The following is a 56,627-nucleotide window of genomic DNA, read 5'->3' as shown; positions in this document are numbered from 1 at the left end:
CTCATCTTTCGAAATAGGAATAAATAATAAAAAAAACCGTGCCAATCAGTCAGACAGTAAACAGAGTGTAGTCCTATAAACAGGTGGCAGGAGGAGAATGCTGGGTGCGAGGGAGATGAGAGAAGACATAGGTTTCCATAAAAGACCTCAATGCCAAAGCACACTACATACAAATCTCCATTAATAATTGGTCAGAAACAGCCACAAGGGGTTTGAGGTAGTCGCCTCAGGTGCACCCCCCCCTCATTAAAATATTCTGTATGGAGGAAAATATGGAAGACACTATGAAAATATGGAAGACACATCATTAGCCTACATTTGCCATATATTCTCCTTTACGTCTGCCAACAACTGTTTACATTTGTTCATCTGAACCCTTGGATTGGTGTTATGCCCATACTCATCTTGTCTGCTGATCCCAATGTTTCCTATAATCCATAGAAATGTCTTATCTAAGTGATATCTTCAAACCCAAGATACCATTTTGTTATGGCAGAGTCACCACCATGTAAAAGAAAAAAAATGGTATTTTCAGTCTCTTACTATCCACATTTCCTCATCATTTAACAAGTCATGATATCAGTGGAAACATTGGGATCACTATCATTTAGCCATGAATGCTGCAGAGCCTTGAGTTGTGAACATGAAAGGAGCCTGGCTAAGCTAACCTGATAATGTCTCAACAAATCCAGGTGGAGTAAGACTGAGAACTTAACTGTACCGTACATTTATTTTCCCTTTAAGTTTTCCCTGAACCAACTGTAAAAGGCATGAAAAGTGACTCTTCAGCATCCTATGCCATTGCTATTTACACATTCTTCATCTGCTAATTTGAATACTTGCTTCAAGCTGTGTCATGTCTATGTCGTGTCTTTTTTGTTTTTTTTTCAAACCTGAGATGCCATTTTGATAGTTCTGCAAATAGGGTGCCAAGAGCTTAACCAACCGTTTTTAGAATAAAAGTTCACACATTCTTTTAAATGAAAAATATGCCTCAATGACTGCCTATGACTGTATAAGCACAGCCATTGTTAATGACTCATTTCTCACTATCACAGCCTTTCAGCTCAACCTCCGCAATATTATCAATGATATTGGACAACATTATTTTCATCTTAAACAGGTAGCGTTAAACAATTAAGGAACAACTAATGGATGACTGCAGTTTGCAAATGCCTGTTCCTATTCATTTTAATTTGATTTTCATTCAATATTCACATTAATGCTTCCACCTACCCACCTGGGAAACGGTGAGCAAGCCAGTTAATTGGCTGTCCCTTATTTTAACTGTTATCAAAAACTTTCTGCAGACAGAGACAAAAACTTGTACAAGAGTCAGTGGGCTTGACAAATGACCTGACAGTAGAATTTGGACAGAATGATCTTTTCTTTTCTTTTTTCTACATTGTGTTGCAATGGTGGATAAAGGGGAGCATAAAAGAGTGGGGTAGATGTAAAGTGATGTGAAGGAAACTTTAAATAACAGCGAGGTCCCTAACACCCATGAATCTCTTACACACCTTTTTTTTTTACACAAAGGGATCCATTAATAAGACAGAAGTATAAAAGAAATGCAACAGAAAAGGCAATACTGCTGGTTATCAGTCTCCTTGCGCTTTTCCCCCTTTTCCATCCACATTTTCTTCCCTCTCTCTGTCGCTGGTGCATGTGATCGGACAGGAGACACAGTACCTCCAGTTCGCCCCCCCCTTCTCCCTCCTTCCATTTTGCTTCTGATCAGCTGTCCTTTCACCACCATATTCTTTTCCACAGCGCCTTCTCTCGCTTTACACTCTAGAACTCAGCAAAGTCCTTGCCGCATTTCTCAGTGAAGGAGATGCGGATCTCCTCCTCCTCGTACTCATCAAAATTGCTGGTATCCCCCGGTCCTTTAAACTTGGGGACAAAGGGAGCCTCCACCTATGCACAAACAAAGACAACTGCTGAAAAAACTGACTCTCTGCATCTGGATGGTCAACGACCCTCAAAGCAAACATACGCACCTTTCTCTGGTAAATGGCAATCCAGTCGGTGGTCGAAAACCACTTGTGTCCCTTGATGTCGTTGACCCCGTTCTTGAGGTTGCCGTAACGCTTTGTGAGATCAACCTAATGGTAAGAACAAATACATTTTGCCAGGGTTGGACTGGGACAAAAAAAAAAAAAAAAAGGTCCTGGCATTTTGGCCCAGACCGCCCCACCACAATTGATCACACACCACCAATCTTCACCCTCCCCTGTATATGTATACCAACTGTGCCACTTCCTAAAATCACTAAAGCTGTGTAATGAGTAAGAGGGAATCATGGAAGACTAAGAGAGGAAACATGATAAATACCTTCAAAAAGTGGCGTTGCACTTTTTTGGCACTCTTTGGCTAGACTGGACCAGCAGGGCCAGCCCTACAAATGCGAATGTCCTTGGAGTGACTGAGTGAGCAAGTTACACAATTGGGCCGCTGGATCAAGCGACCAACGACGTCACTGAAGTTACACGATTGGTCGGCCAACCAATGATATTGCTGGTAAACACGTAAGTGGCAGTTTCCCTATTGGCAACTGCTCTTTCAAAATGGATCAGCACAGCGGTTCCAGCTCATTCCACATTTATCGCGCACTAATGAACGGAATATATTGCTGCTTGTGGATACTACTGAAATGCTAATAATGGAATATTTTGCTGCTCTTTCCACATCTGGTTACGCACTGTAACGGTCCAGCATAGAGCAGAGTAGGAGAGAAAACAGCTCTCCATGCACCGAGAGGCATGAGGGAGAGCTGTTGAAGCACTCCACCCACAGATTAGAACCAGATGAAAGAGGAGGGGGAGTTAACAGGAACAGTTATCATTACAATTAAATTAAGTTCTCTTTCAAATCACACATCCAAAGATATGAGTGGAAAAAATGGTTCTTGCAGCTGCATTTATAACCTTATTTTGGTAACACTTTCTATGAAGCTTGCATCTATAATGCCCTATAAGCATCTATAACGCCCTATAAGCAACTATAACGTCGTATAAGCATCTATTGCATCTATAACGTCCATACTTTCCTATAATGTGTATTACAATGACTAACGGCTATGGCTGAAGACTGTGAAATAGCACTGAAGTCTCATTACGCATCTCTACAAAACTTCAGCAAAACAAGTTGGCTATGATGCACTATGACATTTGCAGATAAACAGGCTAATGATGACATATTTATAATGCATAAATCCGTTTTAAATTGACAATGTATCATAAAGGTGGTTATGAGGTGTTGTGAGGGCATATACATGGTTATAATGACTCTTACAATGACCTATAGCTACACTTATAGGGCATTATAGATGCTTATAGGGTGTTATAGATGTAAGCTTCATTGAAAGTGTTACCCTTATTTTTACTTGAACGTAGCTTAACCATGTCATGTGATATGCTACTTCAGTACACTTTAGCAACAAATATTACTGGGACCACTGCAGAAAATTGCAGATGAACATTTGCTATCCAGGAATTCACATTATAGACACTAACACTGACTATTCCTGTAACAAATTGGCCACAATTTCGAACATTGACCATACACGGTCCAGCCATACACTAGATTTTGACCTAGTCTTGTTTGCAGATGCACTGTTTAATGAAGGCACTGAGCCTAAAGGGGGAGGGGTTTAAAGATGTGATTGGGGGCATCCTGGTAGTGTAGCAGTCTATTCCAACACCTACCAACATGAGGATTGCCATTTCAAACCCCCGTGTTACCTCTGGCTTTGTCAGGTGTCCCTACAGACACAATTGGCCGTGTCTGCTGGCAGGATGCCGGATGTGGGTATGTGTCCTGGTTGCTACACTAGCGCCTCCTCTGGTCGGTCAGGGCGCCTGTTCAGGGGGGAGGGGGAACTAGGGGGAATAGCGTGATCCTCCCATGCGCTACATCCCCCTGGTAAAACTCCTCACTGTCAGGTGAAAAGAAGTGGCTGGCGACTCCACAAATATCGGAGGAGGCATGTGGTAGTCTGCAGCCTTCCCCGGTTCGGCAGAGGAGGTGCAGCAGCGACCAGGATGGCTTGGAAAATAGGGTAATTGGCCAAGTACAATTGGGGAGAAAAGGGGGGAAAACGCCAAAAAAAGAAAAAAAACGAAAAAAGAAGAAGATGGGATTGGACCAGCCCAGTGTCAATTAAGTAAAAAAACAGTATGCCAATCTACCTGTTTGATGGGTCAGTCAGACAATTTTTTTTTTTTTTAAAGGCAGTTGTGTCAGCCCAAAAGGCATGTTGGCCCAGCGGGAAAGTGCCCAGTCTGCCAGATGGCCAGTCCAGCCCTGCATTTGGCTTATTTTTGTACTTGTATATAAATACAAGATATCAATGTGAAATCAACATTGCGGCAAGGAGAAAGGATTCTGATTTTTCATCTTCACCTGTAGCAGGTTCCTTAGGAGGTCTTTCAGGTCTGAACTGAAGTGGGACGGGAAACGCACCTAGGACAGGAGAAAAGAGGAGACTGTCAAGAAGAGGTAAATTTAGATGGAGACAGGGCATGAGTAATGCTTCAACTTCCTAATGTTAGTGAACTGAGGAGAGCCATTTAACTCCCAAATACTCCAATTTACTCAGCTTTGCACTCATTCCTTATCAACCATGATTTTTGATTTGAACATTTGGCTCAGGTGTTCACGGAGGATGCGGTTCAATCATGTTGCCATTAAGAACTTCAAATGCTGTTTGAAGCCTGGATTGTGGGTAAGCACTTTCCTGTGTTAACATGTACCAATTTAAAGCAGGATCTGTGTGCTGATCTAGGATATGGACTAAAATATAATTTGTCCAGGGTCGTGCTGAATACTTATTGCTGAATTCTTTTTACATGATGCTCACAATGGTGGCTAAGCAGCAGAAATGATACTTAAGCAACACACATGAAGAGCAAAATTTAAAACTATTGCTGTAGTTAGTGATTCAAGTAATGTAGAGGAAGGAGCTTCTTACAAAATTCCTCTATTATTTTCCAAATAGCAATAGCTAATAAATTAAAATCAGTTGCAAATAAATAAGTAAATGAACCATTTGAAACGGGTACTATTAATCTCATTTCACATTGTGCCATTCCCTGCAACTTCTGAATGAGTGATGGATAGGAAATCTGTGAAGGTTTCCTCCACCTAAATTAATCAACTGAAACATCAAAATCAGGCTATAACAAAAATGGCAAGCAGAGCATTTAACTCGCTTTTAATTTGTAAAGCCTTGAAAACTGCCCACTACTTTAGAACTCATTCAAACCCTTTTTCCCCCATCAGTAACAATGCTTGTCTTAATGCTTTTACTAAAATGGTATCAGAATCAGAATAATGTTTATTGGCCAGTTTTCACCTACATGGAATTTGACTCTGGTTTCATGGCTCTCTCAGTGTACTTAACATAGAATAACAACACAACAATTTTCAGATATATACACAAAAATTGGCTATATACAGGTGAAATAAGAGGTGATAAAGTGCTATGGTGCAGAGAATATATCAGAGATGCTGAAATAGATGTTAGCAGGTTACTTACATACATGTCTCAGGTAGATGGACATGACAGAGCATACCAGCATATGTATGTATAATGTACAGTACAGTATAGTATATACAAAATATCTAGTATCTCATGATGTATAAAAACTTTCCAGAGTGATAAACGACCAACTAGATTCAACCTCACCAAAGGGGAATCACAAGCCATCAATTGGCTAAGGAGCAATGATGATGTAATCGTAAAGCATGCTGACAAAGGAGGCGGGCGTGGTCGTTTGGGGAAGAACTCAGCATATAGACAACTGAATGACACACATTACTATTTTCCCATCGACTTATATCCGTTGCAAGACCTGCAATGTCAACTGATGGAAATGCTGAATAAGGCACAAGCAGAACACTGGATCACAGAAAAAGAGTACGCCTTTCTACTAGTAAAAAAAAACAACCCAAAACAAAACAAAAAACCCTAGACTGCCCCGTTTCTACACATTGCCAAAAACTCATAAAAATTTGTCAAACCCGCCTGGCAGACCTATCATCAGTGGAAATGGCTCAATTCTGGAACCAATCTCAAAGTTCATTGATCACCACATCAAACCTTTTGTTCCAAACCTACAGTCTTATATCCAGGACATTACCCAAGTGTTAAATAAAATTGATGATAAATATAAAACACTGCATACATGATTACAATGGATGTGGAATCACTGTACATAAACATTGATCATGAAGAAGGTTTATAAGCTATGTAACATTTCCTACAAATGAGAGATGAGCCAGTTCGCCCAACAGATTTTATTGTTGAACTCACAAGATTGACATAGGAGAATAATGTATCTCTCTTTCACAAACCGTTGTACGGACAGTCACGGAGCACAGCAATGGGCATGACCTCTGCATCCTCCTCCAACCTCTTTCTAGGAGTGTGGGAGGAGACATTTATTTGGAGCTCATCCAACCTCTACTTAGACAAAATAAAATGGTTTGGACATTACGCAGACGATCTAATATTCTTTATGCAATATGAAGAACGTGTTCCAAATTCCTCGGAGTCCACATCAGTGAAGACCTCTTCTGGACATCAAAAACCCAGGCCCTTGTGAAAAAGGTCCAACATCCATCCATCCATCCATCTATCTATCTATCTAGCTATCTATCCATCCATCCTCAAACAAACAACCTGGCTACAAAAGTCCTGTGGATTTAAAAAAAAAAATTTCCCCTTTTTTCTCCCCAATTATACCTGGCCAACTACCCCACCCTTCCAAGCCGTTTCGATCTCTGCTCCACGCGCTCCGCCGATCTGGGGAGGGCTGCAGACTACCACATGCCTCCTCCAATACACGTGGAGTCAGCAGCCGCTTCTTTTCACCTGACAGTGAGGGGTTTCGTCAGGGGGACGTAGCGTGTGGGAGGATCACGCTATTCCTCCCAGTTCCCCCTGCCCCCTGAACAGGCGCCCCGACTGACCAGAGGAGGCGCTAGTGCAGCAACCAGGATACACACCCACATCCGGCTTCCCACCCGCAGACACGGCAAATTGTGTCTGTAGGGATGCCCGACCAAACCGGAGGTAACAAGGGGATTTGAACAAGCGATCCCCGTGTTGGTATGCAATGGAATAGACTGCCACGCCACCTGGACGCCCAGCCCCATGGAATTTTTAAACGTGGAAGCTGCAATCATTGTGATAATGTCATGAAAACCAATCATTTTCAAGATGTGAGTACATCTGGCACATATCAAATGAGACACTTTGCCAACTGCAACACCATACATGTTGTTTATAGACTGGAGTACCCCCATTGTTGTTTCTATGTAGGATGAACAAAAAGAAGACTAAGACCGAGTTGAAGAACATTAAAATGCCATCCGCACAAAGAATGTTGATTATGCTTTGGCCTCACATTATATGTGAATGGGACATCGGGACATAGCAGGAGATGAGGCAACCGCCTAAAAAGACTACGCCAACTCGAGACCTTTTGGACTGTAGCAATGAAAGCAATGAAATACCCCGTTCTCAATGATGAGATAGACTTTTCTCCTTTTTTGTGAAATATTACTTCAGGAATAATGAAAAGACTGTATTTTAATATATGGAACTATTGATGGAGGTGGTGATTTTGTAGTCAATATGTGCTTGTAGTCATTAGCAGAAAAATGTGAACCAGGTTATAGATTGATGAATTTATCATGTGTACGTATGGAAAGGATTAGGTCCACCTTGACTTGACAGCCATGTTATATCTATCTTCTTTTTAACATTGAGGTTTGCCCCCCCCATCTCTTCTCCTCTTTCCTCTCTCTCGCTCTTTCCCTCCCTTCCATCCTCCTTCCCCTTTCTCTTCCCTCCTCCTTTCCTCTCCCTTCTATGGATGATGCATAACGTCCTTGTTTTCGACCAGTAGGCTTGTACACTGATATAGAACCATCCTCCCACCCAATGCATTAGTGCAAAACAATAAAGGTGTGTAAACTACTGCTGACAATGACTCTCATGAAGACCTATGTGGGTCACCACTTACTGGTCATTTAAATACATACTGCCATGTAAAATAAAGGCATTTTAATTTTGCACAAACCGTAGTGTGTCTTGGATCCTATTTGAAGTAGACTTGCATTTTACATTATCGATTGAGACCATATTCCACCCATGCAATGAGCCCTTCATGAGAAGGAATAAGCACAGTATACCTGAAGTATCCAAAGAGCACCTGTATGCGACTACCACAAAGACCCAGCAGCGCTTCTACACCATTGTCTTCACAGAAAGGTATACATTTTGTTCATACCCAAGAATGACAAAGCCAGCCTATAAATGTAAAATAATACTTCACTTTGTTAGTTTTTTTTTAATGTTAGAATATTACATTTTCTTTGAGTGTTACTCTTAGGTGTTGGAGGATTTTTAAAATGGTTTAAAAGAAAATAATTCATCGGTAGTAGTGATCATTGGTATACTCCTTTAAATATTGATGAGCCAAAACATTATGACCACCTGCCTCATATGCTTTTGGTCCTCTGCGTGCCGCCAAAACAGCACCGACCCACCGAGGCATGGACTCCACAAGGCCCCTGAAGGTGTCCTGTGGTATCTGGCACCAAAACATTAGAAGCAGATCCTTCACGTCCTGTAAGTCGTGAGGTGGAGCTGCCGTAGATCGGACTTGTCAGTCCAGGACATCCCACAGATGTTCAATCAGATTGAAATCTGGAGAATTTGGAGGCCAGGGCAACACCTTGAACACTTCGTCATGTTCCTCAAACCATTCCCGAAAAATGTGTGCAGTTTGGAGGGGGCGCATTATCCTGCTGAAAGAGGCTACTGCCATCACGGACTACCATTGCCAAGAAGGGGTGGACCTGGTTTGAAATGATGTTTAGGTAGGTGGCACGTTTCAAATTGGCATCCACATGAATGGTCAGACCCAGGGGTCCAAGCAGAACATTGCCCAGAGCATCACACTCCCTCCACTGTGGTCTCCTTACAGTGAATCCTGGTGCCATCACTTCCCCAGGTAAATGGCATAAATGGCCATTCACGTGATGTAAAAAGAAAATGAGACTCATCGGACCAGGTGACCTTCTTCCACTGCTCCAAGGTCCAGTTTCAATGCTCGCGTGTCCATTGTAGGCACTTTCGATGGTAGACAGAGGTCATCATGGGCACTCTGATCAGTCTGTGGCTACACAGCAGGGTGCGATGCACTGTGTGTTTTGACGCATTCCTCCAGTAACATCATTAAAATTTTCTGTGACTTGTGCCACAGTAGACCTTCAGTCGGTTTGGACCAGGCGGGATAGCCTTCGTTGTCCACGTGTATCAATGAGCTTTGGGCGCCCAACACCCTGTCACTGGTTTGTGATTAGTCCTTCTTCGGACCACTGTTAGTAGGTACTCACCACTGCTGACTGGGAGCACCCCACAAGCCTTGCCATTTAAGAGACGCTCTGACCCAGTTGTTTGACTACAACAATTTGGCCCTTGTCAAAGTCGCTCAGGTTTTTACTCCTGCCCATTTCTGCTATTCCGCTTCCATGCAGGAAGATGATGGTGTGAACTCACATTTGCAGTGGCCTCACCCAGTACGTGTGTGGGAAGATGGTGGCGCGAACTTACGTTTGCAGCGGCCTCACCCAGTACCATCCATGCAGTGTCTTTGTCCACATCTGCATCTAAGTTGTCTTCGTTTGATGGGTGGGAGAGCTGGTGCTGGATCGGCTGGGAAAGCTTGGTCTGCTGTGTCCTATGGGGCCAGGTACCATGGCCCTGCCTGGAGCTGCGCCTGGACAGGAAGCACCAAGGGCGATCTGACAGGATGTGGAAGCGAGGCAGGCTAAGCTAACTGCTAGCCCATGCAGACCAGCAGTTTCGATAACACTGAGGGCGGTCTGGCAGCAGCCTCGCTTGGTGTTGACTATGTTTGTGGTGTCATCGTGTGGAGTGCGGGGAGGTGTGTCGAGGGTGTCGGGCCGGGAGAGCTGGCGTTGGATCGGCTGGGGGAGCGTGGTATGCTGCGTCTGGTGGTCCCCAGGACCACAGCCCTACCCGGAGCTGTGCCCAAAGAGGAAGCACCGAGGGCGGTCTGACAGAATGCGGAAACGGGGCAGGCTAAGCTAACTGCTAGCCCATGCAGACCGGCAGTTCCGACAGTCATCCTGGCTCTCTTGGACAGTGACTTTTGGATATGTGTTTTTGTCTTGTCTTTGTGTTGCACTGCTGTGGGCTGGGGGAAACGATATTTCATTTCATTTCATGTACGCAAGCGCATAAAACGAAATTACAAATAAATGTTCCTGATTCCTGTATCCAACACGTTGACTACGAGAACTGATTGTTCACTTATGATCTATTCTACCCAGAGCTTAACATGTGCCCTTGTTTGGAGATGATCAACGTTATGCAGTTCACCTGTGAGTGGTCATAATGTCTTGGCTCATCATTGTAGCGATACACCAAAGAGATAAATAATTTTTTTTCTCCCCCTTTTCTCCCCAATTGTATCCAGCCAACTACCCCACTCTTCCAAGCCATCCCGATGTCTGCCCCATCCCTTCTGCCAATCCGGGGAGGGCCACAGACTACCAAATGCCTCCTCTGATACATGTGGAGCTACCAGCCGCTTCTTTTTACCCCTCAGTGAGGAATTTCACCTGGGGGACGCAGCACATGGGAGGATCACGCCATTCCCCGCAATTCCCCCTCCCCCCTGAACAGGTGCCCTGACCGACCAGAGAAGGCGCTAGTGTAGCGACACATACCCACATCTGGCTTCCCACCCACAGACATGGCGAATTGTGTCTGTAGGGACGCCCGACCAAGCTGGAGGTAACACGGGGATTCGAACCACCGATCCCTGTGTTGGTAGGCAACGGAATAGACCACCATGCCATCTGGACACCTCGATAAATCAAATATAACCTAAAATACTTTGACAAAAATAATGTATCCTCTAAGCTACAATCAGAATGACAAAAAAAACAAAAACAAAAAAAAACAACCTTTGATGCAACTGACTAAGACAGATACATTCCCTGTCCAATGCCAAATCCCAGCATAAATCAAGACACATTTTCCAAACAGAAACAAGGCACAAAGTGGTTGTATGCAAGTGTCATGCTCACCTTTCCAGATACAATTTTTTCATAGATCTGTATGGGCTGGTCAGCGAAGAAAGGAGGGTACCCTGCAGCCATTTCATATATGAGCACACCCAGCGCCCACCAATCAACTGCCTTGTTGTATCCCTGGAGGTAGGGTTTGGGGTCGATGGGGTAAGGTGTAAAGAGTAAGGAGGTAGATGGAGGCAATTATGAGACAGACTGACCAAGACTGAGAATAAAAAAGTAGATTAAGTGACGTGTGGAAGAAGCTTGTGTAGGTTGAGGGAGAGAAGGTGGACTGATAAAAAAGAGGGAAAAAGCTGACAAACTGACTTTAATCCCATCTGTATAAATTTTCTCAAACACAAGGTCCCACTCAGAACAGTACTTCAATGTGGCACATAATGTAATAGACACAAAGCAAAACTTTTGTTTAACTTTGTTGTGAACAGAACAACACAAGATCATTGCTAACGTTACATATTATTGATGTCATATCCCGATTGGACACCTAACATTGACATTTTTGTGAAATCCCACTTTGAATGAAACCGTAAAGGCAATACCAAGGGACAAAATACAAGGGAGAGGCTAAGGGAGAATAGTGTTGAAGGAGTGAAAAAGTTATACACTTTGCCTATTTTATTGCCAATAAAGATAACGTTAATTTAAAAAACAAAAACAAAATCTCCAACATAAAATGGGACGACATCATATAGCTTTAGATGCATTCACTCACAAACATTCATTTTAGAAGGGGCCCATGACTCCACACAGACGGTACAGCTAAATGTATTAAATGTCACTTTGGAGTGTGTGAGTTAGTAGTCCAGTTAATGAAGTGCTTTACACCTCAAAACAAAAATCCTAGGACCCCACAGTAATCCTGTGCTTCTATATGTGTATCCACTTTATGAAAAAATAAACCCAAGATCATAACATTTCATTCATTTTGAAATTTTCTTAGCTAATACGCTCACCTTGCTGAGAATAATCTCTGGGGCTAGATATTCTGGTGTGCCACACAGTGTCCAGGTCCGACCTTTTACACGCTTGGCAAAGCCAAAATCTGTGACCTGCGGGAGGGGTTAAAATGAATGACAGACACACAAACAGAGTATGAGTTTACATGTATCTGAGATGGAGAGAGCCGAAAGGTGGAAAAAAAACAGAACCTCTTTTGCATGCTCAATAATCCAGGTAAGAAAATCAAAGAAGGTTGAATCAGTCCATCTATTCAACCTTCTTTGAAAAACAGAATCATTCATTAGATGTTTCACTCTTCACCACTGGAGGCCAGAAGAGTGCCACAGACTGTTCAGTCATGTTAACACTGGAGCTATCAATATCCTCACATCTGGAATCAATGGCCTTGGTAAGGGATTTACAGGATATCAGTCTACTGTTCATTGATGATAGATGGAATGTTCATATGGACCTCAACATTGATATGGTACCACAAATTTGGGGACAGGGATTACTCTTGACCAATATTTCTAGTTAAGGAGGTAGGCGAGTATTGGGTGGGAGGTGGCGAGTATTGGGCCAGATGTCCTACTTGCCAAAAGGAATGTGAAGCGGTGCAGTGGCCTCTCGCTTCCTGGTGTAGTGCTAAGGTCCATCAGGACCTTAGCATATGGCCGCTCCTACGCAAATGTGTCCGCAGCAGCACCTTCTCGTGGTACCTCCTGTTTTTACAAAGTCTGCTGCGGGGGCGCCTGGGTTCCCAGCGGTATAACCGGGTGGGTCGATTGGACTCGTTAGCCTTGGTTGGCAGCCAATCTAGGAGAAAGACAACTCTGATTTCAAACCTGGGTAGATGAAGTTTGTTAGCCTTGTCAGGCAGGAGAAGGAAAACTGATTTAAAACCTCCGCTGCCTTGCGGGTATACTCATATATGGGAAAGGCTTCGGGAAGAAACCAGGAGGAAAAATCTGCATCCGTCTCCATTGCCAGTCATCTTGCTAGTCTTGCCACTGGTAGTAGGTGGTCTCGGACAAGAGAGTGGGGTTGATGATGCGCAACTCTTCCTCACTTTAATCATCGCACAAGTCATCTGTCATCCATCACAGGATGACTAGATGGTCCTCGTCACCGCGACAGACGAATAACAGTTAAGGAGGTAACAGCAAATGTTTCCATTGGCCAAAATGTCCTCTGGCAAATTTCAAAATCATCCGTTTAGTTTTTGGCTCCCCTATAAAGTTGGCTAGAATCTACTGAAACCTTAATCAATTTCAGTTGGCATGCTATATACATGATGCAGTTTGCTGGCGACCACTTGTGTAGTCTGTAGTAATATGTTTAAATCACATGTGGCTTAAATGACCCAGTTAAATGACTCTTGTGTATTGCAGCTGTTTTTGGATCCCTTAAAAAAATATGAACATTGCGTTTTTGAAAAGACCAGAGCTGGCTTGAGCTGAGGTAGTGAGTGAAGATAGACTATTACCATCTAAACTGCATGCAGGGCACCAACAATGTTGGCTGAATCTGTAGTTATGTCAGATATCCTTGTATTAAAATTGTTATCCATACTGAATCATAAAGAGACTTAGTTAGGGTTACAACAGGGTGAAGCTGGATCTAGCCCTAATTTTACCTATTTTTGTAAAGTGAAACTGAAGATATTTCAGCTGATATTTCTAGGCCCTGAATGTGAATTTAAACTTCAAAAATGCAGGTAGGTAATTCTAAAAACTAAATTATTGTATCACAGAAAGTTGAATCAGTTCATCTGGATACAACGTTTATTGAGAGAGAAACGCTACATCACTCATCTAAGTGACCTCTTCAGCCTAAACTTCCCCACCCTTATAAACAATACAGTGGCCTAACGACCGAAAATAACGATCAGTTTCGTATGCAAATTACCGTGACCATTAAATTGCCATGTGTACTATTCACAGAGGATTGGGGAATGGTTGCAATCACAGCATTGTAAGATGGTGACAGATGTACTCTTAGGGCCCGTACACATCAAAACAACATCAGAGAACTAGCGGCGACGAAGGCCGACTGTTGCGTCACCTCACGTCGCCTGCGTCTGGGCCAAAAAGTAGCGCTTGAACACACCGCAAAGACTACAGCCAATGGCCATCTAGCATGTACGTTCTGTGCCTGCGCGAGAGGAAATGACTCTCAATACCAGCAGGTGTCGGTAGTCTGTATTCGCCATTCAAAATCTGAAACCGGAAGACCCAGGACTGCGGCTATACAAACCGTAAAAAAGCAGCATTTGCTTGCCATTGCCCCCCGCCCCCCTGAAATCATTGTTTAATTCTCTAAACAATGCAGTAGAATAAAAACAAAATGACATGGGGCTGATATACAAAAGGCAGACAAGGAGCTAATTACAAAATAATGTCAAATCAATAATATGCTCTTTCAGATATGCACAATGAACAGTATGCCTGACAGAGACGGATTTGTTTAATAACAAAAAACAAAATCAGTGAAACAGAGCTTATAGTAATTTTGAAGGCTGTGAAAGAAAATGGCCAGAAAATTGGATAACTGACCGAAAAGGGGCTCTGGAAAGGTCAGTTTAAATCTGAAGTTATAATAAATACCCTGTCAAGAATCATACAGGTTAATTAAATCATCAGGGACTAAGGTACAAAGCAAACATAAACAAAACCCCAAATGATCTGCTGTAATACATAGCAGAGACAAGCTTCCTAAAAAGACAATGGCTGTTCATGGCAGCAAAGAACACAGGAAGTCCATTCGATCTTATCTGTCTGGTCGCATCATGCCATGTCTGACTGGCATCATCATAGGTCGAGGAGGACACATCATGTGCGGTGGCCCTGGCATCATCTGCATGTGTCCTCCCATTGATGGCCTCATCCCTCCTGGCCCGCCTGGCATCATTCCGTGAGGTGGGGGCCCCATCATGAGCACCATGGGAGGACCTCCCATTGGAGGTGTTGGCAACATGCCTGGATGTGGGGGACGACCTGGGGGAGGGCCGCCAAGGAAAGGCGTGGGAGGAATCTTTCCTTGTTGAAATGCAGCCGTTGTTTTATCAATGAGGCTCTGAGCCTGCTCCTCCATCCATTTTTGGTAGTAATCGTTCACATTTTCTTTGTGTTTTCGACCGCTGTAGTGAGTCTTTCTCCCTCATGGTGAGTCATGTGTGAGATAGGTGTCACAGTGGTCACAGTAAAATTTAGGCATGTCGTCTTGTGGTCTCCTGTCAGAGCACGTTTCCAGCATTTCAATCCTTACCATTTTCACTCAACTCTCGCTCATTACAGACAGTGTCGTAGTATATTAACTTCTAATCGAGAATATGTCTGAATATGTCTGTCTAATCGAGAATATGTCGTTGGGAAAATATTAGCTTCTTGAAATTTTCAGGTGAGATGAAGACGAAAAACGAGAAGAGCCTTCTGTGTGTGGCCTCTTGACTTTGTCGTTTGCTTCCTTTTGTAACTTCTGTTTCTCTTCTCGTGCACTGATTCGTTAAGCTAAACAGCCAATCAGAATGATCTCTCTCATTGACAGGCTCTGCCGCCGATTCAACATGCTGAATCGGCCGAAAAGCTGGCAACAGGGGTCTGACTAGTGCCAACGCAAAAACTAGGGCCACAGACGCTCACTGACGGCCCGACATTGGCCAATGCCTGGTGTGTCACGGCCTTTAGGCCCTCTTCACATAGATGGCCTCTTTGACTAAATTATTGTAATTCAAAAAAAGAAGTCATCATTACTACTACTACTTTAAGCCACAACTTCCAAGCTTAAAATAAGTTCAATAAGAGTTTGAGTTTAGTTCTTACAATGTAATCTTGTGTTTCGCTGTGACAGAGAAAAAAAAATCAGTCAAATCTTTTTAACTATTGAACGGCCACCAGCTGCTGAATCAAGAAAACTGATGGTGTGGAGCACAGCTTAGCGATATGGTGAACTTTGCTTTTCCACCATGGATAATGACTTTTTTTGGAGTTAAAATTTAGCATAAATCCCAAAACTGGAAACTTCAATTTGAGCCAACATATTTTTACCTCAAATCATGCCGGCTCCTACTGACTAAATGCATTTGTACCACCTTTAATTCTTTTCCAGGTTCAGTGCCAACATTGAACAAGTGACTTTTAAATTGAATGCCACCTCATTTCGGGATGAATCAGATATAGATTAAATTGCATGTCACCTTGTTGGTGTAGTGTTTGCCAACTTTAACTGGTACATATGGATCAAGATAAATTTACACAGTCTTAGAGCTAAATGGCATACGTCCTTGAGGTCAGACCATACACAGATTTGGTCAGGGCTAAATTTTACGTATTCTGAGGGTTATGTAGTATTTGGCTTTAGTAAATACTTAAGGGCTCTATTTTGATACTGGTGCATAGTAAGTGGAGGCGCAAACACAGGCTGATTGGCAATTTCCTCGAGTGCAAGGTGAATTTTTCCCACCTGTAACTGTTTGTTAATACAGATCCACTGGCACAGTACAGCTTTGGTGTCCATTTTGGCTTGCAACTGAGCTTGCACCTTCACCGGCATGTAAGCACAAATGCAGGTTCATTGGCCTATTTTTGTGCAGCAGTCTAAGTGTAGGCACACAGGAAAATCTCTCCAAATGTGTTTTAATGGATGTTAGTCTGTGCATATCACCCCACTGAAATAAATCATTAAACCAATAGCAACAACTAACTGAATGCAACGGTCTTAATGAATTAATCAGAAAAAAAAATCTCGGTACACTACATAGCTAAAGCATGTGGGCACCAGAACATCACACCCATATGAGCTTGTTGAACATCTCATTCCCAAACCATGAGAATTAATATGACGTTGGTCCCCCCCTTTAGCTGCTATAACAGCCTTCACACTTTTGGGAAAGCTTTCCACTAGATTTTGGAACATACATGGATTTGCTCCCATTCAGCCACAAGAGCATTAGTGAGGTTGGGCATTGATGTTGGGTGGGAAGGCCTGGCTCGTAGTCGCCATTCCAATTCATCCCATAGGTGGAAGATGGGGTTGAGGTCAGGGCTCTGTTCAGGCTAGTCAAGTTCTTCCACACCAAACTCGGCAAACCATGTCTTTATGGATCTCGCTTTGTGCACAGGGGCATTGTCATGCTGAAACAGGAGAGCCCCCCACCCCCAAACTGTTGCCACAAATTTGGAAGCACACAATTCTCTAGAATGTCATTGTATGCTGTAGCATTAAGATTTCCCTTCACTGGAACTACGGGGCCTAGCCCAAACCATGACAAACAGCCCCAGATCATTATTCCTCCTCCACTAAAATTTACAGTTGGTGCTATGCATTCAGGCAGGTTGCATTCCCCTGGCATCCACCTTACCCAAATTGGTCCGTCAGACTGCCAGATAGCAAAGCATGATTCATCACTCCAGAGAACGCATTTCCGCTGCTCCAGAGTCCAATGGCAGTGTGCTTCACACCACTCGGGCCACTCTTATTTGCCACTGCTCGGCCATGGAAACCCATTTCACGAAGCTCCCAATGAACAGTTCTTATGCTGACATTGCAGCCAGAGGCAGTTTGGAGCTCGGTAGTGAGGGTTGCAACAGAGGACAGATGATTTTTACACCGCTACGCACTTAAGCACTTCGTGGTCCTGTTCTGTGTCCTACAGCTTCATGGCTGAGCATTGTTTTGTTGCTCCGAGATGTTTCCACTTCACAATAACAGAACTTACAGTTGACTGGGGCAGATCTACAAGGGCAGAAATTTGACCACCTGACTTGTTAGAAAGATGACAACCCATGGATATTGCTATGTTGAAAGTCACTGAGCTATTCAGTATGACCCATTCTACTGCCAATGTTTGTTTATAGAGGTTGTATGGTTGGGTGATTGATTTTTTGCATCTACCAGCAATGGATGTGGCTGAACTAGCCAAATCCAGTCATCAGAAGGGGTGGCCACATACTTTTGGCCATATAGTATATGTGACTGTTGGATTTGATGTGAATGAAAAAATTTGTGCTTATCATGCCGCATGGAAAATTCAACCTAACATGATAAAGTCAGTGTCTTACTTGTCCAGACAGATGTATCCTTACAAACTGTCTACACTAGAGCCTGACATCTGGTCGTGGTATGGGAGTCAGTTTCACTATCAATCCTCTGAGCAGAATGGGACAGAATATTTTATTTCCGGTCACGGGATCAGGACATAAAAATCCGCTCCTGTGTCAGACTCTAGACTAAACTATTGTGTCCATTGTCAATCTCTGTATGCTTGTGCATGATGTGAGAACACTGAAGTCAATTTGTGAGTTATGTCAGGGAGTCATGTTGACCTTCTTGCATGCTGCTTCAAATGTATATTTTGTTTTAGCACAATCTATAGGAATGGAGTATATATTTGGAAGAAAATGGCAGTATAGGGAAAGAATTTAACCTCACTGGATTGTATAGTTGATTGGGAAGTTCTAGAGCAGAAGCCAAAGCCCGCCCCAGCTCCACCTGATGATAATGTGTTAATCCTAATCCACCCTCTTTTTCAACCGTGCCACATTGTGCCAGGGCTGTGTTTGTCTCAAGTCGCCAAATCACAAAAATTATATTCAGCACACCCATGTGTGCCTGTGCCGAATATCACAAAAACAGAGCCCAAAGTTGCATACCTTTAGCCAGACGTAATTGCACGAGTTAAACTGTAACCTAAGGGTTACCTTGAATGTGTGAGGATTTAATTGAATACACTGTGGCTTTACAATAGGTATATTTTACCTGTATATATCCCTGTTGGTCTATGAGGAGATTCTCAGGTTTCAGGTCTCTGTAAATCAGGTCCAAAGCATGCAGGTACTCAAAAGTCAGAACTATCTGCGCTGCATAGAACCGAGCATGAGGCTCACTGCACACACAAACACAGAGAAACAAATAAATAGAGAGAAAGAGTAACTCCATGGACAATAACAGAGTAAAACAGAGGGAGCATTAAGTAATATGAGAGAAAGACCAAAATGTAATTCTGAACAAATAATCTATATTGTTTTTGTATGGACACTCCACTACAAATATACACAAACCTAAATCTGCCAATTCTCCTTAGATGGGAGAACATTTCTCCACCCGGTATGTATTCCATCACCATGTATAAGTTGGTGTTGTCCTACGAACAGAAATGATGAATCGATGGTTAGTGCATCTCTCATTTTCCCACAAGCACACACATACACACACACACACATACATACATACACACACGCACACACATACAAACACACGCGCATACATACACACACACACCACACATGCATACATACATACATACACACGCACGCACACACACACACACACACACACACACACACACACACACACACACACACACACACACACACACACACACACACACACACACACACACACACACACACACACACACACACACACATACAGAGCAAGCTTGGATGACTGGCTATCAGGAATAGCAATAAAAGAAGGATGATAACTACACTTGCTTATAATACTACCATAAAATGTTATTAGGACCATTTTTAAACAATTCATCTCATTTAACAAAAAAGACATTCCTCATAAACTCTCTACTAGTACTACTTTTGGCTGCTCCCATTAGGGGTTGCCACAGTGGATCATCCGTTTCCATTTCTTCCTGTCTCATGCGTCTTCCTCTGTCACACCAGCCATCTGCATGTCTTCCCTGACCACATTCATAAACCTCCTCTTTGGCCTTCCTCTTTTCCTCTTCCCTGGCAGCTCCATATTCAGCATCCTTCTCCCAACATGTCCAGCATCTCTCCTCCACACATGTCCAAGCCATCTCAATCTTGCCTATCTTGCTTTGTCTCCAAGCCGTCCAACTTGAGCGGTCCCTCTAATATAATCGTCTCTAATCCTGTCCTTCTTCGTCACTCCCAGTGAAAATCTTAGCATCTTCAACTCTGCCACCTCCACCACCTCCTGTCTTTTCGTCAGTGCCACTGTCTCCAAACCATATAACATAGCTGGTCTCACAAATATCTTGTAAACCTTCCCTTTAACTCTTGCTGGTACCCTTCTGTCGCAAATCACTCCTGACACTCATCTCCACCCACTCCACCCTGCCTGCACTCTCTTCTTCACCTCTCTCCTGCACTCCCCATTACTTTGGACAGTTGACCTCAAGTATTTAAACTCATATGCCTTCGTCACCTCTACTCCTTGCATCCTCACCATTCCGCTGTCCTCCCTCTCATTCACGCATAGGTATTCCGTCTTGCTCCTACTGACTTCATTCCTCTTCTCTCCAGTGCATACCTCCACCTCTCCAGGCTCTCCTCAACCTGCACCCTACTCTCGCTACAGATCACAATGTCATCTGCGAACATCATAGTCCATGAAGACTCCTGCCTGATCTTGTCCATCAACCTGTCCATCACCATTGCAAACAAGAAAGGGCTCAGAGCCGATCCTTGATGTAATCCCACCTCCATCTTGAACCCATCTGTCATTCCAACTGCACACCTCACTATTGTCACACTTCCCTCATACATATCCTGCACCACTCCTACATACTTCTCTGCAACTCCCGACTTCCTCATACAATAACACCGCCCCTCTCTCGGCACCCTGTCATATGCTTTCTCTAAATCTACAAAGACACAATGCAACTCCTTCTGGCCTTCTCTATACTTCTCGATCAACATTCTCAAAGCAAACATCGCATCTGTGGTGCTCTTTCATGGCATGAAACCATACTGCTGCTCTCTAATCATCACCTCTCCTCTTAACCTAGCTTCTATTACCCTTTCCCATATCTTCATGCTATGGCTGATCAACTTTATACCTCTGTAGTTGCTACAGTTCTGCACATCGCCCTTGTTCTTGAAAATTGGTACCAGTATGCTTCTTCTCCACTCCTCAGGTATCCTCTCACTTTCCAAGATTGTGTTAAACAATCTAGTTAAAAACCCCACTACCATCTCTCCTAAACATCTCCATACCTCCACAGGTATGTCATCAGGACCAACTGCCTTTCCACTCTTCATCCTCTTTATAGCTGCCCTCACTTCCTCCTTGCTAATCCACTGAACTTCCTGATTCACTATCCATACATCGTTCAACCTTCTCTCTCTCATTTTCTTCATTCATCAGCCCCTCAAAGTACTCCTTCCACCTTCTCAACACACTCTCCTCGCTTGTCAGCACATTTCCATCTCTATCCTTGATCGCCCTAACTTGCTGCACATCCTTCGCAGCTCGGTCCCTCTGTCTAGCCAATCGGTACAAGTCCTTTTCTCCTTCCTTAGTGTCTAACCTGTCATACAACTCACCATACACCTTTTCCTTTGCCTTTGCCACCTCTCTCTTCGCTTTACGATGTGTCTCCTTGTACTCCTGTCTACTTTCTTCATCTCTCTGACTATCCCACTTCTTCTTTGCCAACCTCTTCCTCTGTATACTTTGCTGTACTTCCTCATTCCACCACCATGTCTCCTTGTCTTCCTTCCTCTGTCCTGATGACACACCAAGTACCTTCCTAGCTGTCTCCCTCACTATTTCTGCAGTGCCTGCCCAGCCATCCGGCAACTCTTCACTACCACCCAGTGCCTGTCTTAACTCCTCCCTGAACTCCACACAACAGTCTTCTTTCTTCAACTTCCACCATTTGATCCTTGGTTCTGCCTTCACTCGCTTCCTCTTCTTGGTCTCCAAAGTCATCCTACAGACCACCACCCGATGCTGCCAAGCTATAGTTCTCCCCTGTCACCACCTTACCGTCTCCAATCCTTTTCAGATCTCGCCTTCTACATAAGATATAATCCACCTGTGTGCACATCCTCCACTCTTGTATGTCACCCTGTGTTCCTCCCTCTTCTTGAAATATGTATTCACCACAGCCATTTCCATCCTTTTCGCAAAATCCACCACCATCTCTCCTTCCACATTTCTCTCCTTGACACCATACCTACCCATCACCGCCTCGTCACCTCTGTTCCCTTCACCAACATTCCTCATAAACTGAGTGACCAAAAGTCAAGATTTCTAAAACCTGTTGTTGTTTTTTTAACACAGAATCAATGCCTTTCTCAGATGGTCCAGTTACATTAACTAATGGCAAATTTAAAAGTGAAATGACAAGATTTATGAAATATACATAGGCAAGACAGGGTTATGTATGGAAAGAGAACTAACTTTGTGAGTCAAAGAGTAGTATCATTCTATCAATCAATCATATATATGGCATATGGTGAAGTGTTAAATGGCTGGTCAACTTTCATGACTATTCTTCTCTTGTTCAGGGGCAAAAGTAACCCTTTAAATTTGGCAGAAATAGACATTTTGTACATATTATGCTAAAAATCATAATTATATGAAATGTGAATTTTAATCGTGATAACATTTTCTTTTTTCTTTTTGGACCCCCCCCCCTTTTTTTTCTCCCAGTTGTATCTGACCAATTACCCGACTCTTCCGAGCCATCCTGGTTGCTGCTCCACCCCCTCTGCCAATCCAGGGAGGGCTGCAGACTACCATATGCCTCCTCCGATACATGTGGAGTTGCCAGCCGTTTTTTTTTTCACCTGACAGTGAGGCGTTTCGCCAGAGGGATGTAGCGCTAGGGAGGATCATGCTATTGCCCCCCAAATAGGTGCCCCAACCGACCAGAGGAGGCGCTGGTGCAGCGACCAGGACACATACCCACATCCTGGAACTCCCACCATTTGCCTCCCACCCGCAGACACGGTTAATCGTGTCTGAAGGGACGCCTGACCAAGCCAGAGGTAACACGGGGATTCGAACCGGCGAGCCCCGTCTTGGTAGGCAATGGAATAGACCGCTACACTACCTGGACGCAGCCCATATTCTTTTTATCCTACATTCTATGTATTATGAATACACACTGACCCCTAAACCTAACAATGCCCATCAACACTCACATATATTTAGACATTAACCCACACCTTACCTGAACCAGTGCTCATATTCAGCTGTTCGTATAATACGAACGCACACACACACACACACACACACACACACACACACACACACACACACACACACACACACACACACCTATTATCCTAGCCTGGGTCAGTGCCAACAGAAAGCTAGGATTAGAACTTTTAGAAACTGGTGATGAAGAGGGAGATAATGGGTGGATCTGGAGGACTTAAGACACATACACATACAATTTTAAATCTTGTGTACCTTAAAAGAGTACTCTACTCGCACAAGAAAAGGAAAGCTCACAGCCTGTAAAATCCTCTTTTCATTCAGGGTGTGTTCTATTTGCTTCAGTTTGACGACCTGAAAGGCAGGGTAGGGAAGACGTGAGGAGACAGACACAGTCAGAGAGGGAGAGAGAGAGAGAGAGAGAGAGAGAGAGAGAGAGAGAGAGAGAGAGAGAGAGAGAGAGAGAGAGAGAGAGAATGAGCAAGAGGGCAAGAGAGCGATAGATCAATTAAGGTAGTGTAATGTGTATGACCAATGTAGGTGGGGGAGTATATCATCATGCCAACATTTTCCCCAATTTTATTCAAATTAAAATGAATTCAAAGTCGTTCTAGAACCTTAATGCCTGCCCCGTAAAAGACAAAAGACCATGTGCAGGTTTCCTTCATATTTTTACTCCAATAAATTCAATGACAAATACATGGATGATAATTACCAGGGCCAATGTTTTCAACCAAATGTTATGGTAATTCTGAAAGGTTTGGGCTCAGTATTTCCCACAAATGTCTAAGGGCTAGAAAATACTATGTTCCATATTTCACACCAAATCCGATATTTTCATGTTGTCCAATGGCCATAAGGACACTAATTGTGCCAACATCTAAGTGTTACGATGCGAACGCCTTATTTAAGATATAAACATTTACCCACTCACAGCCTCAGCCCCGATCCAAACTGACCTTTTGCTTGTTGAGTATCTTCATGGCGTAATGCTGTCCTGTTTCTCTATGCTTGACTAGCATAACGCGCCCAAAGGAGCCTGTGCCCAGTGTTTTCAACCTTTCAAACTGCTCCAGGCAAGCTGTGTTCTGAGCAAAGAGCACACAGGGGGTTAAAAACACACTTATATGCAAACACAGCCAAAAGGAAATATACAACACGGAGTATCAAACGACCAGGAAATAAAACTTTTATGTCCCAAGTGGCTGGTGGATAATTAATTAAGTTTCCTTTATTAAATCCCCTTGGGGAAATTCAATTACTGCAAATTAACCCATCCTAGCTGTGATCTGTGTAGCTAGGAGCAGTGGGCTGCCACCTTCATGCTGCGCCTGGGGACCAACTCCAGTTCTTTTCCCATTGCCTTGCTCAGGAGCACAGACAGGAGTATAAACCCTAACATGCATGTTTATTTTGATAGTGGGGGGGAAACCAGAGCACCCAGAGGAAACCCACTGCAGACATGGGGAGAACATGCAAACTCCACACAGAGGACGACCTGGGATGACCCCCAAGATTGGACAACCCTGGGGATCGAACCCAGGACCTTCTTGCTGTGAGGCAACAGCACTAACCACTGGGCCACCGTGCAGCCCATTAAGTGACACACAAGCTTATTCCTCTATCTTGCTACCTAAAAAGGAGTTTTAATTTGTGCAAATAGTTGGTATGAATGGAAGAAAATATTAATTTCAAACTACAATTCGGAATAGTGCCATTTTTTTCCTCTCAGGATGCTGCATTTTTTTACTGCCAAAAGAACTGCAGTTTACTACACACAGGCACATTGGGCAGGTAAACTATATTAACATTTAACCCTGTTGTAAAGTGAGGGGCCCTATGGGCAAGCTACGTGCAAACACTTAACGAAAGATGCGGCAAACATGCTAAAACACAGCCCTATATGAACTTGAGATCCACAATATCTGCAAATTTGAGTGTGCATGCTATCCATCCATCCATTATGCAAGTCGCTTGTCCGAATTCGGGTGGCGGGATGCTGGAGCCTATCCCAGCAGTCATTGGGTGGCAAGTGGAGGGAGACACCCTGGACAGGCTGCGAGTCTATCACAGGGCCGACACATTCACACCTCGGGAAAATTTGTGTGGCCGATTCACCTGACTTACATGTCTCTGGACTGTGGGAGGAACTGTGTACGCTAATGAACAAATATAAAGAAGGTGACTACTACAACAGGATAACTCAATGCTGTTTTTCTGCTCTCAAGATTTGATTAGAAACACAGACAGATGGATTTTTTTTTATTTATGTGATAATGGCCTGTATGATAAATTCACACATTCACACTCTGCTGTATGCAGATATGCCTCAAGCTGCCCTCAAGTACACATGCACACTGACCTGTGCAGGGTTCTCCCACTTCTTGAGAAAGTCTTCTTTTGCTTTAGCAAGGAACTCTTTAACTGTGAAAGAAAACAATCAAATTAACCAGCGAAAACAAGAGCCTTCCTTTTGATAGGAATATGCGTGTAAATGTATCTGTGTGCATTTTGAGTAGAAAGAGAGCATAAAGAAAACAGTGGACATGAAGTAAGAATTTGTTCTAAATTTCCAGGACTTGTCACAGGAAGTCACAGAGCCTTTTAAACTTGAGCCTGTAATATTCTACTTAATTTATTTAAGGTAGGTGTACAACACCTCCTCCTACTGACATCAAAAATGAGAACTGCTCAAATGCTGATGCCATCTTTGTCATTATCCTGAGTCTCATGCGCTCTGTCTATTGTCTAGAGAGCTACAGAGGAGAAAAAAACTGAGGAACTGAGACATTTTGCCCTTGTTGGACAGTACAGACCAACACAAACAGGTGACGAATAATGGCACACCATGGAGCCTGATGTAATGCCAACCATGCAGTTTAATGTCTGCACTGTAAGGTAAGGAAGGTGCTGCCCGTTCCATCAAGGTAACCAATTCAAAATAATGTGGAGAGAAAAGGATGATGGACTGCTGATATTCACTTCAAACCTTACAATCTGTTGCATTCCAAAGCAATTTTTTGGGACCCCCTCCCTTTTCTCCCCAATTGTATCTGGTCAATTGTACCTGGTCAATTACCCATTACCCCACTCTTCTGAGCCATGCCGGTTGCTGCTCCACCCCCTCTGCTGATCCAGGGAGGGCTGCAGGCTACCACATGCCTCCTCCGATACATGTGGAGATGCCAGCCGCTTCTTTTCACCTGACAGTGAGGAGTTTCACAAGGGGGACGTAGCATGTGGGAGGATCATGCTATTGCCCCCAGCCCACCCCCCCCAAACAGGCACCCCGACTGACCAGAAAAGGCGCTAGTGCAGTGACCAGGACACATACCCACATCCGGCTTCCCACCTGCAGACACGACCTCTGTACACGGTGTCTGTATTGTGTCTGTAGGGATGCCCGACCAAGCCGAAGGTAACACAGGGATTCGAACTGGCAAGCCCCATGTTGGTAGGCAACGGAATAGACCACAATGCTACCTGGACACCTCCCCCCAAGGCAATTTTTACCTCTATCAGATTCCATCAGCAGACATCTACCAATCCTCCCCACCTTTTTACCACTGCCGTTAAGGTGATGATACGTAGGCAAATTTTGCTCAAAATATGTTCTCACTGACAATTGTGTATCACTAGCCAAGTGTGATCGGAGAGCAAGCTTTGCAGGCAAGGTTTCACCATCAACCAATCAGAGTGAAGAAAAATGGTGAAGCGACCCATCCTCAGCCAAAATTATTTTCAGAACAATAGTGGACTCTTGATAGCCTGTTGACAACATCAGTAAAATTTCTGGATGCCTAATCTATTAGCAAAATGTGAACTACAACCGCTATTAAATAGTAATCACGACTAGGAAATAATATGTGTGATTCGTTTCGTATAACATCTAGTAAACTAGCTAACTAGCTGTTGGATGCCCGTGGAAGAGATTAATTCTACCCTTTGCTAGCAAAACCCATACACTATGGATAGGAATTCATCCCACATTCAAATGCAATCATTACAGTTGAACAACGTGAAATGTAAAGCACACATGACATTACTTTTCAATAGGGATGTGCAGAAAATGTGCCCAAGTGAAAAACGAAACCTTTATAACATTGTTTTATTATATCAATTGCAGCCCGAGCAATTACCTGTAACTAGTTCCTCAAACGTGGAATGCAGCAGGGCTATAGTCAAGTGGACTGCATTTCAAGGTGGGTTCCATTTAATTCTGATATGAGTTCAGCACTTCCTTCCTTAAAAGCAAGTGACATAGTGATGTGAAAAACTGTATTAAAGCTTTGGCTTTTCATTTCGACATGATTTCTGCATGACACTTTTCGCAAGGTAATGTCATTTTTGAATTGCACTTCACGTTGTTCAATTATAATGACTGCATTAGAATATGGCTTGAATTCCTACCTATAGCCTAATAACCAACCATTTAATTCACATTTTATAAACATTACCAACTGCATTTCAAAATGTGTGATTACCTTTTCAGAAGAGGAGGCTGACATGATAGTTGAAATTGTAGTGGTTGCTGTTATTTAATTCATTTTCATTCATTCTAACTAGTCAGCTGCTTAAATTTGTCCGTTACAATTGCCCGTTATCGTCTTTGCCCATTCATTCATTCACGGTCTTGCCTCAAATGTGCCTGTGTATTAACACCTTTAAGCTTTCCATTTCCATCATGTTTGTTTAGCTTCTCATAGCTTTTCCTACTTTCAATTTCTTAATATGGGGCAAATTCCAAGCTTCTTTCTTGATTTCCTTTACAGAATCTGTTGCAATCCTTCCCCCTTTTTACTTCTCTGCATCTCGCCCTCCATCTCTGAACATATTTACACTCAGCTCAAACACTCGCTGCCAGTTTCATTCTTAAATCCGAGTCTGTGGAACATAACAGTGCCTGTGATGCACAGCTGCAACATATAAACACATATCACTGTAGTAATAGCAGTACATATTTTTCAGCTTCTCCACCCAAGCATATCTGAGAGTGAAACCCACGGGTACAAAAGCAGACATTGTGGAACGAGGTATTTTTGCAAACATCTCTCTAAAAATGTTTGCTTCTTTTTCAGTGAGGCCATTCATAAAAGATGAGAGCCCATTTAAGGCATCTACTTTACAAAAAAGAAAAGAAAACAAAGCTTAAGCACCCAATTTCACCAAATATCTACCGACCCTAAAATCAGTGCAGTCAGGAAAGTCTGAGGCATCCAGATGTGAGTCTGCACAGGCCATGTGGCCGTTCGTACGCTGGACTCTCTTCCATGGACACATGAAAGCCATGTCAACAGGCTGCTGTTTGGAAACCTCGTCAACAAGACACCGATCACACGGTCACTAGACCTCCTCTTTGGATCAAGTTCATCGTAAGAAAAGGTCCGAGTGTCAAATCTGACTACAAGACTGCATTAGACTAAAATTGGAGCAACAGACAAAACACTGACTGAAAATATCCGATACAAAGTTTACTATAATCTTGTCCTTGTTCCAATTTTCAGGTCTGATCTAACATGTTTAAAAAAGTGTAAAATCTAAATACTCTGAAGACATAACAAATACTAAATCAGAGCGTACTCTCCAGACCGACAATCAACCTGGCTTGATGGGGAAACAACAGCACCGAATAGATAAGTGTGCATCACCAACTACCGATTTGGACTCAGGTGGATTCAAATTTTAACAGGCGCGCTGGGACACCCAAACACACCAGGCCTCTTTTCCCTCTTCCTTTTGGTCCTCTGCGGCTTGAGGCAGTATCTGAATATCCACCTGACACTTTGCACCACAATCGTATGAACTTAGAATTTCCGACACTCGGAGAGGAACAGTGATGTATGTGAGGGTGCTTCTCGGGTGTGTAATGTGTGTTAATGATACCCACCACTTTCCATCTCACTGCCTTTCCTGGCCGTGGGCGCGTTGCCCATGATGCCAACCTCTCGACGGGCGATCCGTGGCTGACTACCCACCCTGCAGCCCCAACAGACCCGGACCGATTAAATCTCGATTATGTTCAAAGGTATCTCCTCAAAAGGAGCTGCCCGTAGCGCAAAAACAAAACAAAACAAAACACCTCGACAGCTTTTTTGTTGTTGGAATAGCACCACGGCAGGCGTCCTCCACCGATGGCCGAGAACCACTGACTCGGTGGAAAGCGGTACGATCCGATGTTCGGGGCTTGCAGTTATTAAAAAACCCCGAGCCGAGTGTCTTGGTCACCCAGGATTGGTAACACAAGCCGCCCTCAGCTCGGTTGGCCAGACACGGATCCAGTCATCGCCCCGGCTCCCTACCTCTTCCTAGCCCGAAGCAACGAAAACCAGTGGCCGGGGGGAGGGGGTGGAGGTGGGGGGGGGTCGTTGTTTCCCCTCGAAGGCAAGTCTTTCTCATCTGCCAAATCTAGTTGTCATCATCAAAGACGAGAGGGGATTCGGATCCAGTGGATATTTGCCCAATTCACCGTTGCTGCCCCCCACCCTCCTTCTCCTACTCGTCGACCCGGAGAGGAGCGAAATGACGGAACTGAAAGCCAGCGGACGGCCCGCCTATCCGTCTGGATGTAGGATTGACTGACAGTGGGAACGAGAATATCGGTTGGTCACCTGTCTACGGATCTTCTTCGGTATATTGCTATGGTTGGCCTAGATTACTATCTGTCAAAAAATAAATAAATACAGCTAACTCGCCCGTTCAGAAAACAACGCAAAAAAAAGCAAAATAAGGGAGCCAGGGGCGTCACTGATTATTTTTATTTTCCACCCAACGACGTAACCCACCTTCCTCCGGTTTCTCCTCCATTGGCTCAGTACGACCGTATCGTGGGAATCTCGGTGAATGTGAGAATGTCCATTGGTTATCGGCGGCTGACACCCCTCATCTACCCACCCCCACCTACCCTCATCCACCCCCAGTGACGTCAAGCTACGAGCTATTTTTAGGGACGTTGGTCAGAATTTAGCGCACGCGGGCGCGATACGGCAGGACTTCCAAATACAGCCTCTTTTTTTCTTCTTCATTCATTTACCCATTATTTACTCAGAAAAGTCTCACGTAGACAATGAGTCTCATGAGGCCCCACCAAGACAGCAGCAGCACACAGACATTTATGTAGCAACTTAGACGATAATGCAGAGACATAGTTTTGTGTATTTTTGGTTTAAGTGCGAGTGGAAAATAAACCACAGGGAGTCACGCAGTCTGATCCGGTAGGCGTTTCATGAGACGAGATATCAAGGCCCGTTGACCATCACATGTTAGTGTGATGGTCAACGTGGAAGGCCTCTTCTCCATCCTTATTTTACATGACACAGAATTAAGTAAGTGTGAATTGTCGTTTTATGATCTACGGACATAATATGCACCAACATTGTTTCTCATGCCATATACATCAGTGAAAACGTTTTTTTTTTTGGTGATTTACTCAACCTTCTGCATCAATTTGCGAAATGGATAGAGGGAGCAGGTGAGTGACTAATGAGTTACTTCCTTCAAGGAAGTATGTAAATGGATGAGAACAAGACGGTACTCCAACTGCAGTTGCTTAGCAACAAGAGATGACAGTGAATATGGTGGAGCAACGTGCATCACTGTTGCATTTTATGAATGAAATTGGAGAGAACAAGACGGTCCACCTCCCTCCTCCTAACTCCAACTGCAGTTGCTTAGCAACAAGAGATGACTGTGAATATGGTGGAGCGACGTGCATCACTGTTGCATTTTATGAATGAAATTGGAGAGAGGAGGGGAAAACTGGGCTGATGTAACCAACAGCAGTGTCTCACCGAGTTGCTATTCCTTCACTGCCCTGGCTAGGCCTACTCGACATAAGCGTCTGTGGTTGAGCCCCAAGTCTGTTGCTGTGCAGTGGCTGTCCGTGCATATTCTGCATGTTCTCGCCGTGCTCAGATGGGTTATCTCTTCACTAGGGGCCGTTCTGTGTGGAGTTTTCATGCTCTTCGCATGCTCACATGGGTTTTCTTCAACATCAAAAAAAGAACTCCAATAAAAACATGCAAAACACTGTCCTGTCCCTGACCATGATGTCTAAGTCCACCTGGAATTGGTCCCTGGGCACCGGAGGAAGGACAGCAGGATGGGAAAAATATATAAGGGCCATTTCTTCAGCCACCACACCCTGCATGCATGTGTGTGTGTGTGTGTGTGTGTGTGTGTGTGTGTGTGTGTGTGTGTGTGTGTCTCTCCAGTGTGTAGCTGTACAATGAATAAAGTCTCTCTCTAGTAGAACTGGAGTAGAAAACAGCAGTTTACAAAACCAAAAAACAACTTTATTATAACCATCAAATTTCATATACAAATATACTGAGGCAGAGTATACACAAAGAAGATACCAAAGGAAAACATGAAGACAAAATAAGAGCAAAGACACTATTTACATTGAGCTTAAGTGATTGAGCTGTTACGACAGACATTCCCTCTCCTTTGTCACTCACACAGTTCGAATTCAACTCAGGCCAGTGCAGACAGAAGTTGTGTGATTAATTGAAGTCCAGACCATTCGTGATGCAAATATATATTTCAAAGAATGGCATCCTACTGAGAAAAGTGCAGGTGAAAAATAAAAGATTTGTTAAACTCTTAAAGTTAAAACCTGGTAACAAATTAATTGACTGCTTCCAGGATTCATTCATTCAGGATTCAACTGCATTCAGGGCTACGCCTTCTCTGAAATGCCCCATACTGTGCTGGTCAGGGTCAATCTTCCACAACACTGATGAGAAGTACTGTATAACGCAAGTTTTTCTGACTCTTCTTATAGGTCACCTAAGACAGAGATAAGGTAAGTTAAGGCAAAGCTGGTGAGAAAAGTATATGCGAGTGTGTCAGAGGAGCACACAAAGAGAACAATTGGTGACAAGTCGACATTCATCCCATTTGCTCCTATTTAGAAAGAGCTTTTCTAATACCCATGTTCCATGTTTATGTCCACATTTACAGTATATACATCCAATGGGCACCATTTTGCGTTTTTATGGTTACGGTATGCATGTATAAATCCAGTGAGTCCTACATGCAGTCCATGGAGTTGTCCAGCATTGGTCCGAGGGGTGGAACCTTTCCGGGTACGATGGATGGCGGGAGCATACCACAGGTGTTAGGAGCAGGGTCAACGTTCTCACTGTCCTCCATCTTATCAGCAGAGCCGTCCCAGTTGATATGGAAACGGGTGACCCGAGGGTTGGAGGCCAAAATATTCCTCTGAAGCTGCAAGAGGCGAGCAGGGGGTTAGAGTGATAAGATTCAGTAAATGGATAGATTCAGTGTCTGTGTGTGTGTGTGTGTGAGGGGAGATAAAGGTGGCTGCAGCCCTTGAATCGTTTCATCCACTAGCTTGAATGTATAATGAATTAAAGAAGTTAGAATGTACCCATTCGTCACAAAAATTGTGCCGTTTCCCATTCAAGGTAAAACACAAGTAGAGCAAAAACTTTTTACCGTTTTTCCATTTAAAGCTTTGTTTTACTTTGGACAACTGCAGCTGCAGATTTCATGTACGGATAGTGTCTAAAATAATGCTCTAATGTAGAGATATCTAAGCATTAATTTGTGTTGATGGCAGACAGGCTTGTTATTAGATACTTTATACATGTAATAAACAGTCCTTGTGTGCAGTGTGACTGTTAAGCCCTCTGGGATATTACTGTGATTTATGTGTGCATTATCTGAAAATGGTCTTTTGAAACTGGTAGTCATCTGTGTCCTCTTTATTCTTGGCATTTACATTTGTCTCATATCCCTGTTGTATCAAGATCCAGCCAGACTTTGTTGAATTACATTTACACCTGGCATTAATTCAGCTCTTGTATAAACATCGTAATATAATTTATTCCCCTTACAATTATGTCATGTCCATTACTTCCTCTCTTAAGTTTCATCCAATAAATTTGTCAGCAAAAGTTGTCCACAAGAAAAAATCCACAAGCAAACTCCTCTTTCAGGGGTCCTGCAGGTTTCAACAGGTTAAATTTAAGACTTTTTAAGGCCTTTTTAAGACCACTTTGAATAAAATGTAAGACCTATTTCACAGCAAAAAAGAATGAAGGAAAATTACTATGAATGAATAAAAAAGTCATAGAATTACTTACAAAGTAAATCTATTAACGTTCAACAAGAATAACGACACGTTCCATCAGCAGTTCTTTCAATGAACATACAGAAAAAAACAACTACAGTACAGGCATCTCCTACAGATCACAGACTGTGTGGGGGGGTATGAATGGAGTTTGGGGACAGTTAGTGTGCATTTATATCTGCCAGTCACACACTGGTCTATACACAGCTGCACATTTTATAGAATACTGAGTATATATGTATTTGTCTGTGTGTATGTCTGTCTGTCAAAAGCTATTTTCTGAGCTCTTCTCCTTTGGCCACAATCTCCTTTTCAATGATCTCAAGCTCAGCCAACTTCTCCTTGTGGCCCCTCCTCAGAATATTTGACTTGGAGATGAGCTCTGTCATTCTGCTGCCAGCCCTGCCCTCTGCCTCTTCTGTAAACCTGTCTGCATCTCTGGCCAGACCTTTAGACACCTCTAGGATGGTTTTCCTTCTCTTTTTCAGTTCCTCCAGGTGGTCCTCTGCAGCCTTTCTCTTCTGACCCTGTGCTTCCGACTCCTTCTTCCTTCTCTCCCGATCTAGGTGGACACGGTACCTGGACCTGGCTGACGCTACAGAATTCAGGAGCTCCTTAGTGAGTAGGACCTTGGTAACACCTCCGTGTAGAGTGACATAGTCGCGCACAACGGACCATTGTTTACTTTAGAGACGAGGTCTCTCTCGACGTATTCTGCTAAACCAAACTTCGTGATGTAGGCAGTTTTGTCCCCACCGCACGCAAATGTTTTCGCTATTTCTAAATCTGGGAACATGCTTCTAAAAATCTCACCTATGCCCTTGTTGGTGCTTTAGGAATGGTATTTAGCATCCAAAGCACCTCTGCTTTTAGGGTTGGCGTAGACCCAAACATCGCCCTCCCTGCACTTGAGTTCGATGTTCTCCGATAAACTGACCGGGGGGCTACAAAGTAATGGCTATTGGTTCCATGTTGTTTTCTTTCAATACGGATTATTGGAGCGGAACGACTATTACTGTAGTGCTTACGTTGCAGCCTGGACATTTCTCTCAAATACATTTAACCTGTCAGAGAAGTTACATTTGTAAGACCTATCAAAATCATATTTAAGACCAAAAGACACATTTTAGATCAAATTTAAGACTTTTTAAGACCCCGCAGGAACCCCGTATTTTTTACAAGTATTAAATTTTAAACCATTTGCCACCTGACTGAGTTACTTCCACCTATGTAGTTGATTTTTCTGTAGACTTGAGAGAGCGCATTTACACTCTAATGTTAATGTGGTCAAACTTTCTTTTATTGTATAAGACTGGGGAAACATGGACGGAATCTCCCTGTACCTCACCTTTCAGCTTTATTTCTTTTCATAATGCAATGATTTGATTAAAATTTGATTCTTGATGCATCCAAATACTTGATTTAAAACTGCTCCAATGAGTCACCTTTTGTACTTAACTAAAAAAAAAAAAAACAAAAAAAACAAAACAAAACAAAACAAACCAGTCAAACCTATGATTCATAATCAAAATAATCTGACCACCCTACCAACTCTCCTAAGTGATCTTTGACTAGGGTGTGTGTCTCAATGCAGAGAGTATGCAGTGCTGTAATTGTGAAATACACTTGAGAGGGAATACTGTTTTTGGGTTTGTTTTTTTTTTGTCTCCATATTGTGCACAGGTAGTAGAAGCCTTGGTTTCCAACAACAGACTACAGGTGCAAATTTTAAGCCCCCCCCCCAAACTGCAATGGACCCAACTGCTTTGCCTGTGCAGAGAGGTGGGTGCAAGTGTTCAATGTTCACTGGCTGTGAAAACAACTAGCCATTTCATCGCCACCTTCAGGTGAAACTGCACAATGCAGTTCTCTCATATTTGTAACACTCCAACAACACATCTTGGCCCTTAACCTCAACAGGCTCCATATTCACCCTCTACAAAGAAGTGCCATTTCTTTCCATGTACTATAGATTTAAAAAAAGTTCGTTTATATTTCATATATAATATACATACAAACAAATGTGCACAAGCTCCCCCAGTCCATTTCCTCAGATCATGCATTTCCCCCCCAAGCATTAAATATAGTTTGCACAAATAAAAGTACTAGAGATAACTGCGAATGACAAAATTATATATGCGGAATTTAAATATAGGTCTGTTTTTCTCTAAATTTAGACTTTTAACTATTTACAAATATAGCTTGTAAATGCCCTGAACTGCTGAGTTTCTGAGAGGCTTAATTCTAAACCAGTGGCTTGCGAAGAGTTTGAGCACTGTGTTCATTTAAGTAGATTTTTTTTTTAGAAAACTGATCTAAAACTCTTTTTTTTTTTATTTATTTCTGATTTTTCCCTTTCCTCTCCCAATTTAGTGGCCAATCGATCCCTAATGTAGTTCAAACACCCACCCTCATACTGCATGTGTTTGCCAACTGCATCTCTCTAGCTGGCAGTCTCGAAGGAGACGCCTCGCCACTTCCATGACAAGACGAATCCAGACTGAGCCACTGCTTTTTCCGACACACACAGAGACGCATTCATGTGACGAACACAATCCGACTCTGCCCCCATCCTGAAGACAGCGCTGCCAATTATTGCTGCTTCGTCGAGTCCGGTCATAGTCGGATCTGACGAGACCGGGGCACGAACCCCGGTCCCCAGTGGGCAACTGCGTCGACACAAAGCCGATGCTTAGATCGCTACACCACCGAGGACCCAAAAAACTAATTTTAATGCAAATATATGCAATTTAAGGCACATTCATGGAGCGGCAGGTCTGTATCTTTTTTTTCCCCCCACAAACTTATTAAACTTTGAACATCCGAAATGGTCAAAATGACAGCCTTGGTCGTTCTAGTGTTAATGATGCTGTTGCTGCTGCTGTGTGTGTGTGTGTGTGAATATGGGGCCGCCGTGCCAGGCTATGTGATGCTGTTAAGGTTCTTCTGGGTGCCTGTAACATTACTTCTGATGATGTATAGGCCTTGTATGATTTAACCGTGGTGCATTCAGGCAAGTATAGTTGTAATGGCCTATTTTGGTTAACATGTATGTTTCAGTGTGTGGGTGCAGTGCACAGGGTGTGTGTGATGCGTCAGTGCCGTAGTACTGGGGTAGTAGTGCTTATAGTTAGTGCATGCTGCTTCTGCTTGCTACTCTCTGCTTTCAGCTACTGCCGCCGGCTAGCCCTCCTTTGTGGGGGTGAAAAGAGGAGCCGAGTGCGTAAATCTCCGCTGCCGGTACATAGCCTCTCTACCGCCAAGACTCCTGCAGTGCCTCCTCGTGGCCACACACGGTAACTGGGTACCTTGCGGTCCCTGGCTAAACTGTAGGGGATCTCGGGGCTACAGTGGTCCCCAGATGTCTAATGCGCAGGCCCATGTGAAGTGGATACGCCCTGGCATTGACCAACCACTGTTCCACTGCCTTGTGGGTAAGTCTAGGACGACAAAGTCTAGGGGAGCACACCCTGAGAGAAAAGCAACGTGCATGGCGGCGCACGATAGGCGGTCCTCTGACAGACTGGAGCTCCGGCAGCCTCCTGCAGCTGTGGAAGAGTGCTGGTCGTCTTGGGCCCCCCTTGCCACCGGATCCCACCCTCTCACAGTGAAGAAGTGCTGCTGGGACATGCGCACCCCCAGCGGCACTCTAAATAATATCTTTGCGCAGGTATCCACCTCTGCCTCGGTGAGACCAGCAACCGGAATATGGATCAAAGTCTGGCGGCGATGGGGTGTCTGGTGACGGGAGCAGGTATGAATGCACTGGAAGCTCCTAATCAGACCCCTGCACGCCAGCGGCACAGGGCTATTCATGGTCGCCAGCAGCTGGGTTTGAGAGGCAGCTGTTCTCGGCAGACCCGTGTGTCTGAGCAGCCCTATTTAGGAGCCACACTGCTCACCCCAACTGGGGAGAGGCCTAGAAAAGGTGGCCTAAACATTGCCCACTCAAAACATCCTGGATAGGCTACCGCACCTGTCGGGACATTCCACTCTGCGGTCGAAATAAACAAAAGAAAATAATTCCCTTTAAACTGGCAACATGGAACATAAGAACTCTGCCGGACATTAATGCTGAAAGACCTCAGCGAAGGACTGCACTCATTGCAGCGGAACTCAACCGCTACAATATTGAAATCGCTGCACTCAGCGAAACCAGGTTCCTGGATGAAGGCTCCCTGAAGGAGGATACTTACACCTTCTTCTGGAAGGAATACCCTGCAGGAGGACAACATCAGCATGGTGTGGGATTTGCAATAAAAAACAGTCTCTTACCAAGACTCACTGAAACACCGATTGGCATAAGTGAAAGGCTCATGTCACTCAGGATCCCTCTGGCCAAGAAACACTATGCCACCCTCCTAGGTGCCTATGCACCAACACTGCCATCAGAGGATGACGTAAAGGACCGCTTCTACCAGTCACTAGATGAGGCTCTCCATCATATACCCAAGGAGGACAAGATCTTTTTGCTGGGCGATTTCAATGCAAGAGTGGGGAAAGACAACAAGGTGTGGGGTGGTGTCATTGGTGGGCATGGCATTGGGAAAGTCAATGCAAATGGACTGTGCCTCCTAAGCCTCTATGCTGAGCATGGCTTGACCATCACAAACATCCTCTTCCAATTAAAAAATAAGCACAAAACATCCTGGATGCACCCACGCTCCAAACATGGGCACCTCTTGGACTACATCATTGTGAGACACGCTGATATAAAAGACGTCTTACTCACTCGTGCAATGAGAGGTGCCGAGTGCTACACAGATCACCGGCTCATCATGACCAGGCTCCAGGTGGAGGTACGCCCTGCTGTTCGTCTCCAAAGGTCAGGAAAGAAGAGGCTTGACTGTACCCGGTTAGAAAAGGCTGAGGTCCAGAACAATCTCCGCCTCTCTTTGGCTGAAAAACTGGAAAACATTGAGCTTCTCTTGAGCACAGATGATTCCATTGATAGGAAATGGTCTTCCGTGAGCTCCAGACTCTACAAGGCAGCATCCCAATCCATCGGTTACAAGAGCAGAAAGCACCAGGACTGGTTCAATGACAACACAGGCACAATAACTTCCATACTCAAAGGCATGCATAAAGCACACAGTGCTGTCCTCAACAATCCCACATCAGCTACACTCTGACAACAATGGCAAGCATCCAGGACAGAGGTGCAGTCAAAATTGCGTGCCCTGCAGAATGAGTGGTGGATATCGAAGGCAAATGAAATACAAACCCATGCCGATAGAAATGATATGCACAACTTTTATGATGCAGTGAAAACCATCTATGGCCCAAGAAACTGCTCTGTCTCCCCCCTGAAGTCTGATGATAGTACCACCTTCATACAGGATCAGAAACTCGTCACAAAAAGATGGGCAGAACATTTTGAGACTCTTTTGAACCAGCCCTCCCAACAGATCCCTCAATCTTGGATGAACTTCCTGTCCGCCCCACGATCCAAGACCTTGACCTTCCACCAACCTTTGAAGAGGTTCATTGTGCAGTTAGGTTGCTGAAAAATAACAAGACCCCTGGCCCTGACAGTATCCCTGCAGATATTTTTAAACAGGGAGGCTACCTCTGCACCCATGCACTTTTCCTGTTCATCTCACACGTATGGAAGAATGAAACTGTTCCTCAACAGTGGAGCGATGCTAACATCATCTCCATATATAAAGGGAAAGGAGACAAGTCCCTCTGTGGCAACAGCTGTGGCATTTCACTACTTGCTGTTGCTGGAAAAGTCTTGGCCAAATTCATGCTACACAGGCTGGTAAAAAAACATCTCAGAGGAGCTGTTGCCTGGGTCACAGTGCGGGTTCAGGAGGAATAGGAGTACTGTGGACATGGTGTTCACAGCACGGCAACTCCTGGAGAAGTGTTGGGAGAAACACCAGGACCTCTTCATAGCCTTCATCGACCTGTCAAAGGCTTTCGACACAGTCAACAAGGACATCCTATGGAACATCCTCCTAAAGTTTGGCTGCCCACGAAGGTTTGTCAACATCCTTCAAAGATTTCATGTGGGGATGATGGCACGTGTGACCATTGGAGGCCAGGAATCCGAGCCCTTCAGGGTGTGCACCGGGGTACGCCAGGGGTGCATTCTTGCTCCACTTCTCTTTAGCATATTCCTCCTGTGTGTCAAAGCTGCTCCATGAGGAAATTAGGAAGGACAGTGGGGTTACTGTGGACTTCAGACTAGATATCCAAAGGAGTTGAATCAAGTGCAACTGGACTTGGTATATATCCGTGAAGACGTTTCACCTCTCATCCAAGAGGCTTCCTCAGTTCGTGCCTTTCTGACTAGACCAAGCTAGTCTGACTGGCTGGTGATGAGACTCATAATGTATCCTCTAGGAGTCGTTGTCAGAGCTCTTGATATGCGTGGCTCTTTGTGTCCCGATGTTTACCAACGCGTGTCGCTAACAGAGCCATACATATGAGTGGCTCTTTTGTGTACCGATGTTTGGACGCGCCCGTCGTTATCGGAGCTATTGATATGCATGGCTCTCCTGTGCTCTGATGTCCAGCCGCGCCCGTCGCCATCGGAGTTATTGATTTGCATTTGTTTAGCAGCGACAGTTGTTGAGGGTGTTAGTTTTGACTTCATTATTCAGTGGTCATGAGAGTCGTTGGAGCCGTTAGTGACCGACTATTGTTCTTGGAGGCTAGGCTTCTTGAGTCTCCTGGGTAGAGATGAAAGGACGGCATTGTAAGTGGGAGATAGGTGGTGTCGCAGACCTCCTCCTCTGTTGAGGGATGGTTTTTCCAGTTTCCCATAGATGGCTTCCTTCACCCCTCTTTCAAACCATCTATCTTTTCTGTCCAAAATGTGTACGTTGCTATCCTCGAAGGAGTGTGTCTTCTCCTTTAGGTGTAGATAGACTGCTGAGTCTTGTCCTGAGGAGTTTGGCCTTCTGTGTTGGGCCATCCGTTTGTGTAGTAGTTGTTTGGTTTCTCCTATGTATAGGTCAGTGCAATCCTCATTGCATTGTACAGCATACACCAGATTGCTTTTCCGGGTGTGTGGTACACAGTCTTTGGGATGAACCAGTCTTTGTCGGAGTGTGTTGCTGGGTTTGAAGTGTACCGGGATGCGGTGTTTGTTGAAAATTCTCCTGAGTTTCTCGGAGACCCCAGAAACATACGGGATGACTGTGCTATTCCTTCTGTTCCTTTTCTCCTCGTCGCTCACCTGGTTGGTCTTTTTGGAACGTGTTGCAGTTTTCACAAAGGTCCAACTGGGGTAGCCGCAGGTTTTTAAAGCTCCCCTCAGGTGTTTGTGTTCTTCTCGTTGAGCCTGAGTGCTGCTGGGCACATGGTCAGCTCTGTGTTGCAAAGTTCTGATGACGCTCAGTTTGTGTTCCAGCGGGTGGTGTGAGTCGAAAAGTAGATATTGGTCTGTAGGGAGGAACTCTGGTTTGAACGGGGAGTCAAAGAGGCCATCTATGTTAAGAGGGACCATCCCTACACCGGGGGGGCTAAGAGTAGGTCCGTCACCATCTTACAGTGCTGTGATTGCAAACATTCCCAAATCCTCTGTGAACAGTAATGTAGTTTGCATATGAAACTGGTCGCTGGTTTCGGTCGTTATGGAACTGTATTGTTTAGAAGGGTTGGGATACTTGCAGTCAGTTTAGACTGAAGAGGTTACTTAGATGAGTGATGAAACGTATCTGTCAATAAACGTTGTATCCAGATGAACTGATTATTGAACCTACGTTGACAAACTACATCTAGTTTTCAAATAATACTCCCTCTAATATTTCAGACCTTATTTTGTAATAAGTTTAAATAATAGATCATTTGTCATGTATATAATTTAGAAAACAAAATATCACAGTATGATAACATTAGAAATGTATCCCCGAATACAATACCATTGAAAGACAATCAACGATAACACTGAGTTATTGCTCAGCCCTAATTGAAGATGCAAGTATTGGTAAATGTTTCACTGGAAAGTGAAAAAGGACTTTGCTGACATAGGTGTTTCTCTGACAGGTACATTAGATGACACATATACTTGATATCGGTAACCTCCAACACAACAAAGCAGAGAAAGGCAACATGCAGAAATGCATCTTTTGGAATAGCTTAAATTGTTCTTCTGTTTGCAGTCAGTAATATGTTCACACAGGACCCTATAGCTGATGGTAAAATGCCTATAAGCCTCAGGGCCTTTAAGAGTTTGATCTTCAATATCTTGACTTTTGATACACTGAAGGACTATCATAATCATTATCCCCTCCGACTACACTTTGTAGAAATAGCTTTATTAATTTTGATCCCTGCACATTCCTCATCACCCGGGACACAAATGATTGTCACGTGTAAAGGGGTCTCTGTATGCTACCTGAGTGTAGTCTGGTTTGAGTGGTGGGTTCTCTCGCAGCTCTGGGTCTGTGTATTCATTGTTGACATAGTAACCTATGCGGATGAATTCTTGTCCACGGTAGGTGCAGGTTATAAGAACAACAGTCACCCCTACAGCATCACTCTCCGGGATCAGCCCAGTGGTAGGAGCATCTGCCTATGGGGACAAACAAGGAGACAGACAGCATTAGATCCAGATAAAATATGGACGGCTGAATGGATGGATTGATGTAACAGCATGACAAAAGACAAGGGCATGCCTTGAGGGAGTGCAGGCGAGGCCGACTTTGCTTCATGGATGAGGAGCACATAACCACTAAAAGCAGCGGTATACAGCTTCTAAGGTTCAGCAGTTTAGAGTACGGTGATTTGGTGTCATCGAAGTCTAAGGGTACAATGAATTTACGTCTAATTCATGTGGACAATCATGGGAATAGAACCCTAAACTGCTGTTGTCCTCCTCTGTGAACTCATCAGGGCTGTATTTAGTTTCTCGTAAAATTTACTCCATGTTTCACCTGTTTCTAACCTTTGTACTGTACCATACAAAAGAACAGATAACCCAAAAGCAAACATTTAAGATTTCTGATTATCCATACCACGAAGCAGGGAGTTCACAGTGTCCCCAAATGGCATTACTTTAAAGGAGTTAGGCTAAACCAAGGTGTCATAAAACTATTTTCCATATTGACATGAGGAAGACAGACCGCAATATCTTTATGGAATCCAGGACACACTTTAGAGAGAACGACACAGAAAGTGGAATCACTTCATCTGGACATAATGTTTATTGAGAGAAACGTTTCATCACTCATCCAAATGACCTCTTCAGTCTCAACTGACTGCAGGTATCCCCACCCTTATAAACAACACAGTGGCATAACGACCGAAAACAACGCCCAGTTTCATTCATTAATTATCCAAACTGCTTATTCTTACTCAGGGTCATGGGGATGCTGGAGCCTATCCCAGCAGTCATTGGGCAGCAGGCAAGGAGACACCCTGGATAAGCCACTAGTCCATCACAGGGCCAACACACACACACACACACCTAGGGACAATTTAGTATGGCGGACTCACTCAACCTGCATATCTTTGGACTGTGGGAGGAAAGTGGAGTACCCGGAGGAAACCCACACAGACACGGGGAGAACATGAAAACTCCACCCAGAGGACGACCCCCAAGGTTGGACTACCCCGGGGCTCGAACCCAAACGACCAGTTTCTTTTTTTTTTTTTTTCCCCAGTTTCCGGTGTGAGAAGATGGCCACACGAACTTACATTTGCGGCGGCCTCACCCAGTACCGTCCATGCAGTGTCTTTGTCCATGTCTAAGTTTGTTTTGTCTTCCGTTTGATGGCTGGGAGTGCTTGGTCTGCTGTGTCCTGTGGGCCAAGGGACCACAGCCCTGCCCAGAGCTGCGCCCGAAGAGGAAACAACAAGGGCGGTCTGACAGGATGCGGAAGTGGGGCAGGCTAAGCTAACTGCTAGCCCATGCAGACCAGCAATTTCAATAACACCAAGGGTGGTCAGGCAGCGGCCTCGCCTAGCGTTGAATGTTTTAGTGTTGTTGTTTGGAGTGCGGGGAGGTGTGTCGAAGGTGTCTGGCTGGAAAAGCTGGCGTTGGATCGGCTGGGGGAGCCTGGTCTGCTGCGTCGGTTGGGCCTGGGGACCACGGCCCTGCCTGGAGTTGCGCCTGAGGAGGAAACACCGAGGGCGGTCTGACAGAACGCGGAAGCAGGGCGGGCTAAGCTAACTGCTAGCCCATGCAGACTGGCAGTTCCAACAGTCATCCTGCATTCGTTCTCTTGGACAGTGATTTTTTTGTGGTTTGATATGTATATGTGTTCTTTGAATTTTTGGATGTTTTTGTCGTTGTGTTGCACTGCTCTGGGCTGGGGGAAACGATATTTCATTTCATGTACACAAGTACATGAAATGAAATGACAGATAAAGTGTTCCTGATTACTGATATGCAATTTTCTGTGAGCATTAACTACAGTTTCAATGGCAATGCGTACTATTCACCGAGAATTTGGGAATGGTTACAATCACAGCATTGTAAGATGGCGACGGATGTACTCTTAGGCCCCTCCTCGGTTCAGGGATGGTTGTTCCCTCTTCACATAGACGGCTTCTTTGATTCCCCATTTAAACCAACAGTCCCTTCCTCCCTATCAAGGATGTGCACATCCTCATCCTTGAAAGAGCGGCCACTGGCCTGTAGATGGGTGTCGACTGCAGAGTCCTGGCCTGACACATCAGCTCTTTTGTGTTGTGCCATCCTCTTGTGTGCCAGCGTCCTGTTTGGTTTCTCCGATGTACAATTCACAGCAATCCTCCCAGCACTTAACAGCGTACACGATATTGCTCTGTTTGTGTTGGGGGACCCAATCTTTGGGGTGGACCAATTTCTGGCGCAGCGTGTTTTGGGGTTTGGAGCTGAGACACGGTGTTTGGAAAATACATGTCTGCTGGGGAAGGGGAGTAATCCCATATTAAACAGGCCATGGTTAAGTGTGGTTATCCTAACTGGGCGTTTGTCAAAGCCAGGAAGACGTCCAAACAGTGCACCAGCCGATGAAAAAGGAGAAGGACAACAGCTGCTTAAGCGTAAACCAGTGGTGATGCTGTTTCTGGCGGTAGTGTCAGAATAGCTGAGACGCGTATTTTCCAAACACCGTGTCTCGGTGGCTTTCAAACTCCAAAACATGCTGCGCCAGAAATTTGTCCAACCCAAGGATCAGGTCCCATGGCACAAACAGAGCAATACAGCGTACGCTGTTAAGTGCTGGGAGGATTGCTGTGATTTCTACATCGGGTAAACCAAAGAGACACTGGCCAAATGGTTTGGCACAACACAAAAGAGCTAACGTATCAGGCCAGGACTCGGTAGTCTACACCCATCGGCCACTATTTCAAGCATGAGGCTGTTTATATCCTTAATAGGGACGACCGCTGGTTTGAACGGGGAGTCAGATGCCAGCTACATAAAGAGGGAACGACCATCAATGAACCGGGGGGGGGGGGGGGGGAGCAAGAGTACATCTCTCGCCATCTTACAATGCTGTGATTGCAACCATTCCCAAATCCTCTGTGAATAGTACATATTGCCATTGAAAAGTCATGGTAATTTGCATACGAAACTGATTGTTGGTTTTATTCGTTATGCCAATGTATTGTTTGTAAGGGTGGGGATACCTGCAGTCAGTTGAGACTGAAGAGGTCACTTAGATGAATGATGAAACATTTCTCTCAATAAGCGTTATGTCCAGATGAACTGATTCAACTTTGTGATTTTCTTACCTTGATTATTGAGCATCAAGACACTTTAGAGACTGCATTTCAAGGTTGAGGTAAAGTGAGAAAAGATGAGTATTATAAACGAGAGAGAGTTTACGGTAAAGTGTAACTTTTTTTAAAAGGTTTTAGAATATATAAAAAAAAACATTTACTTTGTCAGGGAAATCAATTCTGTGGGGTAATCAGAGACAGAACTTACTTGGAAAACAAACATGTGTCTGCCTGCTGGTACCGGGCCAACCAAAACAGAGTCTAGAGTCTGGTCATATTGCTCACTTTCAGCTGAACCCACATATATGATCTTCCACTCCAGATCTGAAAGCACATTGGTGAACAGTTAGACTATTTTTAAACACTTTGTTCCTGCACAAGTCCTCAGTTGCTCCGATGCCAGTTTATCTCATCCAGCAAAATCTGGGGCTGCAGCTTTCTTCAGCTACGCCCCTGAACTATGGGACATGGTATCTAAACGATATCAATGGAGAGCTCAGGGGACATTTTCAAACAAAGGCTTAAAACACACCCTTTTAATTTAGATTTTAACTTAAAGTTTGTTCATTGTACTAATTTACTTCCATGTATAAGCATTTATTTTTATATGCTCTTTGCTGTTGGCACTTTAAAACGTTTTCTGCTTGTTTTAGTTCTTCTGCTTCTTTCTATTGTAAAACCCTTTACGCTGCATTTCATGTATGAAAATCTTTATAAAGATTGTTGTAGTTTATTATTACAACAACAACAACAACAACAACAGGGCTAAGGTTCTCCAACGTAGTATATATATACACGTATATGACTAAAAAGAATGATAAAAAAAATCTTCATTTTGAGCGCAGTACAATCGGAAGTAAAATCAGTTTAACCCTTTCATTGTATATATTCAAATAAAGTTGTTCTTTACAATAAACTGTTTCAGCAAAATCACGCCACCTAACCACACTTATAGAAACAAAAGACTTGAACACCTCTTTCACCAGCCCTGGGCCAGAGTCTGTGTACATTAACCTCTTTCCCATGACGACCTGACTAATAATAATACACGGCTCCATTATAACTTAACGCGCGCTTATTCACTCGATGGCTCCGCTACCACCCTGACATTATGGGAAACACCAATAAGCTACTCGTACAGACCAAATACTACACCCCAAATGTGACGACAGATCTAATCGTCAGAGGAAAAAGGCGTGGCGATGTGCGCAAAACGCGCCAGCGCCAGATTTCAAGTATCGTCATGTCACTACGAACCCTCAACAGGCAGTAACTGATAGCAAAAAAAACAAAAAAAAAACAAAAACAAACTAGCAAACCTATGACTTATTTTCATGCTGCACTCTTTTAACCATCGGAAGAAAAACTGCGAGTAAAAACTGTTGAGTGCGCGCCACAGACAGAGTACCACAGAGATACGCGTAACCTCGTTTCAAATACTCATGTGGCTTCGTCGCGTTCGAGTCCTTAATACCTACCTTCTGGCAAATCCTCCATGCACTCAAACGTTATCTCAAACTGAAACGGGTTGCCAAAGGGGCTTGGATTGTCCAGTACTGCAACATTCAACACTTGCACCTTGGCCATCGCGTTGCGTTTGGGTTAGCGCAGCCTGTTTCGTTGGCTTTTCCACCCGAGCGAAGCTAATTTGCGGATAACTTAATCACTCACACAACTTGCAAACTCTTAACTCAACGCTCCAGCGTTATCCCCGAAAACTCCGACGTCGGCTGTCCCCACGGAGACTGACGGAAACTGGACGCATTGAACGGAAGTACGTCACCGTTAAAAGTGCCATGGACGTCACTTTTTTTTTCTTCCTAGGATGGCGAAGTCATGACCCGCCCTACTCTGCATTTAATTGGCTACTCTCGTTGCCCCGTTTGTTGGGCCGGTTCCCCGCGATGTGAACGAGCGAAAATCAGATCGTTTTTGAATCCTCCTCCTGCGCCATCTCCTTCTTCTCTGCGTTATTTGGCGGATTGCAATGCCAAATTTTAGGTGTATACCGCCACCTACCATACCGGAGTATATAGAACGAGATCTAGTTTACATTAGTCTAAAATAAAAGCATATTCTATTAAACAATCCAGGATTTATTCAAAAATATATTACCCCTGTCTGTTTCCCACATCTTATCTCAATTTCTTCCTAATATACCTTCTAAATCCTATCCTCGTCCGGCCTCTCACCCCCCTTTTTTCTCCTCAATTGTATCCGGCCAATTACCCCACTCTATCTACATGTTTTATTTTGCTTTTGCGTTAAAACTGTGGACCAGCCTGCTATGTCCAGTCCCCGTGTATTTTCTGGAGCTGTACTATTGCTGGAGATGTAATACCGCTGTGTTTATCACCAAAATGAATGCGGATTGGATTCAAAACCGACAGTGTGCGCCGAATCCCCCCCCTTTTTTTCCCTCCCCAATTGTACCCGGCCAATTACCCCACACTTCCGAGCCATCCAGGTCGCTGCTCCGCCCCCTCTGCCGAGCCTGGGAGGGCTACAGACTACCACATGCCTCCTCCAATACACGCCGAGCCGCCATCCGCTTCTTTTCACTTGACAGTGAAGAGTTTCTCCAGGGGGACGTAACACGTGGGAGGATCAAGCTATCCCCCTCCCCAGTTCCCCCCACCCCCCTGAACAGGCGCCCGACCGACCAGAGGAGGCACTAGTGCAGCGACCAGGACACACACCCACACCCGGCTTCCCACCCACAGACACGGCCAATTGTGTCTGCAGGGACGACCGACCAAGCCGGAGGTAACGCGGGGATTCGAACCGCCGATCCCCTTGTTGGTATGCAACGGAATAGACCGTCACGCCTCCCGGACGCCACAGCCTGTCACCCTTTGTTGCAACCGTATATATGTTATATTTGTCACAATGCATTATTACGTGTTCCACATTTTCAGTCATATCAAAGTGCGTGCATGCGCACTTGTGAATTTCCTTTTTTCCAACAGAGATAGTCTTTATTTAAACCAGTGTGATCAAATCTTAACATGGATTAAACTACCTCCTTTCTTCTACTTCTCCCTTTAACACTCTGTGCTGTCTTTTGTATTCTATAGCACGTTCTGCCCTAACTGTCCTCGTCTCCTGTAAAAGTTCCGATGTTTTCTTTTCGACTAGTGTTTCACCTTTCCCCTTTCAAAATTGTGAGTCAATTGAATGCCTCATATTTAGGGATTTTTTTGTTTTGTTTTTGTTTTTTAGCAATCCTGTCTGCAAATTCACTGCCCTTTACTCCCACATGAGCAAGCATCCAACAAAATTCTGCATCTTGTCCCAATCTTTGAATTCTAAATAGACGTTTGTGGTGACCCACATCTATATAACTAGAGACATTCACCTAAGAGAGAATGCACTTCCGCTTCCGGTCCAGAGAGTTCAGTGTCGTTGTCGAATATATGACATGTAAAGTTGGAGCTAGTAAACTACCTCGACTACGTCTACTCTCACGTCTCCTGTCTCGTTGTTTTCTAACTCCACATTGGTGACCCCGACGTGATCGAACAACTAATACGAGTATGTCTGACAACGACGACGCCGGTGCTAACAACATGGCTATTGCTAACGCTAGCATTTACGCCGCTACTGTGAAGCTACCCGACTTTTGGCAGCATAATCCACGGCCGTGGTTTCAACATGTGGAAGCCCAGTTCCAGCTGAGAGGGATAACGCAGGATGCAACGCAGTACTTCCACGTAGTGGCGGCGTTAGACGCATCGACAACGGCGCGAGCAATGACACTGTTGGAAGCTCCGCCAGCTGCTGGCAAGTACGATGCTATAAAGACATTCCTCCTGAAACTATTTGAACTGTCGGAGCTGGAGAAGGCAGACCGTTTACTGTCCCCGAATGGCCTCGGCGACGGCAAACCGTCTGAGTTAATGGAAAAAATGCTGTCTGTGCTGGGATCGGCTGATCCGGCCTTTCTTTTCACACACATTTTTCTGAGGCAGCTCCCCGCACCTGTACGCACAGCACTGGCCAGTTCTCCTCTCGCCGCCTCCAAGGACTACCGTTCTCTGGCTGCTGAAGCAGACAGGGTTTTCCTGGCCAACCGGCAACAGTTTGTGCATGCCCTGCTACCCCACCAGACCGCCCCACCACCACCTGTGTACGACTATATGGACACCGCGGCTGCGGTGACAGCCCGCCGCCAACCTGACGACGGGCTCTGTTATTACCATGCCAGGTTTGGGGCAAAAGCAAAACGGTGTCGCAAACCCTGCAGTTACAGGGTTCAGGGAAACGCCAAGGCCGGCGCTCGTTAACGGCTATGGGCGCCGGCCGTGACTGCAAGCTGTTGTTCATCAGAGACTCCTTGTCGGGCCGGCGGCTGCTGGTTGACTCTGGCGCTCAACGCAGCATACTACCAGCACAAGCTGTGGACACGATGACCGACAGTCACGGCCCCCAGATGGACGCCGCCAACGGCACGTCCATTCGGACGTACGGTATCAGACATGTGGACGTGTGTTTTGGCGGCCGACGTTTCGGCTGGGACTTTGTGATGGCTGCTGTATCCACCCCGATCCTAGGTGCGGATTTCCTCTGTGCTTTCAACCTGCTGGTGGATGTTATAAACTGTCGCGTGATTGATGCCGTCTCTTTTGCGTCATACCCCTGCACGCTTGGGGGCGCTGGAGCGCTGTGCCTCGCTAACACACTCTCCACCGGGGATCCATACCAACGCCTGCTCGCAAATTTCCCCGAGCTGACCACACCCACCTTCTCCTCGGCGGTGGCCAAGCACGGCGTGGAACATCATATCACCACAGTGGGGCCCCCAGTTTACACCCGGGCCCGACGCCTCGACTCGGCCAAGCTCGCAATAGCCAGGGAGGAGTTTTCGACTATGGAGCGCCTCGGCATTGTCCGCCGTTCTGACAGCCCGTGGGCTTCCCCTCTTCACATGGTTACTAAGGCCAACGGGGGTTGGCGCCCGTGCGGGGACTACCGTCGCCTAAACAATGCCACGACCCCCGACCGGTACCCCATACCGCACATACAAGATTTCTCTACCCACCTGGCGGGCGCTGCCATCTATTCCAAAATCGACTTAGTGCGGGGGTATCACCAAGTGCCGGTCCACCCACTGGATGTCCCAAAAACGGCTGTCATCACACCCTTTGGGCTCTTTGAGTTTTTACGTATGCCTTTCGGCCTTAAAGGGGCGGCGCAGACGTTTCAGCGCCTTATGGATTCTGTGCTCCGTGACATGCCATTTTTGTTTGTGTACTTAGACGACATCCTCGTGGCCAGTGCGTCGGCGGAGGAACACATGACGCACCTCAGACAGCTGTTTGACAGGCTCAGCGAACACGGCCTCATCATCAACCCAGCTAAGTGTCAGTTCGGGGAGTCGTCCATCACCTTCCTCGGGCACCACATCACTCCACAGGGGGCCGTTCCCCTCCCTGCCAGGGTTGAGGCTGTCACCATGTTCCCCCGCCCCCGCACTGTACAGTCGCTGCAGGAATTCCTGGGCATGGTGAACTTTTATAACCGTTTCCTGCCCCGTGCAGCCCACATCATGCGTCCCCTGTATGAGGCCCTGCGGGGTAAGAAGTCTAAGGACGAGCTGGACTGGTCTTCGGGGATGGACGAGGCTTTTGTGGCCGCCAAGACCGCGCTGGCCAACGCTGCGCTGCTAGCTCACCCGTCGCCTGCCGCCCCCATAGCCCTTACAACGGATGCCTCCGACTACGCCGTGGGGGCCGTGTGTGAGCAGTGGGTGGGGGGGGGCTGGCAGCCGTTGGCGTTCTTCAGTAAACAACTCCGTGAGAGCGAGCGCAAATACAGCACCTTTGATAGGGAACTACTGGGTCTCTTCCTCGCAACCAGACACTTTAGGTTCCTATTGGAGGGCCGACAGTTCACCGCTTTCGTGGACCACAAACCGCTGACGTTCTGTATGGCCAAAACCTCAGAACCGTGGTCTGGGCGTCAGCAGCGTCATCTCGCGGCGGTTTCCGAGTTTACCACGGACATACAACACGTGTCGGGCAAGGATAACTCCGTCGCCGACTGCCTTTCACGGGCGGTTGTTAACGCCGTTCACTTGGGACTCGACTACGCCGCTATGGCAGCGGACCAAGCCAAGGACGCGACCGTTCAAGACTACCGGTCGACCCCTACGGCGCTACGGCTGGAGGACATGACATTCGACGCGGCCAACACCACCCTCCTCTGTGACATCTCCACCGGTCAACCGCGCCCCCTGGTGCCTACTTCCTGGCGGCGCCGAGTTTTCGACACCGTCCACGGCCTTTCCCACCCGGGAGTGAAGGCCTCGACCAAATTGGTGAGCGTCAAGTTTGTTTGGCCTGGGCTCCGTAAGGATGTTAGAGCCTGGGCCGGCTCTTGTGTGGCGTGCCAACGCGCCAAGGTGCACCGCCATACCAAGGCCCCCTTGGCGCCGTTTGTGGTTCCAGAGAGGCGGTTTGACCACGTCAATGTTGACCTGGTGGGTCCCCTGCCCCCCTCCCGTGGTTATACGTTCCTCCTCACTATTGTGGACAGGGCCACCAGGTGGCCAGAGGCTATTCCCTTGTCCTCCACGACGGCAGCAGAGGTAGCACGGGCGTTCATCGGCTGCTGGGTGGCCCGTTTCGGCACACCGGGTGACATCACGAGCGACCGGGGCTCCCAGTTTACCTCGGAGCTCTGGACGGCGGTCGCTGAGCACCTGGGGATGAAGATCCACCGCACTACGGCGTACAACCCGCAGAGCAACGGACTTTGTGAGCGGTTCCATCGGGACATGAAAGCCGCTCTGCGGGCAAGCCTCACTGGCTGCGACTGGATGGACCGGCTCCCATGGGTCATGCTCGGTCTGCGTTCGGCCCCGAAGGAAGACCTCCAGACCTCCTCCGCTGAGCTGGTGTATGGCCAGCCCCTGCGAGTTCCGGGGGAGTTTCTTCCGGATGCTACGACTCCCTGGTCGGCCGCCTCTCACCTCAGTGCGTCCCGGAGCGCTGCCGGTGCCTTCGCTCCCGTTCCAATGTCTCAACACTGCCTCCCCCGGTCCTACGTCCCCAAGGATCTGCCATCGGCGAGGTACGTCTTCATTAGGCACGACAGCCATCGGTCCCCGCTGCAGCCCCCATACGACGGGCCCTTCCGCGTCCTGGAGGCGGGGGATAAGAACTTTGTGGTGGACATGGGGGGCAGGCCGGAGCGGGTCGCTATAGACCGTCTCAAGCCTGCTCACTTGGACATTGGGGAGCCAATGCAATTGGCCCTACCCCCGCGGCGGGGACGCCCTCCTAGGTCGGCCCCGGCACCTGCCTCTGTTCCTGCTTCGGCCCCGCCTATGGCCCGGGTTTCGGCCCCATCTGTTTCCCCTCCTGTGAAGCGCAGCCGTTATGGCCGCAGGGTCCACCCCCCGACTCGTCACTTGTTTTCCCCGTGACTTTGCACTATGTCATTGACTGTTCTGTTGTAGAGTCTATTTTTATGTTCATGAGTTGCGCTTTTGCTGTTTTGCATTGTTTTGTGTAGGTGAATTCTGGGGGGGCCTGTGTGGTGACCCACATCTATATAACTAGAGACATTCACCTAAGAGAGAATGCACTTCCGCTTCCGGTCCAGAGAGTTCAGTGTCGTTGTCGAATATATGACATGTAAAGTTGGAGCTAGTAAACTACCTCGACTACGTCTACTCTCACGTCTCCTGTCTCGTTGTTTTCTAACTCCACACGTTGAACATTTTCAAACATAAGATCTTCCCCGACTGACTTCATAGTCTGTAAACTCAAACGTACTGCTGCAGAGTCAGTACACAACATCACCCTGTCTGGCCTCACATCTTCCACCCACCGAAGACCAACAATCACTACAATCATCTCAGCTGTACTATACAGGTAATTTATTTGTAATTCTATTCCCTAAATGAATTTGAAATTGTGGGATGTATGCTCCTGTTCCTACATGATCATTTTGATCTTTTGAGCCATCAGTAAATATCTGTAAGTAGTTATGAAAATGATTCCTTATCTTCTGGTATGCAGTGTCCTATTTCGCTTTCCACCCGATCTTTCTTTAGTTCCACCATACGCCCTGGGTAAGATGCTAAACTGCAACCGCAGGCTGTAGAGGCGTAGCACCTTACCTCAGCAAGGGCCCTTTGGCTAAGGACAATATCCCTAATGATAGATCTGGTCCCCCTGCATGCCTGTATGGTACTTCCCATGGTACCCAGTCCAGCCAACACATTGGGATAGGAGAAGGGAACTCTGATTTCAAATCCACCCGCTGCCTTGTGGGTTGATGCCTCTTTAGGCAAAGGCTAGGAGAAGGTAACACTCCGACAACAAAACCACCTGCTGCCTTGTAGGTTGATGCCTGTTTAGGCAAAGCCTAGGAGAAGGTAACTCTGAATTCAAATCCCCAGGCACAGTCTACCCAGCTGTCAGTACCCGGAAAGGGTAAACCAAGGCCAAGGGTAAACCATTCCCCAGGTGCTGCACGGCGGCTGCCCACTGCTCCTAGCTACACAGCTAGGATGGGTTAAACGCAGAGTGAATTTCATTGTATGCATGTACAAATGACAAATAAAGTGTATTCTATTCTATTCTATTCTATTCTAAAATCAACTGTAGCCTTAGGAAACAGCCACGGGGGAATATTACTTATTGGATTAATTATAATAATAATAATAAACTTTATTTGTATAGCACCTTTAATACATAAAATGCAGCTCAAAGTGCTTTACATTGAAAACAGGGGAAACAATAAAACTCAACAACAATATAGATAAAACAAGTTAGAAATGATAAAACACAGACCTAGGCAAAAAAACATAAAACAAGGCACAGATCCAGAATGGCGTGGAGAAGCCCATCGCCTTCGCCTCCCGTGCCCTTAACCAGACCGAGCAGCGGTACTCTGTGGGTGAGCATGAGGCATTAGCCTGCATCTGGGCCTGTGAAAGGTGGCACCTGTACATCTATGGCCACTTCTTCACTCTCAGGACGGATCACCAGGCACTGACAGCGCTGCTGGGCATTGTGAAGCTAAAACAGTGCTGATGAGACCTGGTGTGGTGGCCAGGGATAGACAGAGACATTGAGGCCCTGGTCAAGGACTGCTCTGCCTGCCTCTTGAGTGGCTAGACTGGCCACCGGGCTCCCCCACCCCTGCAACCTCTTGCCTGGCCCTCTCGGCCCTGGAAACACCTGCAGCTGGACATCTGCGGAGAGATTCATGGGGTTCCCCACCACCAACGCTTCTTTGTGGTTGCCTATGACCTACACTCCAAATGGCCTGAGCTCACCACTACCGGCTCTGTGACTTCTCCGGTCAACATCGACTTCCTGGACTCTCCTCTCGCTGGGGCCTCCCAAAGACCATCACCACCAACAACGGTCCTCAACTGGTCTCTACAGCGTTCACTGCTTACCTTGAAAGCAAGGGCATCTGTCACATACGCACGGCATATTATCACCCCCAGGCCAACGGCGGCGTTGAACGCTTTCACCAGTCACTGAAAAACAGCCTCAAAGCACACCTGGCCCAAGGGTGCTCCTTCACGCATGCCATCCGTCACACTCTGCTGCACTACAGGGCCACACAGCACTCGACCACAGGGGTCTCCCCAGCCTCTCTCGTGCTGGGCCGGGAGCTAAACATGCCCCTCGACAGGCTCCGCCTCTCTACACCCCAGGTACCTCCCTCTAGGGTCAGAGACTCAGTCACCTGTCAGCAGGGGCAGATGAAGCAACGATTTGACCAGTCAAAATGAGCCAGGGTGCCAGACATCAACGCCTCAGACTGGGTCAGGGTCCGTAGGCCCCACCGGGACAATAAAATGGCCTCATATTGGTCCTCTCCTCTCTAAGTCACCCGTCAGCTGGGCCCAGCCACCTATCTCCTCAATGACAGCACTCGGTGGCACTCCAGCCGCCTCCTGCCAGCTCCGCCACACACAGCTGGTGACACACCCCACACAATTCCCTCAGCATGGCAGGACGCCTCAGGGACTCAGGCAGCCCCTACACAGGTCCCAGACATTCCTGGGCCTCAGCTGCCCCTGCCTTCTGCCTCCTCACCTCGGCCTGCTCAGCCTCAGCCTTATGCCTCCTGCGACCTGTTCGCACACGTTCACGCCCTGGCCACCTAGAGGACTTTGTGTCAACTTTTCATGTTTGAAACCCTGCCGGGGGGAAATGTTATGTCTGCACACTGGGTCATCAGTGCTGCATTTGGGTTAGCACTGTTCTATTGTGCTGCAATCAATATGTGATGCCTTTATGGTTGTTCTTGAATTGATTGGTTGAGTCTGCTGTAAGGGGTTTTTGAAATGGAGAGTAAAACGTTGTGTTGACGCTGATACTGAGCCATGGTGTGATCCTTAAAACATAATAGGTTGCTAAAGCAATTTGTTTCTTGTAAAGAGAAAAGAATGAGTACCTCTGGTTGTTAATTGAGTAGTGAATATGACCAGGGTAAATTGAGGTGGTTGTTCAGGGTTAGAGTAGTTATGTGGAATTTTCAATATGTTAACATATGATCAAGCACTTTATTGTTTGGTTATAAAATCACTTTCACTGACATCGTTTTCAGTGATTAAAGGGCAGATCCCACCTGTGTTCTCAACATCTGATTCATTCTCCGAACAGAATATTATAAGCTTGATGTCGTTTTAGCACCAGGTCAACTTGATCAGCCTATTGCCTCGTTTTGTTTTCATGAGTTCAACTTTCCTGTTTTGTAAATGTCACCTTTTGTAAGTGTATTTTTGAGAGCAAATCCATTTAAAAACTCATAAAAGATAAAAACGTAAAAATGAATTTCAAGTCTTGTTTTATAGGATATAAAAACATGTTTACAGGCACTAAAAAGTCTGAAGTCAAAACTTCAGAAATAGTAGGACATGCTGGTGAATTTAGTGTTATGGCGTGACACCATATTGTACATTAATTAAAAGTTGATATTGTTTACATACTACTGAGATAAAGGAAATGTAGAAATGCAGGAAATTAATTATGATTTGGTACTTTTTCAAGGGGAAGTTACTCACCTCCCTCTCTAAGACTACCCCCCCCCCCATTTTCAAAAGGTTGATTCACCCCTGAGGCTACAGTATTGGCATTAGAAGGCACAACGAAGAGGTGACCAATAAAAAAAAAATCAGCACATCCTGTCCAGAATAATAGACTGAGTACTACTAGGCAGATGTTTAGGCAACATTACAGTGTGTTGTTTTTAGATTTTTTTTTTTTTTTTTGCTGAGTGATGCTTCAGTTTGTTTGTCACTACTGCCCCTCCACCCAAAAAAAAAAAAAAATCACCAGCTGCCACTGCGGGGGAGTGTGATGATCTGGGCAATGTTCTGCTGGGAAACTTTGGGTCCGGCCATTCATGTGGACATCAATTTGACATGTCCCACCTACCTAAACACCATTGTAGACCAGGTACATCCCTTCATGGCAATGGTATTCCCTGATAGCAGTGGCCTTTTTCAGCAGGATAATGCGCCCCACCACACTGCAAAAATTGTTCAGGAATGGTTTGATGAACATGATGAAATGTTTAAGGTGTTACCCTGGCCTCCAAATTCTCCAGATCTCAATCTGACTGAGCATTTGTGGGATGTGCTGGACCGACAAGTCCGATCCATAGCAGCTCCACCTTGCAACTTACAGGACTTTAAGGATCTGCTGCTAATTTTTTGGTGCCAGATACCGCAGGACACCTTCAGGGGTCTTACAGAGTCTATCATGGAGCCTCCTCCCTCCATTTCCAATATATGTTATGTATGCTGTGAGGAAGGTACACATTCCTCTCGCTCTCGCTCATCTGCTTCAACATTCATGTATCTGGTAATGTTTGTAACATG

General features: G+C 45.4%; 2 protein-coding genes and 1 pseudogene across 3 annotated transcripts; all 3 read right to left on the bottom strand.

The window, feature by feature from the left end:
• Positions 1–799: 799 nt before the first annotated feature.
• prkacab (protein kinase, cAMP-dependent, catalytic, alpha, genome duplicate b) lies at positions 800–29,748 on the bottom strand. The gene is made up of 11 exons (XM_056280932.1): positions 28,898–29,748; positions 25,373–25,434; positions 23,970–24,098; positions 23,266–23,364; positions 19,140–19,222; positions 18,838–18,964; positions 12,096–12,191; positions 11,137–11,259; positions 4,408–4,467; positions 2,004–2,108; positions 800–1,920 (listed from the first exon to the last, which is right to left on the bottom strand). The coding sequence occupies exons 1-11, from the start codon at positions 28,941–28,943 to the stop codon at positions 1,795–1,797; spliced, it is 1,056 nt and encodes a 351-aa protein (XP_056136907.1). The 5' UTR covers positions 28,944–29,748; the 3' UTR covers positions 800–1,794.
• Positions 14,851–15,297, bottom strand: LOC130113346 (U1 small nuclear ribonucleoprotein C-like; annotated as a pseudogene).
• A 1,568-nt stretch (positions 29,749–31,316) lies between the features above and the next one.
• asf1bb (anti-silencing function 1Bb histone chaperone) lies at positions 31,317–46,535 on the bottom strand. Of its 2 annotated transcripts, XM_056280790.1 has the most exons (5): positions 46,249–46,535; positions 44,979–45,094; positions 41,457–41,633; positions 32,045–32,238; positions 31,317–31,797 (listed from the first exon to the last, which is right to left on the bottom strand). In XM_056280790.1, the coding sequence occupies exons 1-5, from the start codon at positions 46,355–46,357 to the stop codon at positions 31,794–31,796; spliced, it is 600 nt and encodes a 199-aa protein (XP_056136765.1). In that variant the 5' UTR covers positions 46,358–46,535; the 3' UTR covers positions 31,317–31,793. The 2 variants fall into 2 exon arrangements, with proteins under 2 accessions (XP_056136765.1, XP_056136764.1); XM_056280789.1 differs by lacking the exon at positions 31,317–31,797 and having other exon boundaries at positions 31,839–32,238.
• Between the last annotated feature and the right edge of the window lie 10,092 nt (positions 46,536–56,627).

Source organism: Lampris incognitus, chromosome 5 (genome assembly GCF_029633865.1).
Source record: "Lampris incognitus isolate fLamInc1 chromosome 5, fLamInc1.hap2, whole genome shotgun sequence".
NCBI lineage: Eukaryota > Metazoa > Chordata > Actinopteri > Lampriformes > Lampridae > Lampris > Lampris incognitus.
Note: the sequence above shows the minus strand (reverse complement) of the source record. Positions and strands in the feature narration are given on the sequence as shown.

Excerpts from the sequence above, each read along its gene's own strand:
- prkacab (XM_056280932.1), bottom strand. The coding sequence starts at position 28,943 with ATGGGCAACGCGCCCACGGCCAGGAAAGGCAGTGAGATGGAAAGTG. Across the intron at positions 24,099-25,372 it reads AGTGGGAGAACCCTGCACAG|AACACAGCTTGCCTGGAGCA; the intron begins GTCAGTGTGCAT and ends CTCTTTGCTCAG. Across the intron at positions 4,468-11,136 it reads AAAAAATTGTATCTGGAAAG|GTGCGTTTCCCGTCCCACTT; the intron begins GTGAGCATGACA and ends CTCCTGTCCTAG.
- asf1bb (XM_056280790.1), bottom strand. The coding sequence starts at position 46,357 with ATGGCCAAGGTGCAAGTGTTGAATGTTGCAGTACTGGACAATCCAAGC. Across the intron at positions 41,634-44,978 it reads GACACATGTTTGTTTTCCAA|GCAGATGCTCCTACCACTGG; the intron begins GTAAGTTCTGTC and ends TTGTCCCCATAG. Across the intron at positions 32,239-41,456 it reads TCAAACCAGACTACACTCAG|CTTCAGAGGAATATTTTGGC; the intron begins GTAGCATACAGA and ends CGCCTCTTGCAG.